Source organism: Elaeis guineensis, unplaced genomic scaffold, assembly GCF_000442705.2.
Source record: "Elaeis guineensis isolate ETL-2024a unplaced genomic scaffold, EG11 Super_Scaffold_1000077, whole genome shotgun sequence".
In the NCBI taxonomy this organism is placed as follows: domain Eukaryota; kingdom Viridiplantae; phylum Streptophyta; class Magnoliopsida; order Arecales; family Arecaceae; genus Elaeis; species Elaeis guineensis.
In genome coordinates, this window is record NW_027332427.1 from 223,286 (window position 1) to 285,198 (window position 61,913).

At 38.0% G+C, this 61,913-nt stretch overlaps 1 protein-coding gene across 1 annotated transcript; it reads right to left on the reverse strand.

Moving 5' to 3' along the window:
* Positions 1–7,665: 7,665 nt before the first annotated feature.
* LOC105035511 (protein PSK SIMULATOR 1) lies at positions 7,666–42,423 on the reverse strand. Its single transcript, XM_073250519.1, is given in 13 exon segments — positions 7,666–8,475; positions 8,620–8,664; positions 8,762–8,838; positions 8,947–9,063; positions 10,558–10,661; positions 12,073–12,142; positions 12,372–12,469; positions 19,063–19,156; positions 20,375–20,462; positions 20,549–20,641; positions 20,846–21,171; positions 41,999–42,231; positions 42,234–42,423. Coding segments are annotated over 13 exon segments (1,956 nt in total). The 5' UTR covers positions 42,322–42,423; the 3' UTR covers positions 7,666–7,952.
* Positions 42,424–61,913: the final 19,490 nt, after the last annotated feature.

Consider the following 61,913-nt stretch of genomic DNA (forward strand, 5'->3'; position numbering starts at 1 on the left):
CACCTGTTTGCACCACCATTGAAGTTTCAGTAATCAACTCTGGATCCTCTCTATAAAGCTTCTGGTCGATCTTCTCTTCCTCCTCCTTTAAGTTGTCCTTTTCCAAAGCTTTTAGGGTTCTTCCTCTCAATTCTCTTACCTATCCTTCATTCTAGCATCAACTTCATTTCTTTGGCATTTTGCCTTGGTTTTTGTCCTTCTTTTGATCTTTATGGCTTCTGATGGTAGTGAAGCTCGAGGTGAAAGTCCTTGGATCGGTCGGTGTTCTCGAATTGCTACTACTTTAGACTCCTCGGCTCAATCCAAGTCCCCTAATCTGATTGCATGGGTCATCCCGAGCATGGGCCAGCCAGTGAGTGGTACACCCTCTCTGAGTCTGACATGGAAAGGAGCAGTGCACCCTCAAGGTATGATCGATCTTCTCGACTTGCACATTTATCTTTTTATTTTTGGAAGCTGACTTCTTATGCTCGGTGTTGCAGTGAGAAGGCCAACTTTGGAGCCATTGAAGTCCGCCCTAAAGAAGAGATTGGGCTCTTCTGGTAGAGAACCCTCTACCTTGATGAAGAAGCAAAGGGTAGCAGCTCCATCGCCCATGCTAATGCTGACCCCAAGGTCCTCCAATGCCGAGCCAATCGAAATTGATGACAAGCCTAGGGTCACACCATAGTACCTTTGAGGTCAGCTTTACCAACCTGCTTAGAGTTGGCTCAGGCCCAAAGCCCAATCGTGCACCGAGGCCCTTCTCCTCTATCGATGCTTTCTCCAGCTTCGAGGGCCGCACCATCCCCCATTGTTCTAAGTTCTTCAACTACGAGAGTCGAAGCCAGCCCCTCCTCATTCGGGATCAAGGAGGAGCTCGTTATTTTGTTGAAGTGGTCTAGAGATCTAACTATAGATTTCATGATGATTAGCTCATCAAGGAGCCGATGTATATGGTTCTTCTGCCAACCTACTAGTTGGCAAGCAAAGCTCACCACACAGATGAGGTGGTGAGAGGTGGTGAGCTTGGGCTACACTAAACTCCTTTCGATAAATCTTTTTCTACAACATTCTGATTTATTTTGACGTCTTTGACTTAACATTTTTGTCTTTTCTTTTTTCATAGCTCATTCATGACTTCTACATGCTCAGCAAAGGAGTCCTCTACTTCTGCAAGCTGAGGTGGGAGCTAGAAGGTGAGGCCCATGCTTTTAAGGCTCAAGCTCGAGCTATCGAGCAGAAAGCGAGAAAAGCAACTGAAGAAGTTTCTTGGGCTTGCTCCAAGCTTCAACAAGCCCTCAACAAGATGCGGATCCTTAACAAAGAGGTCACCTTCGAGAGAGCAATAGTTGACATCCAGCAGGAGAGACTTGTCGAGTTGGAGGAGCCGAAGGCTAGTGAAGCAACTTAGGAGGCCGAGGAGAGGGTTGTTGTTAAGAAGCCAGCAACCATTTCTAAGGCCAAGCTTCAGGCTATGGAGGAATATAAGGTCTCTGATTGCTTTGGTGTAAAGATCATTGAAGCCTCAGCCTCAGCCTTCATCATAGGCTTCAATCATTTGGAAGGTCCAAGTAGCTCGACACTTCTTTGGAGTTAATGTAAGTCACCTGAACCCTGAGGAGAGCAAGGATGGCTAAAGAAGGTGGTGTAAATGTTGGCACCACTTCTAAAGCCAAGAAAGATTGTTCAAATGTTGACACCATATTCAGAGCCAGGCTCAAGGTACTCACCGCTAATGCTGCAGCCAAAGTCATGCCCGAGCCTACCTGTGAAGCCGAAGCTAAACTTGAGGCTGAGCCCTCCATCAAGCAGGTTCTTTAGGATTTTATTTCCTTTATCGTGTTTTGCTTTCTTTTTGTAGTCAGACTTTTTGTAACCAATGTAGTTGTAAACTAAAGCTTCAAACTTAATGAAATGAATTTCATTTTCATTTTACTTCATCTCTTGCTTGCACACTTTGTCCTTCTCGATTTAAGTCCTTGAGATTGTAGTAGACTTTCAAGCTTGAGTTCATATCATGACCGAAGTAGATTTGGATTTGGATCAAAGATGAATCCATCATTACTTAGGAGCTTCTTGTTAATTGAGGTAGTTCTTATCGAGAACTACCAATGAAGCTAGGACTTTTTGTAGTCGCAAGTCATTCATAGTCATCGTTGGTTATTCAAAATCAATTTTCGGCTAGGGCCGAAGTCTTTCGAGGTTGGTTGCTTCCAATCTCAAAGTTGGAGGTCCCAACTTGGATCGGGATGTCTCCTTGTGGCCAACCTTCACTAAGCATGTATTTGGAAGGTCCTAGCCAAAGTTGGAATATCTCCAAGAGGTTGGTTCACTGACCAAGTTGAGAAAATCTAAGCTAGAGCTAAGGTGTCTCCATGAGCACTTATTTAGAGGTTCTAGCCAAAGCTGAGGTATCTCTAGAAGGTCGGTTGAATCCCGATTTTCATTACTTGGAAGGTTACTCTTTCTTGAAAGAGATTGAAAAAATAATATGTTTTATTGATATTTCAACAATATAAGCTCAGAAGCTTACTGATAATACACCCTTAGGTTGTCGATATTTCAAGTTCGAGGAATAGTTGTGCCATCAAATTCTTCAAGCTTGTAGACTCCTGATAACTTTCAAAATTTAATACAGACCCTCCCAATTTAGGGATCATTTGTTTTACTCACTTGGCTTGGACACTTTAGCTCGTTGAAGTATGAAATTGCTAGGTCAAAAAACTCAATTTGACTCGGGTGTTGTAATACCAAGCTATCTGTTGCTGGTATGAGTCTATTCTAATCCGAGCTCACCCCTTTATCTCTTGAAGTAGGTCAAGATTCATCTGAAGCAGATCAAGTTTGGCTTACTCATCATAGTTTTCAACTCGATTCATTAGAAGACCGATCTCAACCAGAATCACAGCTTTTGTTCTGAAGCCAAGGTTGAAGGGTATCTCTTCGGTCGAAATCTAAGGGGTAGTTCGATAGTTCCAAAGGATATTGTAAATCTCCTTGGCCAGGAGTCCTTTGGTTTGGCTCAATCTCATCTTCAGATCCTACAAAATAGTTCTATTGATTATCTTGACTTCTTTGTTGGAATGGGAGTGCCCGACCAAAATGAGCCTATGGTCAATATGGAGCTCTAAGTAGAAGCCCTTAAACTTTGTGTTGCCAAATTATCACTTGTTAGCTGTGATGATAACCTAGGGTAGTCTGAACCAATAAATGATAGACTTCTAGATGAAATCTTAGACCTTCTTCTTAGTAATTTATGCCAGTGGCTTGGCTTCAACTCATTCTGTAAAATAGTCGATCATGCTAATGACTAATTTTCTCTGCCTGTTCACTTGCTGAAAAGGACCGAGAATATCGACCCCTCATTTTACGAATGGCCAAGACACCAAGATCGAAGGAGCTCTACTATCGACCGACATTGAATGTTGGTGTATCTTTGGCATTAATCACATCTCATAATCAACTCAGCATCTAGTTGTAGGATCGGCTAGTAGTACCTTTATCAGAGTACTTTGAGCCAATGATCTACATCTCAAGTAATTTTCACAAATGCATTCATGCACTTCTCGGAGAACATAATCAGCTTCTAACAGCCAAAGACACTTGAGTACGGGTAGCAAATATGATCTCTTATAAAGTTTTGTTTTCCTAAGGATACGTTCGAAGAGGTTTGCCACTTGATCTTTTGAGCTTCAACTAGATTGGTTGGAAGGACACTGTTAATAAGATTATCTATAAGCGAGTCCATCCAGCTCGGCTTATGGTCGACTTGTAGGGTCACAAGTTTTTCCAGATGCTCAAGGAAGACCTGTATATTGAGCTCGTTGCAACCTGAGGTGGCAAGACGAGATAATGCATCTGCATGGGCATTCTCCATCCTCAATATTTGTTGGATTTCAAAGTTTTTAAAGGCTGAGGAGAGCTCCTTTAGCTTCTGCAAATACTTGACCATTGTCAATTCCCGAGCTTCATGTTCTCCTCATGCATGGGCGACAATCAATTGAGTCGGTAAAGGCTTTGAGCTTTTCTATTTCGAGCTCTTTGGTGATGTGGAGGCCCCTTCATAGTTAGCTTTGATTTTCGAAGCATTGAAGCCAAACCAAAGTGGATACTTTGTCACAATTCCTTCCGGGCCCAAAGGAGCGGATGGACCCCCGGCATGGTTTGTTTCATTTGTTAGAGATTTTACCTTTTTCTAGTATTTTAATTCAGAAATTGATGATATCTTCTTGACTGAAATTATGTGAATGGTTTTAATTCTGCTACAGCTCATGGTCCATGAAAGATGTCATTACTAATATATTCATTTAAGCTCTTTACAGTTTTATCATAATTTTTTTAGAATTTCAATTGCTTCTTCCACTGCTATAATCTGAATTCTGTTTTTCCATTCTCGTACAGGTCCGAGCTGGAATAGTTGGATATCCAAATGCAGGAAAAATCTTCTCTAATTAATCGTTTGTTGAAGAGCCCAGCAACTCCCAGGCCTGGACTCGCAAGAGAACTGGGGTTCTCCTTGGAACTTTTTTCTTCTCTCTCTTAGAAAAGTCAAACACTATTATCATAAAATGACTTTCACCATATGTAAACCAGTTTGTGTTGTTCTATTGCATATCTTAAATGTTTAATTCTATGGAAGATAAGTCTTTCGCTTTTGATTCAGTACTATTACTCTCCTCACGTATCTTTTACCAGATAAATCAGATTTACAGGTGTTAGACTTCTCCAGCATATTGCCAATATGATTTAGTGACCATGAAGCTGCAATCAAGCTTGCAGTATATGATGATATTGGATAGAATGGGATGCTGCTGATGGGGCTGCCATTCTTGTACAAATATTGACAAGGTTTCCAGCATTGGGTTAGTTTTCTCCGAGTCAACAAGCAAGAATTTAATTGCTCTACAAATCCCATTAGTGCCTCTCTACCCACGTAGACATAGAGAGATAATCCTGCCTCTATGTAGAATTTCATTCCAAATGCTATCTGTGCAAAGTAAATAGCGGGCAATCTTTTTTTTTTTCATTTTTTTTCTTTTTTTTTTTTCTTTTTGAGAGTCCACACTGTTCATGAACCATAATGTCTGGTTGTCTAAATTAAATATCAAGTGCTTATGAGGTTATTTGCATGTGCACTCAGTTTTTACCCAATTTTATAATACTGGAAAGCTGGAACATTGAATTGCATTGCAGGTCAATTAAATCAATAGTTTATATTGTTGGTCATAATCAACTACTTTTGAATCAATTAAGAGGTTGTTTAGGAGGGTAAAATGAAGGGAAGAAATTAGGGCATTATGATGATGGTTGCTATTTTGTAGGTCTTCATAGTTTTTGTGGTTGCATAATTCTAGGGTGCTTCTCCATGTTAACCATTCCATTTGGGACATTTTCAGGCATCTTCTTCCATTTTTTGTATAAAAGAACCAACGTGGTGAAAAGTATCTGGATGAAATTTTTTATTCCTTACACCAACATTTCCATAAAATTTTCTTCCATATACTGTGCTTTGTTTTTTAAACTTCGATTATTTTTGTAGATCTTGAAATCAAGAAATCCTTTCCACAACCTTTTGTACCTCAAGATCAACACATACAAAAAGTCGACTCAGGCAGGCCCTAAATAACCCGTTTTGTTTTATACCATCAGATATGGAAGTCAAACTAGTTTTGTTTTTTCTTTGTTTTTTTCTGTTTTTTTTTTTTTTTTTTTGGATGTTGTCAGACTAGTTTTGTTATGGAAGCAATTTTTGCTCCACCAAAAATGGATAACAAGAAAGATCAAGTAGATATGCCTTCATGGTCACAAGGCTTTAGTTTCACTTGCACACAGGCATGGCTCTTATCACTGTTGCAAAATTTGGCAAACATCATTGTTCATATGGGATGTTTAATGGGTACACTCTGTCCTAATCTTTGCTTCTAAATACAAAATGCAAGGGCAATTCTCTGCTCCTTGTCATTCAGCTTCTCTTATGTCTGATCATGTAAACATGTCGGGAATAGAGCATATGTTGTTACAGATTGATTTGTATTAAAGAACTTCGTGCCTATTGTAGTTATTGTTTCCTTTGCCATCAATGGTACAATTCTCATTGGTCTTTAAACTTTCACAAAATTTTAATATCACTTGCAAATTTAGCTTACCAAAAAATCAGTACTTTTGATTTCTCTGATATTGCAATTAGGTTTCACACTGTTTCAGGTTAACCTGATCGTTCATGCTTTGGTGCTCTACATCAAAAACTCCCTAGACCTATCGTTAAAAAGAATCAGGCTTGTGCTATTTGCACCTGTGGTGAAGTGCGAGCTAGAGATGCCCTCTTGGTAGAGAGGGATGCACTACAATAGAGGTAGAATTGTTTCTGGTATGTTGTTTACGGTTGTCCATATACCAATACATGTCCATGCATGCTAGTTTTTGGAATAAAATCTGTCTTAATTTATAAACCATGTTAGTATAACTTTCTAGCTGTCTGTGTTTTACTAGGTTCAATTTAAACAGTTCTAGCTTGTTATTATCAAATACTTGGAGATTTCCCTGTATTCTATAGCAATTTTATTGAAATACATGATCCTCTGAGATACTGTCAGTTGTTAACTTTTCATATCTTTATGTTTACATTTCCATGAATTAAGCAGCAGCGAAATGCTACAGTCTTATCTCATCCTATCACGCCGCTACTAGATAATTTACTGGGTTCCAACAGGGTCAGAAATTCTCAGAATTGGTGCAGATGGCCGCTGTGGTAAAATATATGCTTCCATTTGCTGCATCATTAGTTTATATAGACTTCCTGGTTCCAGTAAATTTTGAATAGTCTGCTTGGCATTAATAATTGGTTGCGGATTTCTTGAGAAGCTTCTCCCTTGTTTGTTTAATGGAGTAGTGAGCCAGGCTGCTTTTTGCATCTTGAGTGACTCACAGGAAAGCGAAATTCCGTTGGATTTAACTGAAGAGGCCTCCAAGATGAAACTGTTAAGTTGGACTTTTGTCCATTCTTAGTTGAGACATCTGAAGTACCAAAACAATGTAGGTGAGGTGAGGTTCAATCATCTGGGGTGGCAGTGCCTACACTAGCAAGAAAGATCAAAAGTGGCTGAACATAATTCATGATGTTCGAACAAGCAGCTCGTGTTGATCCTTTGATTAGCATAAGTTGTTACAGAACATTTTATAAATAATCTACCATCTCTCATAGATTAGAAGCTTGACGACATCCAGTCAATTTACCAGTTTTGCTTTCTCGACTTCTAGTAACAGGTTAAAAGCCCTGTTAGTGATTCAGACAGGGCGTAAGAGCATCTAATTATGACATTCAAAGCTCTGCTATTCAGAGGATAACATGAAATATTGACACACAAAACAGGCTCCTCGTACACTCGATAAAAAGCGAGTATAAAATTGGCATCTTAGCCATAGTTTCAGCACTAGTACGATGCTTGTTGACACAATGGTCATGTCTTACTGGTCTGATGCTTGTTGGAATAGAGGGACTGCAGAAATTTATCAGAGTTACATGATATGACATGACATGAGGTTCACTTTGTTCTGAATGGGAGCACAACCCATTCAGAACAAGAACCTCCCACACCAGCAACTTCAAATAGTCTTCCACTTTCTTTTCACTTCTTTTAGAAAAATATCGATCCTTCGACATTTATAGTAGACTACAACTGTGCATAGACAACTATATAGAGCTCTGATTATTAGAAAATTCATTGCATGAAAGTAATGCTGCACCAATTCTTTCTTTCTACATCAAACGACCACCCTTTATAATACAATTCAACCATGATCACCATCCCTATCTCTACATACAAAATCCCACCTTCACCGCTCATACTTTATCTTTTAGTGCTGCCGCCAGACATTTTTCTGAATAAAATTTCAGGCCTCTGACACTAGGAACACAGGCATGTCGATCAGGATTGGCCTCACCAATCTACTGTTCATCTTTGACTATTGAATCATAGTTTTCTAAGATCATCCACTCTATCGATTACATCCAGGGCTTTTAATTTGTCAATGTCAAAGTTGATAATGGGAACCATGGACGGCCTTCTAATTGAAAAGAAATCTTTCTTACTACTGCTGGTCGGAGAATGACTATTGCTCTTGCTCAACCTGTTGTGCTTGCATGGTCTCGTTTTTGCCGTGTCAAACTCCTGACTTTTGCTGATTCCTGGAGTCAATTTTCTAAAGTTGACATCCCGTAGCATTTCTTGGTCCTCTTGGGTGAGCATGGAAGATGGGGCATTTGGTTTGTTTCCAGGCAATTTGACTGTTAAACGCTTCTGGGTGGGCGAGCGAACTGGGGATTTAATGGGAGACCTGACACCTCCATTGCCGGACCTAGAAAGGCTGATGAGGTGGTGAAGCCACACAACAAGGTCAAGGATGTATCCTTCAGTCTTCTCCTTGTCAGCATGGTGAAGTGTCTCAATCCGGATCAGGTCAGCCTGCCCAGCTGGCTTTCGATTAACCTCAGACCTGAAGGAAAAAAAGAAGTACAAATAACTCAATCTGGAATGTGGATCCTAAAATTTGAAATCCTCTCTAAGAAAATGGAAAGTAATGATCAGGTACTGGAGTTTTCTTAAATATCGAAGGATGTAAAATTGATTGCCTACTGACCCAGTGTTTGCCCACTCTCCAACCCAGCCAAAACCATGGTGTGCCCTGATATGGTTAAAATTGCAAACGCAAACAGAAACACAAGTAAATTATCACTGCAGTATACCAATGAAGGAAGACATTATACGTATAGCTAAATTACTTGGTCGTGTTATTGGCAATTGGGACAAGCCATCGCAGCGTTTTCTCCATCTCTGCTTTTATTTGAGGAATAGTAAGCTGCATGTGCATATAGAAAATAAGCATTTCAGTTAGATATTTGGTGAACTAGTTTTCATGGCCAGTTCTCAAGTTTGAGTGCGTGGCAGCTTTTGACATATTCTATACCTCTTCCTTGGCTTGAAACAATTGCAATTTAGATCGCAAAGCACTTTTTATACTGGGAGGCAATCCTTGGTACAATGTATCCCTTGTATTTTGAGGCACAGAACCTGACCGGGAAACCTGAAGAATAACAAAATCATGGTTAGAGAGAGATGCATCTAAACTGAAAATCAATTTTTGTATAAAAATTTTATAAACATTCTGAGTAACTATGATCACACAAATAACATGCTTCTAAAGAAAGAATGTCAGAAAATTGCATATTCAAGGAAAAAAAAAAAAGGGTACAAAACTGCAGGTTTGGTAAGATAATAGAAAAGTTGACATGAAACTGAGAAGTTTGCCCATGACTGTTAAAACACTCGGTTGGCACCTCACCTCAAGGGCTTGCCCTTTGGGAGGTCTAGGATTCAGATCCTGGGTATTGCTTAAAAAATTTATCAGCAGTTTGTCAACAAAACAAGAATATTTAAATTAATCTTGAATATCTCCACAAATATGCAGAGACAAAATTAGGGCAAAATATCCAAATAGACCTGTATTAGAAGAACAAAAGAAAATGATTGATTAGATAGATGAGAAATACCCTTCATACAGTAACAAAAGTGGCAGAAGTCAGATAAGCTTCAAACATAAACATATCGGCCTCCTCATAAAGAAACTTCAGAACGAAACAAGTTTCAAGACATGCTTAATAAATTCCCATTTAAACAAGGCATGTTGTTCAGGAACAACAATTAAAATCTCTAGCTAAAACCTTATATTTAGAGAACCATATTCTGTATCAGTTATAGATGCTACATAACAAGAAACAATTCCAACGATCAATTTCTTGTTTTCTGTTACTAGTATGTTTTGCTAGTATCTTTTCAGCTTTGGAATATGATGCCAAAGTTCTCTAGATAACCTGCAATGTTCTACATAAAGATTTTTACAATGATAAGAATGAAGTCAAGAAACAAGGTTCATTAGGTCCCATTAATTTATTAAGGAGTACCCTTTTGAACTAAATCTTATAACAAACACAGTCTAACGTACTGCTCTAGAAGCTCAAATGTTCTAAAGTGATTTCATATATCACAATTTTTATTGTGACCACATATTCTTGAGGAATAGATATTCATAGTAATCATACTAATGTTGCAAATGCAAACCCATATGGAAATATTCTTTTCTAATAGAACGATGATTTCAAAACAACATTCATTTTTCAGCAGTCTAACATTATTCTATGAGAATCGATGAAGCTGCAAACAGGAAGTACAAATGCCACCAAGCAAAGGCAATATAATTACATAATATTCCTTAGAGACTGAAGATACCTTTGCTCAGCAAAAACATGAGTAAGCACCTGAATGAACAGATGACTAGAACAAATGCAGATAACATTCCAAGTATGACAGTACACAATGGTTTACATTGCCTTAATTTTGAGGAAAACAAAATATAAATTGCATGAATTGAAAATAATATAAATATGGATTTTCATGAGTACTTCAAGAGATAATATTCTCGGACAATGCAAAATATCAAAAGAAGGAACAAACTTATTAGGGCACAAAATAACAATCAAAGTGCAGCAATGATAGATGTCAAATGGAACCAGGAACTTACAAGAGTGTCTATCTGACTGATGATATTTGCATAGTGCAATGCCAGGCCAGCAGGACCCAATCTTTTATGACTGTCGACAGATGCCTTAACTGGTTTATCACTATCTACAGTTTGATAAACCAAAATTTATTTCAACAACATATATAACCATAGAGGCGATAACATTAACCAGCAACCTTGGTAGAATAGAACTATTTGATCAAGTTTTATAAAGTTCTCCTCACCATTCATTCCTTGGAAAAGTAAATTCATTGTCTGTTATCAACTATATCAATTTAAAATGGTCTAAATAATTATGCAGTAAAACTAATATGAAAACATTGTCATAAATTACTCAAAAGAGAAGGTTGATATAGTGGAAGATGCCAAATAAATATAGATAATATTTACTTTAGTACCTCCACAGGCACAACTGAAACTAACAAATATGAAATATATGCTGATGTTCCAAAATTTATATTGAAGTTTATATTCTTCATTCAAATTGAAGATGATTAATTCAAATTATAGAAAAGATCTATTTTATTTATTCATCAAAAGAATTCCTATACTCTGAAAATTTACACACAACAGCCATAAATGCTAAGTGGTAATGGTGTGAGGAATCTAAGAATCAGTAGTGTAGTACAAAAACACATGGGTTCATTGCTTAGTGAACACAAGAACACAATCTAACACCTTTAACTCTGTAGTGTATGTTCATGTATCTTTGGTACATTAATGAAGATTATCAAATATTGGTGCATGTGGGTGCAACCAAGTACTTGTGACAGAAGAATACAGCACCGATATGTTCTGTGCCAACCCATCACCAACATTAGCCTTATTCATGAGACTCTAACCATTCCAAATGATTAAATATATGGTGCCAGACAACAAAATTGAAATTTATATATGATAACATGAAAAAGGTGCAATCACTTATCCAGGGAAACATATAAGCATCATGTGCAGATCAGTAAAGACATTTCATTTTCAAATCTGTCCTCTCTCTCTCCCCTCTCTTTCTCTCTCTCTCTCTCTCTTTTGAGAATGGATGGAAGCCCAGTGAAAAATTGGGATAAGGGTCCGATCGAACACTGGCCTCTTTTATATCCACATGAGAGACTTTACCAACTCAACCAGCAAGCGTCCTCTGTTTTGAATCCTTGTCTAAACAAAGCTTTCTGTCTTAATGTTAATCTGTCTATACAAGCAACAGAGTTTACAGGACCTTGACCAGATCAAGCTCATCCTTACCATCATAGAAGTAGGTACCAAGATCAAAAACTTGCAATTGGCAAGAGGAAATGTAAGTGAATGGAATCTGCTAAAGGTTAAGGCAGTTGTTGATGTATGATGATGAGGGATTAAGGACACTGAAGATCAGGAATTCCAATTGTTGGTTCTGTTTTTGAACAATGTCCCAGAGAGAAGGTACAACAAAGGAATTCATAGCAGTTCTCTAAGTTTAAGCACTAGTGAAGAAGAAAGAAATGGTCTTATACAAGTAAATAGAAGGTTAAAGTTATATACCAGCACTTCCAAATGCATCATGAATCTTCAAATGTAAGAAGTGGACAATGTCTACAAGCTTCTCCATGACCTAAAGAAGAAGTACATTAGTTCCTTTAACCAGAGGGGGGAAAAAAAATCTCTTTTAACACCCATATCTAGCATTCATATTATGGCATTTGACAGCATGGCCATAAACCTAACTTACACAAGAACATAGAACCGTTCCAACATAGAAAAACAACAAGTGATTAGACACCACATTTAAATTGTACATTGAATGCCATGGAAGACATCAAATGTAAATTAGACCTACCTACCTCTTCCAAATTCTTGGACCAAAGTGATCTCTTCTTTAAGCCTTTGACATGCTTCTTCTGGCTCTTTAACTCTTGCCTTAGAATTTGGAGATTGTCCCCTACGTATCAACGAAAAACTCACATCATCCAACATTTGGCAGAACAAAGAAAAATAAATTCAGAAAGTCAAAGATTAATGTTACTTACAGAAAAAAATCATTTCAAAAAAAAAGATCATAAAATAAATGAACAGAGGCATCAATACTACTGCATGCATGCTTGCATATATATATGTATATGTATATATACACATATGTATATACATATATATATAGATATATACATATAGATATATCCATATACATATACATATCTATATGTACATATGCATATATATATATATACATATACATATATATATGTACATATGCATATATAGATGTACATACATATACATATATATATGTACATATGCATATATAGATGTACATACATATACATATATATATGTACATACATATATATACATATATCTATGTACATATATATATGTATATATATGTATGTATATATATATGTATATACATACATATACATATATATATGTACATACATATACATATATATATGTACATATGCATATATATATGTACATACATATACATATATCTATGTACATACATATATATACATATATATATGTATATATATATGTATATATATATACATATATATATGTATATGTGTATATATGTATATATAGGTACATGCATACGTACATATATGTGTATATACATATACATACATATATATACATACGTACATATATATACATATACATACATATGTACATACATACATATATATACATATACATACATATATACATACATACATATATATATATACACATACATATATATATACATATATATGTATATATATATACATACATATATATATACATATATATATGTATATGTATATATATGTATATATAGGTACGTACATACGTACATATATGTGTATATACATATACATACATATATGTATATATACATACATGTATATATATATGTATATATATGTATACATATGTATATATATATAGGTACATACATACACACATACATACATATGTATGTATGTATGTATGCATGCATGTACCTATATATATACATATGTATACATATATATATATACATATATATACATATATGTATATATATAGGTACATACATGTGTACATACATATATATGTGTATATATATATGTGTACATACATAAATATGTGTATATATATGTGTACATACATATATATGTGTGTGTGTGTGTGTGTGTGTGTATAAGTTGAATCCAGCACAACTATAGCTTTTCAGAATCCTTCAAACTCGATATAAAATATGCCAAACAAGGAACAGTAACTTAGTTGTCACTTCTCACTCTTTTCATTATGTTGCAGTGGTATGTGCTCGGTAGGTTCATTTCCTCATACTACCTTGCAAAATCATTTGCATCCCAATAAAGTAATTGCAAAAAGATTAATTAACATACAATAAGTTTGGATCATTATGCATTTCTAACTAATTTGATTGTAAAGATTGCAACTATCACCTATTAAACTTTTACTGCAACAAATCAAGTGACATGCATATTCTTACTTAGAAGGTTTTCCATGTATTAGTTAAGATGCCTTCATTAGGATAAAGAAGCCCATCTCAGTACCTGAATAGCCAAAAAGTGGACCTATACCATTTCAATCATAATTTTTCTTAAGAAATATTTAGAAAAAAATAGAATGCACCTATTACAGAGTTATACCGTTTTAATTTAATTTTAATTTTGCTTGAAAAAAACTATAAGATTGAAATAGATCTTTTTTATGCTCCTCTATCATACCATTACCCATCTGTTGGTTAGAGCTATACATATTTCAACACGACACTCCTACCACTTGTATATTTGTTGCTGCCATTGCTACCACTCTTCTGACCTATCCTCCCCCAAGTGCTCCTGCAACCTCTATAAACTCTGCCTTGCTTCCTTCCACATGTCTCCACCTCTTTTTTCATCCATGTCTAGCACCATCTTCTAACACCAATGCCACCCACAAGAGGGCTATTAAGAAGGAAGACAGGAGTGGTGGTGTAATTTACTTACTGAGAAGAGATGAGGGGTAGTCCATGAGGATGTGTAGAGGTGTCATTTGCAATGACGAAGTGGAGGAAGGAGCCATCAAAAAAGGGAAGAAAATTGTCAAAGAGATAGGATCAGGTAGCTACTAGAAAGATATGATGGCATAGAGTACAATGGCTGGGCGTGAGAAACGAAGAGCAAAGGATGACCTGTAGTTCAAGATGTTGTAGTTCAAGATGTTGTATTCCTTGGATCTCATACTTCAAGTGGTTTTGGTACCGGGGCAAATTCTTTGTGCACCACGGGCGGTATAGAAAATCCGACGTAGAGCGCACTGTCTTATCCGATTGGTCCACGTAGTCACCGCTTTCCAACGCGCATTTAATGCCTACAAATCGACTTTTTCATCTAAAAATTTTATATAACGAAAATACCACTATTCTTTGATAAAATTATGACATCCTGTGTCCATATTATGACATCCTGCATCCAGAAAGTCATATTTTTTGTCTACAGAATATCATAATATAACGCAGGATGTCATAATATGCATAGGATATCATAATTTTTTTCAAAGAACAAGAGCATTTTCGTCATTCAAAATTTTCAGACGAAAAAGTAAAGCTACGGACATTAAATGCGCATTGAAAAATGGTTAAACAAAAATGCCCCTTCCATATTATGATATCCTGAGCCATATTATGACATCCTGGACTATAATACGTCACAGGATGTCATAATTTTTTCCAAAGGACATGGATATTCTCGTCATACAATTTTTAAAAGAAAAAACCGACCTACTGGTATTAAATGCACCGTTGGAAAGCGATGACTACATGGACCAATCGGACAAGACGGTGCACTCCACATCGGATTTTCTACACCGCCCGTGGTGCACAAAATTTCTCTTGGTCCCAATAAAGCTGAAAATTAAGATTAAAAGCCAACCCCACCTCTCTCTCTCTCTAAAATAGCTAATAATAATGTGGAAATCTTAGGACTCGTTTGGTTCATGGGAAGAACTTTTCTTCCCAGAAAGTAACTTCCTAAAAATAGAATTTTGGCATATTTGGTTGATCATGGAAAGTGACTTATTGCAAAGTGGCTTATATTTGATTGAACACCCACTTTTCTGAAAAAATTATGTAGAATACCTACCATACCCTTAATAGATATAAGACCATACCTTTTTGCTCCTAAACTTTACATAAATAATATTATTATATTTATCTTAATATAAACATAATATTAATATATTATATAATATAATATTAGATCATAATAATTTGTACTAATATAATACTAATACATATTAATATTATATTGACACAACATTAATATTTTAATATAATAAATTTATTAATATAGATATAAATATAATATTATATTAATATAAATATTAATAATAAATACAATATTAATATTAATAAAAATATTATATTAGTATAAATATTAAAATAATATTAAGATATAATCAATATTAATATTAATATAAACATTATATTATATTCATATAATTATTAGGATAATATTAATATTATATTATATTATTACTATTCAGTATTTCATCCTAATCATACATTAATATTTTGCAAAATCTTAGCCGTGGATCTTAAAAAAATATTTTTTTGAGAAAAAACACCATCAATTTTCATCTCGTAGGAAGTTCCAAAATCCACCTCCCTCATGGGTTTCCACTTCCCATAAAACGTGGGAAGTATCTTTCCATGAAAAAGATTTTTTCATCCTCTCTCCTCTTAAAACTCCAATCAAACAAGAGGCCCCCTCTCCATTTCTTAGGACTTGCCTCTTCCTCCCTCTACTTCCCGTCAACCAAACAAGTCCTTAGTATATAACTAAAGATTAAAGATAAAACATTCACCTTACTGTTGCAACCAGATAATACAACCTATTATTTGGAAAGGACATTGAGATGATGGATGTGTATCTCAATGAGTTCAAGTCAACATTTTGGAAAACTAGCCCCAAAAGTGTAAAACTTTGGTTGCACTAGGGTCATGTCAAACCTAGAACAAGCTTAACCCACAGCCTTACAATGCCAAAAGTGATAGAATCAGATTAGGGATAGAGGGACCACAACTCCTTTTTATTGTAAGAAAAAGCAAACAGTAGGCTTGCGATGTCCAATCCTTCCATGATGTTCTCCTGCAACCTCTGATTGGCGGTTGTGAGAGGTTGCATTCCGATTGTCAAAGGCACCTGATTTCTCCAGTTTGTTAGAGGCTCAAACAAAAGATAAAAAGTATTATTTTTATCCTCTCCTTGAACTTCATCTTCCAACCTGCGAACTTGCCTCCTACCCACTAAACCAATCATCATCTCCCACCTCCTTCTCCTTTGTCCTCCCTTGGACGAGAAAGATAAAGATGAGCCTCCAAGAGGGATTTAGAGAAATATAGATCAAGGGCAAGACAAGTCTGAAGAAACTTGAAACAGAGTGGGCGTCCTCTTGAGATCATGGGTGATGAAAATGTGCATATACTCATAGTAATCAGCACTGTCAACCATAGTCTTCCATTTTTCATCTCAGGTTTTAGGTGGCAGCTTCTTATCCAAATACAAGCTTCAGTGTCGATGAAAGGGGAAATTTAAATCTGCAATCTGTCAAATTATCAGATTTATCTTCTATGTTTTGCTAGATTTCCTAAGCTTTGTTTTCTATGCCATGGTATACCATAAAAAATTCATTTGCTTTTCCAAATAGTAATTACCTGCAGTTTTTTCTTCTCACTTTTTTTCATTTACATCTGTTTTGTTTCTATTGGTCTGCTTCAAGTTTCTATTGCTGGAAAGCATGTATCTACTCTCTAGTTTGCTTAAACACTTGTCCTCTGCTTTTAGCTCCTCTAATATACTTTTTTTTTTCATCTCATTATTCCAATTGCTATATATTGTTGCAATTTTCTAATTTCCCTCTTTCTACTCTCTTATGAAAATCTCTAATTACGTCAATCTCTTTCTCTATTTCATATATTGCTCTTTCTAATGATTTTTCATAGTTTTTCCACTTTGATCATTTACTCAATGCTATATTTTACTTCAATTATCTTCAGTTTTAGTTAGACTTCTCAACTTGTTTTTGCTACTCTTATATATTGCTCTTTCTACTCTCTTATGAAAATCTCTAATTATGTCAATCTCTTTCTCTATTTCATATATTGCTCTTTCTAATGATTTTTCATAGTTTTTCCACTTTGATCATTTACTCAACGCTATATTTTACTTCAAGGGTGTTTTAGGAATTTTCTTTTTTCCCCCTACTGGGACCAAAAAAGCTGGTTTGTAAGGCATGAAAGCAAAATTCGCCATCTCAGTATCGGACCCTGTATCGGTAAAATCCCACTATAATATCAGTACGCATTATGGTACGACACGACTGTGTCGGTATGAGGTGATTCGATGTACCAATATGGTACCGATATTGTACGGTATGTCCAGTACCGTCTGGTATGAGGCAAAACAGCGAATGCTGCCAGAGCATTTGACCTATATTGGCATGGTGTCTTAGCTTCTCTCCTTAATTGTTCAATATGAGCAAATGTAAAAAAGGCAGATTTTGACTCCCTCTTTTAGTTTAAAGTTTTTTAGCATGTTATGAGATCAACAGGTGTCTTAGTAACACCATCATGTTAACTAAATTTGCATACAAAGATTTAGTACATGCCCACATTAATAATCTAATTATATTATATAAATTATTGAAAATATGATGAAATGTGTTGTATGTGCAACCTCTAACTTATAAAAAATTCTATATATAAGAGGCATACATTATCTATGTAATTTAACAGCATATAACCAATGCTAGAGTTGGAAAATATAAAAGAAATCATTAGTTATTAAATATTAAAGATTATCAATTTCCAACCATGCAAAAGATCTTTCTTTGAAGAATAATCCAATACTTCTAGAGATGGCTAACACTTTGTTTGGATTGAGAGATTTGGAGAGAAAAAAGAAGAGATACAAAAGAGTAGGGATGGTAATTGGGTCAGATACAGGTTGGGTTAAGAAATAGTCAACCCGAAGCTGACCTTTTCATTAAACAGGTCAAAAATCCAGACTTGAACCTGACCATTTTATTAAACAAGTAACCCAACCCAACTTACTATGGGTTGAATCAAGTTAAATGGGTTAAGCATTGCCACCCTACAAAGAAGAGAGTAAAAAAAGAAAAAAAAATCCCTCTTTACAATATAGCATGGGAAGAGAGGAGGAAAAAAAAAAAAAAAGGAAAGAAGAGGTTCTATCCTGACTCAGATTTCTTATCTCTCCAATGGTGGAGAGATTCGGAGAGACAAGAAAGGAGCATCTGATTAGTACTTCTTAATATCCTCATCAGCCACAAAAGTTTCCTCTCTTTTCTCCCTAGTTTAAACAAGAGCAGAGACAGCCATTTGCTCTTTTCTTCTTTTCTGTTCTCTTCCCTTGTTTCTCTCCTCCATTAAGTATCCAAACTCAGCAAAAGATTGCTCAAAAACTGACACAGGCAGCTATACAGAAATGGCTACAACAAAGTAAAACAAATGAGATGTCTGATACAAGACCAACTAACCTCTTTGAACCGCATTTGGACTATCCTCTTCTTGTTGTTTCCTCCGATAATCTTGTTCAAATCTATCTAAGGCATGTAACTCATGATACAGTTCCTACAAGCAAGAAACAACGACACTAATAGTAAGTAAAATTGCAAAAACCAAGAAAAAAGCCCCAAGTATGGAACTTCAGAATAAAGTAGCCAGGATCATACAAAAGTTGATGATTAGGCTATCCATATACATAATGAATAAACTGCAAAAATATTAGAATAAAAAAAAATTACAACACTTCTTGATAAAACATCAGTATGAAAAATTATTATGTACTAACATTTCCCTCATTGCTAGAAATCTAGATTTTTTTTTTTTTTTGGCATGTAGCCCCTTGCTTTACAAATTAAATGCATTTAAAGACTTATCTTTTACATATTTGCAGGTTATAGCTTCCATCAAAGAACAAACCAGAAGATCCCTATCCCTTGAGCAAGGTTTTAAATCCCATAGGATGGGACTGTCCCAATTTTCTCATGGAATGGAATGTGCTCCTTGCCCTTGAGTTCTGGCAGAGAGACTGACAATCTTGAAGGAAGGGTGATGATAAATAAACACCCATGACCCAAAAAAGGTTAGCAGAAAGAAGCTCAAACCCAATAATGCCTATGTCCATGAGAATCTCGAAATGAGTGATAATGAGGAGCTTACCCTCAGCAAGAGTCTAGGCAGGAATAATAGTGGTGGTGAAGCGCTTGAAACCAGCTAAGGCATCACTGAAGAGCACAAGTAGCTTTCTAGCTAGAAGCTACAAATAACTAAGAAGAGGAGTGGGAAGATACAAGAGAGGCAGATTATTATTGTAAGTGGTGAGGATGCATGTGACAATAGTTAAAATGAGGATTATTTTATCTACTTGTTTTTTAAAGGTTTGACCCAGTGGAAGGTGTTCAGTAGATATTCAATTAGATTAATGGAGAATTGTCTTGGGAATTTCTGGTGCTGTACTTGTGCTGCAAGCTTGTAAGGCATAGGCACAGTATACTCTGTCTTGCCACTGTGCGGACTGGCACGTAAAATCCATGATAATTATGCTCATGAAAGAAAAGCAACGCTTGAGCTCATTGAAGTTTCATTCAATCCACTTATTTTGCATATTTTTTCAATGCATCATCTTAAGCATGCCTACCAAAAGCTAAAGCATCATCTCACCCTAACATGCATCAGAATAGTTATAGTTATTTTGCATCTGACATCATAGCTGACCAGTGGAAGATATGCAATTAGATAAAAGGCACCCATCTTATCTCAACCAAAACAGTAAATAAAGATACTCACAGCTGTATAATGAACTGATGTCAGCAGTTGCTGCATCACTGCTTCTGCTTCTTTCAGCTGTTCTTGAGTCGTAAGTTCTGATGCTAGTCTATCATATACAAAATATTCATGTGAATGATGCGAAAACCAAAAAGCATTCGGCCATAATTATAAAGAAGCTGGATGATTTTTTACTTGTCAAAATAACGATCCAAGTTATGCCACTGAGGATCCTTGCAACGATTTCCAAAACGGACAACCTCTTTAGAGAACACTTTCAATTCTTCCCTGTTAGCATGACATCAGAAGTCAATCCTTTATTGAAGAGGTATGTTGCATTGAATAAAGCATCCACAGTTATGAGGAGTGAGATACTACAAAAATAGAATCTTATCAAAATAAATATCCATTTGCAAATTATTGAAATTGAATATGAAATACTTTTAAGCAATTGAATCAGAACAAAATGAATGAATGCCTCCAACAGTGAACCTTTTGTCAGCAGCAGCAATCCTTAGTAACTCATCCATATCTTTGGATATCAAATGTTGCACACCTTCTGAGGGAAGCACCTCTTCTTTCAAATGTTTTATGTTTTCTTTTGACAGTGACTGCATAAGATTGGCACCTTTAACTATTGTATTGGCAACCTCAAAGGCCAAAATAGATATTTTATTGCCCTTTGTTGTCGTAGCTGATACAAAAGCACTACTAAGGTGCAAACTTGTCATGCTACTACCAAGTGTGTCCAATACGTCCACTGCTTTCCCAAGCCCAACAGTACCTGCCCTGCCTAAATATGAGCTCACTTCTGAAACCTGTTATACAAAAAATAGCTACTTCAAGATCTAGCTATAGAATCAAAACAACAGAGAAATGATAATTACTTTACGGACCTAACATACATCTAAGAAAATTATGGTAAACAACAAAATGTAGGATATTTGAAGCAGTCCAGGTACATGGAGAAATCCAAGAAAGTAGGTTTAAGAGGCATAAAATGTCAGCAAAGACTGAACACATAATTGTATACACTGGAAATTGTAAGATTGCGCATGAATTTGTGAACAAAATGAAGAAAGTGAAACAAGGACTTAGAAAACCAAAGTGTAAGATCACATGCAACAATACAGAGAAAGTTCCTATATTTTTAAGCGAGAAGCTAGAGAATCTTGACTCTTGAGGTTCCATCATGCAATTTTGTTTAACACACACTGGTAGGTAATGAGTAAAAGATATAGCTTTTATGAACCACCATAGATAATGGCTTGTTATCCACACTCAAGACACTACTTGCAGTGCAAGTATTGGGAAAGTGATCTAGGAAAGCATTGAGCAGGAATCCCAACAATCATATATTGCCCAGTATAATCAATGAACTTGCTTGCTATAGAAGAACACAACAAATTCAATAGAAAACTACTGATATAACCTGTTTCCAAGCAATATAATATGAATTTATTAACAGAACCTGCTTAATTAGTAATCCCAGAATGAGAAGATACTAACTCTGTTTGGAATTCAAAAGATGTCAAGCTAGCAAGATAGTGGCAATTGTGAAGCTGACACCATCATAGGAATGTACTTGTGCGATCAGCAATAGACATCCAGATCTGATGGGTTTTGTATTGCTTTAATCTTAAAAATGCTTAACGAATGAAAAATAAAGGTTATCAAGATTTTTAGAACTTCGAACAAGCCCATGTATAGATCCATCCGCACCACTCCAGCAATAAGCCCTTTGTGATGCCGCTACTGGATTGCCTTGCAAAGTCAATCACATTTGCTCCATTTCAAAGATGGTTGTCCTTTAGTGTTAACCCCAAGGGATGCTTTTGATAATCACAAATCATTGAAGCATAAAAATGATCTAACTACTTCAAAGTTCGCCTTGAGATTGTCTATGTAAAATGTTGACTCCTTTGACAAGTTTTGAAATCTCCTGGAAGAAGGTTGAACTAAGAAAAACCAAATCCGGAGATGGATTTCTCGATAAAAGCAAGTTTGGGGAAGTCGAGTCGACTCGTGATAGCAACGGAGTTGACTCTGGCACAATCTGGGTATGGCACACAGTTCTGGCATGTAGGCGAGCCGACTCAAGTAAGCTCCGAGCCAACTCCTTCAGAAAAATAGTAAGCTGGATTTCACAGATCTGAGACCGAGCCGACTTGAGAACATTTCAAGCAGACTCGTGGACATAGCCGAGCCGACTCGAGTAAGCCAACTTTCTCAGAGAATAGAAAGTTAATTTTTGAAGATCTGAGTTCGAGCCGACTCAACAAGTGTTCGAGCCGACTCAAGACCATTTCGAGCTGACTCGAGATCATTTCGAGCCGACTCTTGTGCTTCTGACAAAGATAACGACTAATTCTGCGGATGCTCAGTTTTATCCAAAATTTTTTCAATGGCTCTATTTCGCCTCCAACGGTCATAAACGGCTAAAAATGGATTCAAAATGCATCAAACTTGGAGGGAATGTACAGTAGATATAAGAGAAGCCAAGGAATCAAGGGAAAATATACTTTTGAAGAAAAATAGCCCAAAAAGTTTAGCATTCCCTGCATTCAAGAGACTCAACCACTTCCAACCAAATTTCTCTTGAGAATTGTGAGGGTATTTAAGGAGAAGCCAGTGAGCAATTAGCACAAACATTCAAGCCTTCTTCGAGCAAGTTTCATGGACTCTCATCTGCTTTTTTAAGGAGCTTTCTTGAGTTGTAAAATTTTCTTTTCAAAATTTCTGTATTAAGCGTCAGTGAGACTGAAACTTGAGAATACGTTTAGTCCCAACCTTTGAATTAAATTGGGAGGCTTAGGTAAGGCTTGCAAGATTTTGATTGGTTAACCTGGTAAAACCGATTGGATTGTTTGTGATCCTAGTCAAAACAAACCAACTATATTCATTGGAATATATATGGAATTCTCAATGAAGCTTGGGGAGTGAACGTAGGTATTAGAAGTGCATAGAATCACTATATATCTGCTATATTTATATATGGCTTCCTTTTCATTACTTGCATGTCATCTAGCTTGCTATACACTCACTTTCCTCAATTAAGTTTTGCAAAAATTGCACTACTTGTTTAAATTTTTTTTGAAAATCCAATTCACCTCCCTCTTGGATTGTCTAGCTGGGCAACAATTGATATCAAAGCTTAGTTCTCAGCTAGTAATTGGTCCAATGATTAAAAAAAAGATCATGGCAACTCAATTGGATGATTCACTTACCGAATAGCAATCCACAAATAGGCCATCGCTCTTCAATGGATCAAGTTACACCTATTGAAAGGCTCGCATGTATATTTTCATTCAAGCTCTTAATTATGACTTATGAAGCATCATAATCAATGGGCCATACAAACCCACCATTGTTGTCAATGGCATTAGCATTTCCAAATCTGAAAAAGATTTTAATGAAGAAGAAGACAAAAAATTAATCCAGCTGAATGCTAAGGCAATGAATGTATTATATTGTGCCTTGGATGCTAATGAGTTTAACCGAATTTTCACTTACGATTCAGCAAAAAAAATTTGTAATAAACTTGAAGGAACACATAAAGGCACAAATTAGGTTAAGGAATCAAAAATAAATATATTAGTGCACAAGTATAAACTTTTCAAAATAAAACATAATGAATCAAAAAATCTTGGTAAAGAATATTCTAACAGTAATTTGATAAAAAAAAAATTCTCAGATCTTTGCCTAGAATGTGGAAAGCTAAGGTTACTACAATCCAAAAGGCAAAAGACTTAAACAAGCTGCCAATTGAGGAGCTGCTAGGATCATTAATGACGCATGAACTAGCCATAAAGAAGCACAATAATGAGGGCAAAAAGAAAAAGATCATCACCCTCAAATCTACAGCAATTGAAGAAAATAAAGAGTTATCCGAAAATGATGAAGATGATGAAGACATGGCTCTAATCACAAAAAAAATCAAGAAATTTATGAGAAGAAGAAGACATGCTATCAAAAAAAGGTCAATAGTCAAGGGAGATTCAAGCAAGGACAAAGACAAAAAGAAAGAGAGCAGCCCCTTTGGCATGAATACAAGAAAATCGAGACACTTCAAAGGTGAATGTCCTACCCTAAAGAAATCATTCAAGAAGACTTAGTTAAGAGTTTGCCCAAATAGAATTTTGAAAAGAATCGCATTTATAATGCATGTCAATTGGAAAATAAACTAGGGGGAGCTTTAAACCTAAAAATATAGTTGCTACCTTTAGACCACTTGAATTGATTCATATGGACTTATTTGGACCTACTAGGACTACAATCCTATGAGGAAAGAAATATGGACTTGTTATTATAGATAATTTCTTGCGTTTCACTTGGATTTTATTTTTGGCACATAAACATGAAGCCTTTAATGCTTTCTCAAAATTCTATCTCAAAGTTTTAAATGAAAAGAACTTAATTGCATTTGTAGTGATCACAGTACTGAATTTGAAAATCAGAACTTCAAAAATTTCTATAATGAATATGGCATTGAATATAATTTTTCAGTATCAAGGACATCCCAATAAAACATAGTTGAAAGAAAAAATAAGACCTTAGAAGAAATGGCCCGTACCATGCTATGTAAAGAAAAATTTTCAAAATATTTTTGGGCTGAAGCAATTAACACCGTATGTTACATCCTAAATAGAATTTTAATTCGTCCTATTTTAAAGAAAACCTCCTATGAGTTTTGGAAAGGTAAAAAACTTAATATTAGCTATTTTCTTATTTTTGGATGTCGATATTTTATGCTAAATAAAAAAAAAAATTGAACAAATTTGATGTCAAATCAGATGAGGACATGTTTTTAGGATACTCTACATCGAGCAAGACATATAAAATCTTCAACAAATGAACATTGGTTGTTGAAGAATCTATACATGTTGTGTTTGATGAAGTTAATGATCCTTCCTCGAGAAAGGAAAATGCTTTTGATGATGATGCAGGTATTTTAGAAAATAGGCTGAAGGAACTCAGCTTGAAAGCAACAACAAAGAGCACGATGATCTACCTAAGGAATGGAGATATGCACATAACCATCCAAAAGATCTCATAATTGGTAATCCTTCTCAAGGAATAAGAACTAAAACTTCTCTTAAAAACACTAATGATTATTTAGCTTTTGTCTCTCAAATTGAACCCAAATGCATAAGAAAGCTGAAAATGAATGAAAATGATAATATAATTAGAAATAAAACTAGATTAGTTGCTAAAGAATATATTCAAGAAGGAATAGATTTTGATGAAACATATACACCGATAGCTAGATTAGAAGCAATTACATTGTTACTTATATTTGCTTGTTACATGAATTTCCAATTATATCAAATGGATGTGAAAATCATCTTTTTAAATGGTTATATTGTTGAAGAAGTCTTTGTTGGACAGCCATCCGATTTTGAAAACCATGCATTCCCTAATCATGTTTTTAAGCTTAATAAAGCACTGTATGGACTTCAACAAGCTCCTATGGCTTGGTATAAAGATTAAATAAATTTTTATTTGAAAATAATTTCTCTAAAGGTAATGTAGATACAATACTATTCTTAAAAAAAAAAAGAAAATGACCTATTAGTAGTACAGATTTATGCTGATATCATTTTTAAAGCTACTAATGAAGATCTTTGCCAAGAGTTTGCTGAGTTAATGCAGAGCGAATTTGAAATGAGCATGATGGGAGAACTGAATTTCTTCCTCAGACTTCAAATCAAGCAGACAAAGAAAGGGATCTTCATCAACTAAACAAAATACATAAAGAAAATACTAAAGAAGTTTGGGATGAAAAATACAAAGAAAATCGGCACACCTATGAGCCCATCATGTAGATTGGATAAAGCTGAGAATGGTAAAAGTATAGATCAAAAACTCTATCAAGGAATAATCGGATCTCTACTTTATCTTACTGCTAGTAGACCTAATATACTATTCAATGTTTGCATATATGCTAGGTTTCAAACAAATCCTAAAAAATCTCATATGCTCGCAGTTAAAAGAATACTAAGATCTTAGTAGATATACAAAACTTAGAACTTTGGTACTCAAAGCAATCATCAATTAACTTAATTGGATATTCAGACGTTGACTATGATGGATGCAAAATTGATAAGAAAAGTACCAGTAGAATATGCCAATTTTAGGGTTGAACTTAATTTCTTGATTTAACAAGAAGCAAAACTCAATTGCATCGTCCATGGCCGAGACCGAGTATGTTGTGGCCAAGAGTTGCAGTGCTCAAAGCCTCAAATCCTTTGGATTAAGCAACAACTCAAGGATTATGATATTGAACAGAATGAAATCCCAATAAAATGTGACAACACTAGTGCAATAAACTTAACTAAAAATCCTATTCAACATTATAGAACAAAATACATTGAAATAAAGCATCATTTTATTAGAGCTTATGTTCAAAACAATGATATTGTACTTGAATTTGTATGCACTGATAATCAATTAGCGAACATTTTCACCAAATCCTTAAATGAAAATAAATTTAGTATGATTAGATGTGAGCTAGGAATCTGTGATCCCTTCTAAAAAAAAACTATTTGTTCAATCCTAAAAATATGATGCTTCTTGTAATTCTGATCTTTTCCTATGAATATTCTTCCCATCCAAATTGATTCGAATCGTTTCAAAGTTTTTGAAATCAATTAGGGCTGATTTCTGATTTTGAGACAGCTTGAACCGACTCGACAGGGGACTACGAGTCGACTCATGTCTCAAGCCAACTCTTGTAGAAATTCTCGAGTCGACTCGATCGTCGGGACCCTCTTTTTAAATGGGTGTTCTAAAAACCCTGTTCATTTTACTTCTGTTCCTTCGAGCCCGCTCTCCTAAACACTCCCGACTCATTTCTAAACCCCTCCCAAACCCTTTCCATTGCTATTTCCTTCTGATTCCGTGAGAGATTCGAGCAAACTATGGCTCCCAAGACGAAATCTGCTGTGGGAAAAAGGCTTAGGGCACCAGAATCTTTCAAGAGAAGGGCCAAAATCCGTGAAGATCTTGGAGAACAGCGTCCTTCCCCTCTATTGTCATTCACTCGCCTCCTCGTGCTCCAATGGCTTCATGCGCTGTCACCACAAGAAGAAAAGTCGATTTCAACTTCCTAGAAGATGAGCATTTTTGCATAAGGAGTTGGATCTGCCTACAAGGTTGAGAAAGAATATAAACTCTAGAGGTACCCACTTACCCTAACTTTGTTCAGAAATTCTTTGAGAATGAGGATTGGAACAAGCTCCATCTCATCCACAGTCAAGGGTGTCTTAGTTGTTTTGGATGCAAGGAAGTTGGGACATCTTTTAGCTATGCCTAGGGCAGGAATCTGCTGCCCCAAATTGGAAAATAAAATTGATGGTTTAAAATGCATTTTTGAGAGAGATGATTTGAGTAATATTGACTTCCAATGGCCAATCAACCCTCCATTGAAATGCGACTACTACATAGTATTGTCAACAGAATACTGTTTCCAAAGATTAGGCGCTTTGACTAGATGGCCAAACGAGAAATAGATGTGATGTATTACATGATTCAGGGCACCCCAATGAATCTGCCATTCATGATGTTACGGCAGATAAAGGAAGCTACAGGTAGATCCAAGGCGTGTGTTCCCAATGGTATGGTGTTTGCTCTGATTTTTATGCATGTTAAGATTAGTTTGGAGAGAGAGGATTTCAGAGAACTGCTGCACAGATTTCTACACGGAGCGATCACTCCATTGCATAGGGCACCGCAAATTGGATGGGCGATGGGTGCGCAAAGGCTCGCGACAAGAACCAATTGGAGACGATGATGATGAGGCAGGTCCAAGTATACCTCGGGTTGATAGGACACCCCCGAGTTCACCTTCACCTCCCCCAGCATCAACCAGAGCACCAGCAGCACCACCCTCCCCCATTGCACCTGCATCTCCTCACACTCATTCACATCGGACTGATATCTAAGTAGGATTAGTTGATTCGATCAGTCGAAGGCTGGACATCATATTCACTGCTTTTAGATTAGAGATTCAGCACGACAAGCTCAGACAGGACCTCAAGAGAGTATAATGAGCTTAAGATAGAGGTCAATCAGCTATCGCAGAGGATTAAGGTTTTGGAGCGAGCTCAGAGTCAGAGAGCAAAAGATGCTAAGATTGTTTTTATGTTGGCACAAGAAGCGGCACAGGTCCGTCAAAAAATCACAGATGCCATTTCCTCTCAGTAGAACAGTGTCGAGACTCTTCATGCAACCATGCAACAGTTCGAATCTCAGATGGGAATCCTGATCACTCGCATCTCCCCACCCAAACCGCAGCCTACACCTAGACAGCCTCCCCACCCTCAACCTCAAACCACCTCTACTAAGCCACCCTTTAGCTCTGTTGTTAGGCCTGACTCTGGTTTTCCTTCTTTTCGCCTAGGGCCCTCTGCGAGGATCCGAAGCAAGAGAACTGCTTCTTTATCATCTAGTATGGGAGCCTCGACTCACATCGAGCTTCCTTCAAATGATGATTAGATCATTTAGGGCTAGACCTATAATTTCTATTATATTGATTGTTTTCTCTTTGAAAATCCTATATCTTGGACTGTATTTCTGCTATATTGTTGGTGACACCTTTTTGTATACAATACAACTCATGTAATGATACATGGATTTTGAAATGAAATGCTTATCCTTTCATATTTGTGTCTTTGCCTCTATTTCTTTCCTCTTTCACTTTAGTTGCTGATGACAAAAAGGGGGAGAAAAATAAATAAGATTATAAGATTGAGCATATAGATGCACAAAGATATAAACCTAAGAAGAGCTAACATAAAGGTAAAAACTAACTTAAATCAACATCAATTAACATCACAAAAATTAGTATCTGAAACATCTAAAGCATACATTAAGGGGGAGAAGAAATCAAGCAAAGATAATTTTTTTAAGACTCTAGACAAAAAAAAAATTGTCCAAACCTATGATACTTCCTGCACTTTTACAGCATTACCTTGATACCATGTATAAGGACCGTAACCCCTAATTAATTACCTGTATGACATTCATTTCTTTTGAAATACTAACCCTGTATATGATACAATGCATTACATACAATATATGATGCAATGCATTACTTTAAGCTAGTTATTATTTCTAAATGCTTATGCTCAATGTTTTGTCATCATCAAAAAGGAGGAGATTATTAACCCCACGGAATGATTTTGATGATCACAAATCATTGAAACATAAAAATGATCTAACTACTTCAAAGTTCACCTTGAGATTGTCTATGTAGGATGTTGAGTCCTTTGACAAGTTTTGAAATCTCCTAGAAGAAGGTTGAACTAAGAAAAACCAAATTCGAAGATGGATTTCTCGATAAAAGCAAGTTTGAGGAAGTCGAGTTGACTTTGGCACAATCTGGGCATGGCACGCACTCCTAGCATGCAAGCGAACCGATTAGAGTAAGTCCGAGCCGACCCTCTCAGAAAAACAAAAAGCTGGATTTCGCAAATCTGAGATCGAGTCGACTCGAGAACACTCCGCACAAACTCGTGGATACAGGCGAGCCAACTCAAGTAAGCCACGAGTCGAATCTCTTAGGGAAACAGAAAGCCAACTTTTATCGATCTGAATTCGAGTTGACTCAAGAGGTGTTCAAGCCGACTCAAGACCATTTCGAGCCAACTCGAGATCATTGCAAGCCGACTCCTATACTTCTGACAAAGATAACAGCTAGTTCTGCAAGATGTCCAGTTTTGTCCAAAATTTTTCCAACGACTCTATTTCGCCTCCAACGGTCATAAACAGTCAGAAATGAGTTTAAGATGCATCAAACTTGGAGGGAATATACAAAAGATATAAGAGAAGCCAAGGAATCAAGAGGAATATACTTTTGAAGAAAAATAACCCAAAAAGTTCAGCATTCACTGCATTCAAAACCACTTCCAACCAAATTTCTCTTGAGAATTGTGAGGGCATTCAAGAAGAAGTCGTAAGCAATTAGTGCAAGCATTCAAGCCTTCTTCGAGCAAGCTTCATCAACTCTCATCTGCTCTTTTAAGAAGCTTTCTTGAGTTGTAAAGTTTTCTTTTCAAAATTTCTGTATTAAGTTTCAGTAGGACTGAAACTTGGGAATAGATTTAATCCAAATCTTTGAATTGGATTAGGAGCCTTGGGTAAGGCTTGTAAGATTTTAATTGGTTGACCTGGTAAAGTCAATTGGATTGTTTGTGATCCCGGTTAAAACAAACCAATTGTATTCATTGGAATATGGTGGAATTCTCAAATGAAGCTTGGAAAGTGGATGTAGGTGCTAGAAGTTCACCGAACCACTATGGATCTGCTATGTTTGTGTGTTTGGCTTCCTTTTCATTACTTGCATTTCATCTAGCTTGCTATACACTCACTTCACTCAATTAAGTTTTGCAAAAATTGCACATATTTGTTTAGATTTTTTTTGAAAACCCAATTCACACCCCCCCCCTCTCCTGGGTTGTCTAGCTGGGCAACAATTAGGATGCACAAGATACGTTGACTCCCCTATTTGACTGACCAAAATGACAGCTTTACTAAGCCCCCTTCTATTGCTATAGTTATGAGTCATGCACGCTTATAAAAGTTCTGGCTTCTACAACAGTCATGACCTTACTGATGTAGAGTTTCCCTCATGTGAATTTTCATCCCTTCATCATTTTATTAATCGCCCGTCAATAAGTGGAGTCCGTTATGCTTTACTGCTGCTTCTCATTTTGAAAAAAGGCAGCTACAGGAATCATTACAAATCCAACCAAAATATTGGCTAAACTTAGATGATTTTCTTACTTAAAAGCCATTTGGAGATTCACTCACTAAATTTAAGGTGCCATATTTGGGAAATTTGCTTATCACAGCATGCTAATCTCTTTAAAGATGGTAGATCATGAGGTAGTCCCACATCAACAAGAATGACTTACAAGAACTACTGTACCTTATTCTTTGTTCTTCAAAAGTCTCCATTTCCTCTATCCAAACACATGAGATAGTCATCAGTACCATTTCCACCATTAAAATATTAATATCGCCATAAATTATTTCCATTGCAAAAGTGAATGCTCACTATTTCACCAAGCTTATTTTACTTTGTATATGATGTGTATCCTAGATTATATTTGGACATGACCCCTCAAGTATTGAGCCACTTTAGGGTAAGATTTGGGATTGATTTTTCTGAAATAACAGCAAACAGCTCCTTTCCCATAGTTACGAAAGCAAATTCTTCCATATATGAATTTAGACCTTATGATCCAGAAATAGCCTGCTATATATATCTGTAGTTTGTCATAAGAAGAGAGAGAAAAAGGGGAAGTGGATCAAATAAATAGAATCATAAGATTAGAGAAAGAACAGAACATGAAGAGAATTTATCAAGAAGAATAAATGTAAGAGTAAAAAGAAGAACCCAATGGACTAATATCCAATTAAAATTTCTCCTTCAAAACTTCAATATGATGCCCTCTTACAATCAGGTCTAGAACCTTTTGATAGGTTTAGGCAGAATTGGATTAGATCAGATTTAGTATTAGCCTTCTCAGATAATGCACCGCTTTAAGTTTTTGACCATCTAATTGAATGATGACTAGCAAATGGTACATGCAAACTTGCAACCAAATTATGGAGATACAATGGTGGATCAGGCATGGAATTATTCTCTAAAAAATCTATGGACAAGATCCACACAGGGGAAGCATATGATGTAGTTTAGGTTTAAATTCAGATACTTTTAATTCTTGGTGTTTATTTTCAGTTAATTGCTATTTGATTGAATCTTAGGGATCTTTTACTGAGTCTTTTGGGAGTCAGCTATGTGCCCATAATGTTATGCAGTTTTCATGCTGATTTAAGGGCATTTTCCCAAGTGGTTGCTTAGTAGAATGTTTGTCTTTAGGTCCAGGTTAGTTACAAAAAAGGTTTAAGTAATCAAAATCATGTTTTGGAATGGTTGTATGGCTTCCCATAGTAAGATTATACCAGAGTACGAACTCTACTACTTTCAGGAAGTAGTTGTTTGTAGCTTGTAAAGAAAAAGAGCAGTTTTAAAGTGGTGCAATTTTCAGTTATTAAGGAGTCCCACTCTGATACATCAGTTAAGTTAGGTCTGATGTTCATTACAAGTTGAAAGACCTTAAATTATATATTTTTGAGCAGTTATAGAGTTAATAATTGAGGTACATGATGAATGATCAATGATGTATCACAATATAATGTGGACTATTTCAACTGATTTAGCTCCATTGTGGTGGTTTTCCTTAATTCTGGTCTCTATTCTCTTATCCTATTTTCTCCTCTAATCCACCCTTGACCTTCTCGTTTACCTCTTTAATTACCTCAACTCATTGCCATCTGTTGGTTATCAGGAGAATTTTCTAAACAGCCAAAATCTGATTTCCCCCTAGAATGTGATAACGTTTTTGTAACCCTAACGCAAAGAAGCTGCTGCATTGAGATCCCTAATATACTCATTGCCCATCCCATAATCCCCATGATTGCACCATGTTAAAATCTTGACCTCGGGCAAGAGGTGCAGATAGTCCAGCACAAGCAGAACAATATGAAAATAAAAGAGTTTAGTAGACGTTTGAAACTAAACAATTCTACAATGGACATTATAGTCAAAAATGGGGTTTATCATAGATATAGAAATAACAAACATTGGATTTGAATGAAGACTCTTATCAATATGATAAAAATTATCATGGATGACACCGGGCCTTATCAATTAAGATCATATTTGACAACTTCATAAATGTCTCTTGAATTCTTGTTTATGTGTTGATGAAAGGCACAAATTTAAGAAGAAACCAGTGACATTTTTTTCTTTCTTAATCATATTCAATTATTAAAGATCACAGGTGGTCTGGCAAAAGAAAAAAAGTTTTAAAGACTTATAAACATATAAATGCTCCGTCTCATTTACTTCTGGTCAATATGTTGGAGATTTCTTCAACTTTGACTCCTGTCCAATGCCAAATTAAATTGCTTCCAAATGCTTCCTCAATATTTCCATCCCAATCTTCTCTTCAGCCCATCCCGTTGGACTCCCTTTTCCATTTTCCTCAAAAGGGCTTCAACCTACGCTACACAAAGGCCTCAGCTAATAAAGGCAAATCTTGCAAAAGTCTGTCTGAAAGATCCAAACAAATGTTGAAATAAGGTACGATGGTGTACCATATATATCCATATCAAGAATGTCAGCCTGCCCCATCATCCATGTCAATAACGACGACCTCCATGAGAAACTTACCTTCAGAGCCACATACAATTTCCAGCACTGAACAAAGATACACAAGCTTACACTTAAGAGTGCAATGAATGACCGCCTTTCTACCTTAACATTTTTAAATTTCTTGGCTTCTTTCTGAAAATGTCTCTTCCCTATGCAGGTGTAATTTGTAAACATCATGTCAAACACAATCACCCTGAATATCATCTGCTGAAATATGTTGATGCAAACATCATGGCTGATCGATACCTAAATGCAAGGGATAGGACCCGAAAGGGTTGAAAATCTAGTTGACCGCATCCTGATTCAGCCAATTCGACACTGCCGAGCTGAAACAGCGATAATTTTCTCATCCGGTGTCAAAATCACTATTATGACCCCATTCCGAAAAGCTCTTTTCGAGCTCTACGAGGATGGCGCTTCGCCACCACTACAAATTTCGGAGCCTAATTCAATCGTCTGACAGATCAACGGGAGCGCGCAAAAGTCCTAGTTCGACATGAAGTCTAGTTTCGATTTATTTTTTGTTTTATTTTATTTCGAATTTCTTTTTATAGTTGAATCAAGACTTTTAGTCTATAAAGGAGACCCCCGAGCCAACGTTGTAATCAGTTTATTCGAGTTATTGAAATAAAATTCCAGAGAAAAGAATTTCTTCTTCCCTTTACCATTTTCCTTTGTTCGTGCATCTTCAACCTCTCTTTCCTTCAAAACGTGGCCCTAGGCTGCGTCAGTTGGTATCAAAGCCCAGTAGATCCATGAGTGGAGATTCTTCCCTACAGTCTAGATGGTAGAAGGTGGTCACAAGAAAAACTAACCTACGAATTAGGCGGCGGCGATCCATGATGAAATCACGCAACGGAAACATGACTTAATGTTGAAATGTGAAGATTTAAGGAGATAGATGGTGGATCGGACTACGCGACTTACGTAATTGAAAACCCAGGAGGTGAGATTTGAGATGGATCCAAAAGATCGCAAATCGAAGGATGAGGCTTTAGATTTCGAGAATCCTTTCCATAGGGTTGCTCTGACACACCGGTGTGAAGGACGAGGCAATTTGTTCGAGCGTCCAACCCACTGGTTCGATTCCATCAGAGTAGATCTGTCTGAATATTCGGATAGTCTGCAAACGAAGGTGTTCCTCGATTGGCTGGATCAGATCAAGCACATCTTCAAGTACAAGGAGGTACCTGATGACAAAAAGATAAAACTTGTTGCCTTAAAATTGATAAGTCAAGCTTCTGCATGGTAGCAATAGTTGAAAAAAATCAGGGAGCGTAGGAGCAAACCAAAAATCCAAGACTGAGAAAAGATGAAGAAAGCATTGAGAAAGTAGTTTTTACCCTTCAACTACATGCAGTCCTTGTACCGACGCCTGTAGAACTTGCAACAAGGTCCTAGATCCATGGATGATTACCCAGAAGAGTTTTACAACTCGTGGCTAGGAACGACCTTGCGAAGAACGAGGAATGGATGGTGGCGAGGTACCTGGGGGGATTGAAGCAGTAGATCCAGGATGCCTTGAGAGTCCACACCCTATGGACGATCAAAAAGCCTATCATCGTGCTATTGTTGCTGAGGAGTAGCTACGGCACAAATCTATACTCAGATCTGATACGCCCCAATGAAGCAATCAAGCAACAGAAAACCAACTCTGACGCAATACAACCACTAACCCTTCTGTTCGTGTTGCAGCTGATACGAGACCCATGAAGCCAGCCCCGACAGGATCTTCCATGCTGAGGTGTTATAATTGTGGCGAAATAGGACACATGGAACGAGTGCAAAAAGCCTATTGGACGCCCTGGAAAATGCTGATTGAAGAAGAATCACCACCTGATGAGCAAGAGCCTACCTATGATGAGAGCGGCGAAGAGAAGGATGATTCCTTATTATTTGGGGATTGCGGAGAGGCTCTAGTTGTTCGAAAGATCCTGTTGGATCCAAAGAAAGAAGAAAAAGAAGACTGGAGGCAGACAAATTTTTCATACCTGCTGTACCATTGCAAAAAGTATTTGCAAAATGATCATCGATGGCGGTAGCTGCGAGAACGTCGTCTCCCAGGAAGCCATCACAAAACTAAATCTATCAATAGAAAAACATCCTCAGCCCTATAAACTATCTTGGTTCAAAAAAAAGAGTGAAGTCGTCGTCGATCGTCGCTGCCTTGTATATTTTTCATCGAACAAAAGTACTTCATCAACGTATGATGCGACGTCGTAGCCATGGATGCATGTCATCTACTCCTGGGAGGCCGTGGCAGTATGATCGTAGTATTACCCATGATGGCCGTTGGAATACTTATACATTCTGAAAGGATAATCAGAAGATCACTCTGATACCGATGAAGGAAGATCTATCCACACAAAAATCGGAGACCAGCATCAATCTTCTAACAAAGCATGTCTGTCTAAAGGAGAACGAGCTGGCTAAGCGAGACACCCCACCCCTGGTACGTTCTATTCTTCAGAAATTTGCTGACATTTTCTCTGAAAACTTGCCAGCAGGATTATCTCCAAAAAAAGATATTCAACACCACATCGATCTTGCTCTTAAGGCAAGTCTACCAAACAAGCCAGCATACCGCATGAGCCCGGCTGAACATTAGAAGTTGCAGCGACAGGTCCAAGAGCTACTGGATGAGGGGTACATCCATCCGAGCATGAGTCCGTGCACGATGCCTGCTTTGTTGGTTCCAAAGAAGGATGGTTCGTAGTGCATGTGCATAGACAGTCGAACCATCAATCGAATCACCATCAAATACCGATTTTCGATTCTGAGACTGGACGACATGCTTGATCAACTTAGTAGAGCCAAGATATTCACTAAGATCAACCTGAAGAGTGGCTACCATCAGTTGCATATCCAGCCTGAGAACGAATGAAAGACAGCCTTCAAGATAAAGGAGAGCCTGTATGAATGGCTGGTGATGTCGTTCGGACTTTCCAATACGCCGAGCACCTTTATGAGACTGATGAACCATGTGCTGCAGCCATACATCAGTAAATTCGTTGTGGTTTACTATGATAATATACTTATCCACAGTCCTACTTGGAAGATCACCTGCGGCATCTTGCGAAGGTTGTTAACACACTAAGAAAGGAGAAGTTATTCATCAAGCCCAACAAGTGCAGCTTTATGGCGGATAGCCTAAACTTTCTGGGCTATATCATCTCTTCTGAGAGGCTGCGGGCTGACCCATCCAAGATGCAGGCTATCCAGAACTGGCCGATGCCACGCAGCATTTCCGAAGTCTGTAGTTTCCATGACCTGGCATCCTTCTACCGTAGATTCATCCGACGTTTCTCTTCTGTGATGTCTTCAGTGACTGATTGCATGAAAGGAAGGTGATTTCAGTGGACACCCGAGGCACAAGCTGCCTTTGAAGAAATCAAAGTGAAGATCATCTCTACTGATGTTCTTGGCCTTTTAGATTTCTCCAAAATCTTTGAGGTGGAGTGTGATGCATCCTCCACTGGGGTTGGTGGAGTTCTCCATCAAGAGGGGCAATCCATTTGCTTCCACAGCAAAAAATTATCTGGGTCCAAACTGAATTATTCAACCTATGATGTGGAATTCTATGCGGTGATCAATGCGCTACGACAGTGGCGTCATTACCTAGTCCAAAGGGAGTTCATCTTATACACCAATCATGAAGCCCTGAAATACATTAATGGACAAGAAAAGCTAAGCCGCAGGCATATCAAATGGATGAATTACTTGCAAGAGTTTCACTTTATTCTCAAGCACAAATCCAATGCTCAGAATCGAATGACGAACCGCTAAGCAGGACAGCCTAGCTATTGGGATTTCTTCACATAGAGGTGATCGGATTTGATACCTTAAAAGACCTCTATGCCAGCGATCCAGATTTTGGCCGAATTCTATAGGAGGTATATTCTCATGACCGAGTTGATTTCCAATTGCATGATGGAATTTTGTTCAAGATGTGCAGTTTTGTATTCCCGATTGCTCTTTACAGGAGAAGATTGTACAAAAGCTTCATAATGAAGGCCACTTTGATCGAGACAAGACCCTCACATTGATCCATAGCAAATACTACTGACCAAAATTGAAGCGTGATGTAACCAGATTTGTGGAGCGATGTCGGGTCTGCCAAGTATCTTAGGAGACGACGATGAATGTTGGATTATACACTCCTTTATCTGTTCCAAGTCATCCATGGGAGGAGATCACTATGGACTTCGTACTAGGACTACCTGTGACCCAGAGACAGTGCAATTCCATGTTGGTTGTGGTAGATCGATTTTCGAAGATGGCTCACTTCATCGCCTGTCGCAAGACCATGGATGCCTCAAATGTTGCTCTACTGTTTTTCAAGAAAATTATGCATCTCCATGGAGTACCCAAGTCCATTACATCATATCAAGATACAAAATTCATGAGCCACTTCTAGAGGAACCTATGGAAAAGCTTGAGCACAACCTTAAAGTTCAATTCAGCCTATCATCCTCAGACAGATGGTCAGACCGAGTCCGTCAACATGAGCTTGGAAAATTTATCGAGTCTTGTTGGTGAGCGCCCGAGCAGTGGGACTTGATCTTGGTGCAGGCTGAGTTCGCCTTTAATCGTTCAATGAACCGAACCACAGGCTCCAGCTAGGGGTGAGCAAAAACCGAACCACAGCTCCACTAGGGTGAAATCGAACCAAATCGCAGGTTTGGTTGGGTTTAAAATTTTATTCAATTTGGTTTGGTTGGTTTTTGACATATAAAAAATATGTTTGGATTGGTTCAGATTTGTCAGTAAATAAAATCTTTCTCAAACCGAACCGGACCGACTTTAATAAAATGACGTCATTTTGATTAGAATGTTGTTTATGTTGGAGTATTAATGTATTAAAAAATAATTTTGGATTTATGGTATTGTTTATCAATTTGATTTTGTGTTGATTAGTCTTAAACCCTAAATGATTTACTGGATTATTTATTTTTTTGTAATGTGTTGGAAATCTTTATTTTAATTCTTAATGATGGTGTTTGTTTAAGAATTTTATTTTGTTGAGTGATAATATCTTATGTCAATTTAAATCATTTTACTTGATAAATTTTCTTGATGGTACTCTTTTGTGAAAAGGAAACAAGTCTTTATGAATCACAAAAAAATAATAATAATAATATAAATCGGTATGTCAAACCAAACCATTTAAATCATATTGGTTTGGTTTGGTTTCAATCTTCTATTGGTCTGATTTTATTTATAAAAATGCCAAACCATTTAGGACTAGTTCGGCTTAGGTTTGAGCATTAAATCGATCCAAACCGGATCATGCTCACCCCTAGCTACAGTCTGTTTCCGATCGTCTATGGATCGAATCCGAGCAGTGTTCTAGACTTAACTCCCATCACTTCCAGTGGGCGACCCAGCACGAAAGTTGAAAATTAGGCTGAAGAAGTTTAAGCTATCCATCAGTCAGTAAAAAACAGATTGAATCCAATAATGCCAAATAGAAAGAGGCCGTGGACAAGCATTGAAAGAAGATAATTTTTGAGGTCGGCGATTATGTATGGACTATTCTGACCAAAGATCGATACCCAGTTGGAGAATACAATAAATTGAGTCGACACAAAATAGGCCTCCTCGAGATAATCAAGAAGATCAATGACAATGTCTATCAGTTGAAGCTGTCCAGCCATCTTCGAATCTCTGATGTATTCAACGTGAAGCATCTAATTCCTTATACAAGTCGATGATTATGTATGGGCTGTTCTAACCAAGATCGGTATCCAATTGAAGAATACAATAAATTGAATCAGTGCAAAATAAAACCCCTCAAGATAATCTAATTCCTTATACAGGTCGATGATTATGTATGGGCTGTTCTAACCAAGGATCGGTATCCAGTTGAAGAATACAATCAATTGAATCAGTGCAAAATAGACCCCCTCAAGATAATCAAGAAAATCAACGACAAGCCTATCAATTGAAGCTGCCCAGCCATCTTTAAATCTCTGATGTATTCAATGTGAAGCATCTAATTCCTTATACCAGTGATTCATCAGATGAGGAGCCTTTTTACTCGAGGATAAGTTCTTTTCAATCTGGGGAGGACGATGCAGACGTCCTAATTGATCAGTACCTAAATGCAAGGGACAAATTTCGAAAGGATCGAAAATCTAGTTGACCGCATCCTGATTCAATCGATTTGACACTGACGAGCTAGAACGGCCATAATTTTCTCATCCGATGTCAGAATTGCCATTATGACTCCATTCCGGAAAGCTCTTTTCGAGCTCTACAAGGTTAGCCACTTCATCGCTACTACAAATTTCGGAGCCTAATTCAATCGTCTAATAGATCAATGGGAGCACACAAGAGTCTTTGTCCGACATGGAGTCTACTTTTGATTTATTCTTTGTTTTATTTTATTTCAAATTCCTTCTTATAGTTGAATCAAGACTTTTAGTCTATAAATAAGGCCCCCTGGCTAACATTGTAATCAATTTATTCAAGTTATTGAAAAAAAAAAATCAGAAAAGAGAGTTTCTTCTTCCCTTTACCATTTTTTTTTTGTTTCATCCGTCTTCAACCTCTCTTTCCTTCGAAACGTGGCCCTAGGCTGCATCATATGTCCAACCAATGCATCAAGATTAAAGGCGAAACCAAAAATTACAAGAGCTTTTGGGAAGGGAGCACTCCTGAACCTAAGTGTCCGTTTAAAATCTAGTCCAATATCCCATATTTCAACCTGATTCCAACACCTAAAACCTCATTGCATCTCATGATAGCTTTCAAAATTGCCAAGACACCTAGACTACCATTCTTTCTCTGACCAAAATATCTAATCCTTACCAATATGCTAGAATTTCCTACTTCCTGTTCTTCGTAATAATTACCTTTTACCAAATCCAATCCATCCATCTTCAGCAACATCACCTCAGTTCACATGACCATTCTAGCCCCAAAACACCATCCCAACACCATCAGAATTTGTTTTAATATTTTTCAGTTTAGAATATTTTTGATGTATAATATTGAAGAATGACAAAATGTTATTGGACTTAATTGTTTTTTATGGGAAAATTCCAAGTACAGTCTCGTTCTGGTGGCAATTACAAGCTTCCTCCACTCTCTGTTGCATGTCTTCCCTCCTTCAAATCCTTCAGAACAGTCAAACTGTAATCATCAATTAACTTTTTAAGACAAGGAAAGAAAAGCAAACAAGGTTCACTCCAATTCTGCATTCTAGTATATTTTTTTTTATTATTGACAATGGATGCCAAAGGCCAGACTATACTTCTTGTTGGAAATGTGTTTCAACCAAAACAAAAACAAAAAAGAAAAGAGTCAATAAGATGGCAACAACAATGATGTTCTAATGCGTTAATATTTTCTGCTGTTACAAAGAACAAGAATCAGCTTCATATTTGTGTTATCATTTCTTAGAAGCACTTGCAAAGAGAATGAAAAGCAGGAATGCTTAGCTCAAACTAAATCATCTCAAGACTGTCACTACATATTAAGTCACTTAGGTTGCATTTGGTAGCTAGCAATCTATCCAGATTGCTGGTAATTTAATGTGGTAATCTGGATTACTGTGTTTGGTATGCTTTTTGGGTGGTAATCCAGATTGCCTTCCATGAGCAATCTGGATTATTTTGGTAAGGGGTGGCTATCCAGATTATCACTTCTTTAGCAATATTGCAATCAAAATTTTCGACAAAATTATCCCTCAAAAAAATCACACAAAACTCATTGCCCAACCCTCCCCCCTCTCCCCCACCTCTCTCCGCATGCGTCCTTAGCCCGCAGCTCCTCTATCTCCCTTTGCTTGTCCACGGCTCCTCCATCCTTGTCTCCCACCACCACCCGTCGCTCCTCCACACCCATCCCCACCACCCCTACGGCTCCACATGTACCCACCCCCTATCCACCCCCCCCGTGCCCATGGTTCCTCACACCCTTCGACCCGCCACTTCTCCGCGCCACCACTAAACCCACGTCACTCCCGTTACTTCTTATCAGAGAAAAAAGAGCACAAGAATAAAATTATTAAGGGTATTTTGAAAATTTGATTTCACATTACTAATAATCTGATTGTCATACCAAACATGTCAATCAAGATTTTCAGTAATTTTACTGAAACATTATCTGTGTGTACCAAACACAGTAATCAACATTACTGACAATTTAATGATGGTAATCTATCCTGAAGGTAATCCATATTACCTTCCAAAATTGCCTGATAATGCACCAAATGCAACCTTAGTACTACACCTTCATCAGCCACTCACCTTTGACAGGTTTCACACATTACTTGCATTGCAACTGATTTAGGACCACCAAAAAGAGACTTGCCATTATAAACAATTATATTATTTCGAAGCCTACAGATCAGTTGTTCTAAAAAAACTTCCCCTACCGTACAATTAAGTACAAGTATTCAAGCATGGACTTGCCTTGGTAGTCCCAGTTTTAGCAGAGCCAGTGGGCTTTGAGTTAGTTGACCTGGATTTTTGTGACAAAGCCCTAGACAATTGCGGCTCAGCCTCTGCAGCACCAGTCAGGATGTTCCCTGAGTTTGGCACCGTCGAATTGGAGAAGGATTGTTCTTGCAGCCGACTCTCAACAGCTTTCCCGATAGGCAGAACTGTGGGATTGCATTGCATCTTGTCATAAGAATGGGTGGCATTGGCCCGGAATCTCTTAGGCCATTGGCGTCAAGAGTAGTTTCGCTGGGAGATTTGTCCACAGCTGATCTCTTTGAGCAAATTCCTCCCATTGTGCTGAGCCCTTTTTTAGCTGATCTGAATTCTTCCTCTTTTTCCCATAAAAAAACTCTCTTTGTGAAATTCCTTACAGAATTTGATGCGAGCCCAAGATCCCTGAAAAAAAGGGGGAATGGAATAGCAAAAAAACGTAACTAAAAATCTTAATGAAGTATGGGAATGCAACCACAACTCCAATTCATCAACTTACCCCCATGAAATTTTTTAAAAAATTAATGTAGGAAAAAGATCAAGGATTTTAGAATCGAGATGAGTAATCAGAAAAGAAGGAAACCCCAAATCAAAATCCCATTGCAATGAATCAAAGAACAAACATTTGAGCGACCAGAAATTAAAACCCAAACTCAAAATCGGAATAGGGGAAGAAGCAAACAGCAGAAAACCAGCAAAAAAAAAAAAAAAAAATCCAATCTTTAGAAGTCCCAGCAACAGGAAAACAACAAAAAATCAAGGGGAAAAGAGAAAACCGCACCTATACTTGGGGATCGATCAGAACCTAATGGAAGAGCGAAGAATGGTCGGAGCAAGTGATTATTGGATGGATGGATCGACCGATCGATCAAGCTGGAATCTTTGCCCCCTCCACGGCATCGGGAAGACACATAGGAATAGAAAATAGTATCTATATGCAAAGAGAGAGAGAGAGAAAGAAAGCGTGAGAAAGAGGATTGAGGAAGTGGAGATGAGGAGAGAGGAGAGAAAGGGTCTGTCTCTGAGCAGCCCCGGAGCTCAAGAGTCCACCAACCACCAAGAAAATTTAAGCCAACCCCACCCACTCAGGCGGAGCTGGTCAAACTGAAACCCTCCTCTCTCGCTCTCTCTCTCTCTCTCCCTCTCTATACCATCTAACGCCGTTTCTCTGCCCCGGAAGTGGGTTGACGCTTCTCTGCCCCGGAAGTGGGTTGACGCGCCCATCTAACGCCGTTTCTCTGCCCCGGAAGTGGGTTGACGCGCCGTGTGTGGGCCGGCTGCTGCTGAGATTTACGGGCCGAGGGGAGCGCAAATGCGCCTTGGACGGTAAAAGCGTTTTTTTTTTCTCCTGTTAAGAACAGTAAAAAGAGTTTGACGGTCGATGGTGGCTGCTTAATTTCCACCATGAGGGCTAATAGTCGGGAAGGAATAAGATCTACTTTGAAAATTTTTGGAGGAAACGTCACACCCACGAACTATATTTCACTTCTATTCTTGTTTGGGCCTGGCATTGTTCATTTACGTGATGAAATACGAGAAAGCATGGACGGTTGGATCTCATTTGTGGTAGAGAGGTGGAACTTTGAAAATGTGCCAAACGGGTGAGATGATGCAGCCCATTCCTTAGTTGGATTCATGCAAGAGGAAGGAAAAGTATTCCGTGCCATCAGCTATTATTGTACCTTTGACAATGGTTTTCTTTCATTCATCCCTCGAAGTCCACAAAGGTAGATTTTCTATGAGGTGATCATCACGGTCTTTTCCAAAGAATTGGCTCTGTGGTAGTATTTTAGTGAGCTGTGGCTTTCTAACAAAATCCTAATTTTATTTCAGTCTCAAAAAAAAGAAAAAAAGAGCATAATTATACCATTATTGTTATGGATCATCACCTCAGCATCATCGATCATGGCCTCGTCTCCCATGGAGGACCACCTGAGCTCAGATTTTGGCAAGCATGGAGATAGAAAGCTAGGTTCAAGCAACTCAAGGATATCAGATATAGAAATCAAAATCAACGTGTTTCCGGAGACACTTTATGAATGGTACTTTCGACCTTGGCATTGATCAAGATGCTTGGTCTTCGACCTTAACCAAGGTGGTTGAGCTCATTCCTCAGCCACAGACAAGGTACTGTCAGGGCGGCCAGAGCCGACCTCAGAAAAATATACAAAACAGTAGCAACTCATATCTAAAAGGTCCACTACATCATAATTGTGGAAAGTCCAGATAAGGAAGGGTATCGCTACATTCAAATCATGCTCCAAGTGAAAATAATCACTACTAGCGCGATCCATGTGCAATAGCTGAAAATCAATGAGTCTCCTACGCATGCACTACTTCAATTCTTCCTTTATAAACAGAGGGACGTGGGGACCCCCAAGATAAGCTTTCGAAGAACCATTCTCTCCTTCTTGTTCTCTATCTTCTAACTTAAACGTCGAAGGGTCCTGTTGGAAAATAATCTGACCAAGACATTTTGCAGATCTCTCTTGGTGGTCCTTGGAGACAACCTCCTCTCGGCCTTCTCACCTTGGCCACCAGAATCACCTCCGACCTCGAGCATGGGATTTTGCCAGCAATAATTGGCACTAGAGGAAGGGCCTTCAAACTTTAGTTTGGGTTTTCATCTGAGAAGGAGAGAATCACCATGAGGCCATGGAGAGGAGCATCGAATGCATCTTGTCATTCAAACAAGGTGTGAGCCAGCAATGTCTATCAGGAGGATGTAGTACCCAAGCCAATCCAAGAAAATCCTCCTCCACCACTGGCACTAGAGGTATCTAATGAACAATATAATAATCTTGTCCAGTACGGCAGGCTTTGTCTACTACAGTGCAGGAAATGCAACAAAACACTGCGCCTTAGCTTATACTAAAGGTCCCATGGGGCAAGACTAGATCAGCAAACCGACCTTCACCTCGATGTAATCCAAGGCTGGGCACCAGCCACCTTAGCCGACCAACTAGTCCCAATCGGAGAAGATAGAGGTGCTCACCAATCTTGTTGTCAAGAAGAGTCTCCACACCATGCAACTTTTCTCCTCATCGACCATCTTGCTCAAGAGGACAGATAGAAAGAAAGCTCCAGAAAATGCAATGTGGATTGATGCCTTGCAAAACTAGGCCCTGCAGCAATAAGATATAGAGTTCGATTTTAATATCGACCCCCAATTTACTGATGCGATCTTGTGCCGAGTATTCCCTTTGACCTTAAGAAAGGTTGTCCGACACTGGTACTTAAGCCTTCATCCGAACACAATTAGTTCCTTCGACCAGCTCAGTCGGCCATTTGTTTCTCACTTCATCAGCAGTTGCTAACAATGCTGAAATTTGAACTCTCTCGTTAGTATCAAATAACAAGAAAATAGCCTCTTCGAGATCATATCAACTATTTTAAAATCATAACTCTAGAAGTACGAAAGTTGGACCAGTCGTGGCCATGATAGCTCTTAAAGCTGAACTACTCCAAAATGACCTCCTCTTCTTGCTTAAGAAGATGTACCCTAGAGACTTTGCTAGATGTTGGAGTGAGCTGAGAAGTATGCCGACATGGAAGAGGCCTAGGATCGGCATGGATAGAACCCTAATGGTCGATCTAAGGTGAAGAATGACCAAGGGAAGGAGAAAAATTATAGGCAAACAGGACAGCACGATGAGCTTTGTTAGATGCGTGCCCTAGAAGTCAATTATTGCGGACACATTTTAAATTTCATAGCATAAGTTTGTACTTATAAAATATTAATTATTAATAAAAAATAATTTTTATTTTCAATCATATTTTATGTGTCCATGATTTGTTCTAAAAATTAACAGATAATTTTGTATATTCTTAAGATGTTGATAATTTAAGACATACATTATTAGTGGTTGATTTTTAAATACTCCCGATTGGAGGATCATCATGAAGGATAATAATCGATCCAATTAGATCAGTGTACAAATCACCTATCTTCCGGACAGATGAGTCTCGAGTCTGTAGTATGGAGATACTGGGGTAAGAGTACATGTGGTTGTTAGAGAACAACCTACACTGAACGTGACATCATGAGAAATCACTTGGATGTCCACTCACTTATCAGTAACCTTCTGATACTGCAGTAGTGTGAGTGGTCCTTTCATCTGCGGTACATTGGCTATTCACAGTTGTTGGTGCAAAAATCTCCAGGTCGGAGAAGCTGGAGTCGAGGGAGTCGCGATCACCGCCGGGACCTGCAAAAAAGTCTAAACCGGAGTTGGGGGTGCTTCGCAAGACCTTCGATGCTCAAGTCAGTTCTCTGCCTCAACAAGAATGGAGTGCTCGAACAAAAATTTTTTAGCAGAGTTTTGAGATAGGGATTAGAGCTTAAGGAATAACGTATCTGGGGGTCCCTTTTTATAGGTGGAGGGCGTAACAGATTAACAGTGACATCTGTAGCCGCCTGGTAGTGGCCGTTCGGGCCATGAGAATTTGTTACGGAGAGTAGTGGAGTGGAATCGTGGCCATCACCGTGGCCTGCCACGTGGAACCTGTTATGGAGAGTGGGGTGATGTCCATTGTCGTGACTCACCAGAGCATGATGAGCCACGTGGGATCCGTTACAGGAAGTGGAGCAGAGTCGTGGCCATTACTGTGCCTGTCAGGGAGTCCAGGCCTGTCGGTCGAAGCTCGGTTGGGGTGTCTGGTGGAGGAGATAGTTCTCCATCTAAGAGGAGCTCGGATGTTGCTGGCGAGCCTTCTACCGTTGGTGCCTTGGGCGCTAGTGCTGCAGGCGAAGGTCATCTGCTGTAGAAGCTCGGTCAGAAGCTTTCTGTGGACGAAGTTCGGTTTCATACAGAATCTGACAGAAGGTCGACCGGTAGTGGATGTCAGATGGCGCTGGAGAGGTTCACCCGCTGAGGGGTCCGGCTGCTGGAGTCCGTGTGTTGTAGGAGTTCTCCAGAATCTGTCCGCTACAGAAGTTCGATCGGAGTTCGTTCCCGTAGAAGTCCGGATGGGGATCATTTGTCGAGGAAGCTCGATCGAAGCCTACCTGTAATAGAAGTTCGGAAGGAATTCGTTCACAGTAGAAGCTCAGGTGGAGGCTTACAGTAGAAATCTGACGTGGACCGCTCGTAGTAGAAATTCGAAGTAGACCGCTTGTAGTGGTAGCTCGGAGTAGATCGCTTGTAGTAGAAGTTCGGAGTAGATCGCTTGTGGTGGGGGCTCGGAGTCCATCCTTGTCAGAATTCGGATGAGGCCTACCTGCAATAAGAGCTCAGGGAAGGAGTCCGGCTCCCGTAGGAGCTCGGATGAAATCCAGAAGACGGTCGACCGTCGTAGAAACTTGGATAGAGTTGTCCGTCATGGAGATTTGCTGTTGGAAAGTTCGGTCACTGACGAACTGATGAAGTTTGGAAGAAATTCGAATTGGAGTCGATCGAATCCTGTTGGAAAAAAATCTGGAAGAGGCCCGGAGAACGGTTGACCCTTGTAGGAGGTCGGCGACAGTAGAATCCGAGAGCACTTGGAGCAGCCTGATAGATGACTGAAGAAGCTTATTGTTGGAGAAGTCCGGAAGATGCGGCAGGGGTTCGTCCATCGGGGGAACCCGGTCGACACTTATGGGAGAAGCTGTGGGAGTTTATCCGTCAGCAGAACTTGGGAATGTTGCGAAAGCTCAACCGCGGAGAGGTTCGAAAATATGTCGCCCAAGGTCGGACACCGGCAGAGTCCCGGGAGGGTCACTCCCACCCAAACTTTGGCTGGGGGGGATTTTATACCCAACAACAGTGAAGCCAATGAGTTTGACTGCACCTAAACTTGGACTCTTAGTCTTTGAGTCCTTGCAGTGTATGTTGGCTTCAGTAGATTCAAATTCACTGTCAAAATAGGATGCACCTAGATAAAATCTATTGACCTTGATAGAAAAAAAGAAGTCCTATGTGATTTGTAAGATTGAGTTCAAAAAGTCTTTGACCAAAGCAAGTGTGAAGACTAAAAAAGAGTTTTCACAGAATTTACAATAAACTCGAGTCGAGCCAATATGATATATGACTAACGTTGAGATTTGACGAGTTCTCCATGACCTCCATCAAGTCGAGACTCACGATAGAAGGACTGAATCACACTGTAATTGTATTTAGGGGTTCAATACTTTCATTCTATTGGATTGCCACTACATACTACTAGGTGTCACTAATAGATTGTGGACTCCTCGAGTGTTATCTTGATGATCAATGATCCTCGAAAGATAGAGTTAAAATTGTTCAACCCATCGAAAGGAGTTTTGATGATATTATGATGGAGATCATAATATATCTCAATACCAGACAGAGTGGAACCTATGGGGTCACACACAAAAGAGGTTCTTATCTAATCTGATGGTTGATTAACGATTATGAATCGTTGATGGATATAATCGTCAATGTGATTGATGATTAATCCTAAGTAAAAATTATAATTAAGTAATTTGCTAAGTGTTAGTGAATTATAGAAGGATTAATTAGAATTGGATTGTTAATTGGCTCAATTTGGTTGAGCAATGAGGTTCAGATCAAGTCTAATTGAATTGGATTCAGTTTGACTTGGATTGGGTTTGATTGGATCAAGCTTGATTGAGTTATGAGAAAATTCAATTGTAAGGGAGACTAATTCCTGATTTGATCAGGATTTTGGTTAAATTAATTTCTAATTAGATTAGAATTTCATTGAAAAGATTAGGTTCATAATTGGATTAGATTCTCTCCTCTCTTTGGATCAAACAAATCAGATTTGGATTGAGACCAAATTGAGACACTTAGAATTCCAACTCACTAGGATTCTCTCCCTTGTGCACGTCCTAAAATCCACATGCTAATGAAGATTGGCGTGAGGTATTTTTTGCATGAAAGAGAGGGTGAAAGAAAAGGAAGGCAGCATATGATGACTCATATCCTTATCCCATAACTAATTTGAATTTGATTCAATCAAGAAATTGATAAGAAGGAAATAAATCAAGGGATAATAGGAAAGAAAGGTGGTGCCAAACCTATTTTCTTTGTGCATTGTGAAAGAGGTTGGCATGAGAAAGAATCAATGCTAATTTCTTTCTCACGCCACTCCTTATTTTTGGCATCAAAATTATGGATGCCTCCTCTTGGTCACTCCACCTTTCCTTCTTATAAAAGGTCCAAAAGTTGGACACCCTAGGCAGATGAAAGATTCCTATCATATGTCGAGCTTCCTCTCTCCTCTTCTTTCTCCAGTTCTTCTTCATCTCTAGAAAGTCTGTGAGGTCTAAAGAAGAAGTTAGATCAGCCATCAAGAGAAGATCTCTGCAAGGAACCTAGCATCTCGAGAAGATCGCCATATCTCTGATCAAATCGGAGCTTCATGTGGATACCTATGGAGATCGGACGCATGTGCGGCTCAAGAAACCTTCAAATCTATGATCATCAGCTATGATGAAGTTTGGCCTGTGCTAAGGTATTGAGATCTGATCTCAAATATTTGTTCTAAATTTCAGATTATGTATGTCATAAATCAGAGCATGGATAGTTTACAGATTAGATCTGATGCATGCTAAGTTAAAAGGGTTAATCTAAATCTCTTCCGCTGCATTCAAAAATTTTTGAAATACATATATGAAACTATTCGATTTCTAATAGGGGGCATGCCAATTCCAATACTACCTCAGAAGGATCGAGCTGGATCTCCCCCCAAGTGACGTCGATCTAGAATTCCCCCTCAGAGGTTCCATAATTTTGCCCTGCTCAACACCCCCCGAGTTTAGATGCCAATGAAATAGATCATTAGGAAGAGCTCTCGAAGTCGAAGAGGATGACAACGCTGTGCATGTGAAAAATATAAGAAAATACTGCAAATACCATCAGGACCATGGCCATGATACTGAAGAGTATTAGCAACTCAAGGAAGAGATAAAAGCACTCATCCAACAAGGGTGGCTGTGGCAGTATGTCAATGACCAACCAAATCGAGGTGAGCCCCAGAGCAAGCTGCCTCATCATGAAGACCCCTAAAGGGACCCACCAATAGCAAAAAAAATTCACACCATCTCTAGGGGCCAGCTCGGCAACACTCTCTCCAAATCGAGCCAAGCATAGAAAAAGGAGCCGAAGAAGAGAAGGGTCAAGGATGATGTCATTTTTTCCAAAGCCGACCTACAAGGAATAAGATGTCCACATGACAACCTTGTTGTCGTAACTTGGAATGTCTCAAATTATGATGTACACCATATTTTGATGGATAATGAAAGTTTAATGGATGTTTTGTTTTATGATACTTTTATACGAATGGGTTTGGTTCATGAGCAACTAAGATAATTGAATTCTCCTCTAATCAGATTTTCCGACAATATGGTGCCTGTAGAAGGAGCTATCTTCCTTCTTGTAATAGCAGGATGAGCCCCAAGGCAGTCTACCACTGAAGTAAATTTTTCATTGTAAAACTCACATTTGCCTACAATGCCATACTGGACTGACTTGGACTGAATTCTCTCCAAGCTATGGTATCGATCTATTATTTGATAGTGAGATTCCCAACACCTCATGGGGTCGGTGAGCTTCAAGGAAACCAGTAGCTGATCAGGAAATGCTATATGGCAACTTTACAAGGAGAAGCACTTGAAAAGCCCCAACTTATGAAAGAACTCGATGTTCGGGATGAGCTGATAGAGTAACAAGGGTAGCTAGTCGAGGACCTCATCCCAATCTGGATGGATGGAGCTAACCCTGCTAAAATCATTCAGGTCAGCTCCAACTTATGCGACGAGGACCACCAGCACCTTGCCTTATTCCTTAGATCAACCTTTGATATGTCGGGCATAGACCTGTAGGTCATTATCCACCACCTAAATCTATTATATATATATATATTAAAACGGAGGCCTCCTAGTGTAGAGGCCTCCATTGCCACATCACCATTCTCGTGCCAGCCACATCGCACTCTCGCATTTTATGGGCCAGGTTTTTGGTTTCAGTAAAATCGGGTTAGATTATGGCAATGTCCGAATCCACGAAACAACATGCTTGCTTTTGCCACAGGGTATATCGTGCAGTTATTATGTATAGCAAGCCTGGCTCGAGGGAAGGAAGCATGTAATGTGCATTGCAGTGTTCTCCCAAGGATTTATATGGAGTTCTTAATACTTCTCAAAGTAGCTTTGGTGGATGCATATAAAATCATATAGATATTGACAGATATCGACTAAAAACATAGGATTGCTCATGGTTGAAAGCCTAAAGCTCCCCTAAGAGGCCAGGGATTAACTCAATAAGCATAAGAATTCTCTTATAGGTGACATAGGAGGTTTGATAGGGCCTATAATAAATCAAGACTTGAATCTAGAAGTCAAATGACATTAGGAGAGGAAGGTCAAATTATTGCCTCGAGTTTCACACCGAGTGAGGTCTATTTCTAATTCAAATTATTCATGGATAGGCATCATTGAGCCAAGATGCAAGAAATAAGGAGCAGTTCATGGAATGTGATTTTTTCTTAAAAAAATTATTTTATTGATTTAATAATATCTATTCTATATATATTTAAAAAATAATTAAAATAATAAAAAATATATTTTGTGCATAGTGTAGATTATAAGTTATTTTTTTTTTAAATTTGGGATTTCTTATGGGCCTTTTGCGGTCAAGCTCCACCTAAAATCCTCATCCTTTTTTCATATTAGTATTCATTCTTTTTTCTTTTACTTTTTGCCCTCCAAGCTCACTCTCTGTTCTCTCTTTTTACTACCTTGGTGGAGATATTTATCACATATTTGGGATAGATAAAGGTGCACAAAATCGAGATAGGAATACGAGTCCTTTATCACAAGCTACCCATGTCCATCTTTAATTCATTGCAAATGCATGCAACATGACCATCTAATCACAAGTTTAGTGTTTGATCCATAATAGCATTGGCAAGGAATATAATATATCCAATCTAACTTTGACATCCCATGTATCGCATAGGGTTATAAGCTAGTATAGATTTGAAGCATTGCTCCGTCAAGCAGAAGAGAAGTTTCACCCCTGAGCGATAGAAAGCCATAAAAGAGGAAGTTGACAAACTCCTGAAGTCTGTGTTCGTCCAAAAAATTTATTACCCTGAGTGGCTGACCAATGTGGTGTTGGTCAAAAAAACAAACAGAAAATAGTGCACGTGCATCGACTATACTAATCTCAATAAGACGTATCTCAAGGATAGTTACCCCCTACCTCAGATGGACTAGTTGGTGGATGCGATCGCAAACCATCAACTTCTTTCTTTTATGGATACCTTCTCCGGTTACAACCAAATCCACATGACCATTGAGGATGAGAAGAAAATGGCTTTCATCACTGACCAAGTTTTTTTTTATTACAGGATCATGCCATTCGGCTTAAAAAACACAGAAGCAACTTACCAAAGGCTCGTCAACAAAGTATTCAAGGAACAAATTGAAAAAAATATGGAGGTATATGTGAATGACATCCTCATCAAAAGAGAGTTGTGGAGCACCACATCACTGACCTCAAGGAGACCTTTGCAATATTACAATACTTTTGAATGAAGCTCAACCCCAGCAAGTGTGCCTTCCAAGTTAGCCATGGTATCGTAACGTGGGATTAAGACCAACCCCGAGAAGATCCAAGCACTTCAGGAGATGAAGCCATCGAAGGCCATTAAAGAGATGCAATGCCTAATGGGAAGAATTGTGGCTCTCGCAGGTTCCTCTCAAGGTCAGCTAAGAAAAATCTCCTCTTTTTTATGGTCCTCAAACAAGCAAAGAACTTCTAATGATTGGAGAAGAGCCAAACCGCATTCGACGAACTAAAGAAATATTTGGGCTTGCCACCCCTTCTCAGCAAATCAAAACCCAAAGAGGTCCTATACTTGTATCTCACGATCTCCCCGTAGGTAATTAGCTCGATCCTTGTTCGGCAAGTGGCAACGATGCAGAAGCTTATATATTACATAAGCCAAGTTTTCTCCATGACACCGAGGTTAGATACTTGAAGCTGGAAAAGATGGTCTATGCTCTCGTAATATCCTTAAAGAGATTACATCCATATTTCCAAGCACACACTATCACCATCCTCATGGACCACTCCATCGACTTGAGACTTCAGGTTGGTTGGCTAGGTGGGCAGTTGAACTAGGAGAGTTTGACATAAATACCTCCTCAAACCATCTATCAAAGCTCAGACATTGGCAGATTTTATTTTAGAATGCACCATCATTGAAGAAGGGCCCGATATGGAACTAATCCTAGTTTCTCCATGTGGACAGCTCTTCTAACATAGTAAAGAAAAAACTAGGATAGCATGTATGCTAGAACAATAAAAATTTTATACAGATAGCGAAAGCGATTTAATCTAACATGCATCTTCTAGATAAACATCTCTAAGATATGATTTTGTCATTATAAATGATAATGCAATCAACATCATTGAGGATGATGATCCACTGATCTATTCGAAAGCTGTCATGAGTAGAGACTCAAACTGATAGCTGAAAGTCATGAAATTTGAAATGGACTCTATGTATATCAACCAAGCATGGACTTTGGTTGATGCACCTGAGGGTGTGACTCAATAGGGGGTAGATGGATCTTCAAGAAAAAGATCAGAGCAAATAGTCAAGTAAAAACCTACAAGGCCAGATTGGTGGCGAAGATTTCAGACAAAAATAAAAAATTGACTATGATAAAACCTACTCATTAGTGGCTATACTCAAGTCTATTCAGATTTTGCTTGCTATAACTACATACTACGACTATGAGATCTGGTAAATAGATGTCAAAACTACTTTCTTAAATGGTAATCTTGAGAAGAAGGTCTATATGACTCAGTCAGAGATATTTGTCTCAAGTGAAAGAGCACATCAAGTATGCAAGCTAACAAAATCAATCTAAGGATTGAAGCAAGCATTAAGGAGTTAGTGAAGGAAAAATCGGCTTTTTCCTTGTAGGATCTTCCAGATCTAATAAGATCAGGGACGGAATATTTCAAAAAAAATTATCCTATAATATTTTAGATCTAAGATCTATTAGATCTAATTCTTATTATCTAATATTAAATCTAAAATTAAATCTAAAATTATGAGGAATAGAAAAATACCTCTATGGTAACTAGATTACCCTGTAGATGATCGCAGTAATGCCTAGGGTTCTAAAATAGCCACGCAGTCATCTGGCCTCTATCGATATCCACTTGAGCAGGATCTGAATTATCTTCTCCTTGCGAATCTTTGCTCTAAAAATCAGATCTGCATCTGATCTGGAAGATCTTTAAAAGATCTTCTAAAGCTGGAGCAGCAGCTTCTCGATAAATCTCTGTAGCCTTCTAATCAGGAAGCCACCATGCCTTGGATAAGCACCAAATGGATGCCCAACCTTTTGGATGTGAAGAAGGAGGGAGAGGAGCAGAGGGGCATAGAAAAGTGGAGAGAATTTAGGCTTTTGCTGGTTATTGAGCAGAGTCTCTAAACCCTAGGCACAGACAGGATTTAAATAGACCCTGCTGCGCCATGCAGTGCCACATCATTCGACCAATCAAAAAATTCAAATTAATTCTGAAAAAATTTTGATTGGTAGAGTGATGTCATTTGATCATATCAGATAAAAATTCCCATAATTCCTCCTACTATTGGCGCAACACTGGATAAGCACAGTGAGATTGGCGCCCCACAGTCCAAGTTGATCAAGGGATCAGAGTCCTCATCTCATGGGACTCTATCCTTATCGACTTGGGGCACACGCCCAATCTGAATATGGCACCCACTTTGAGGCCCAATTTAATAGGTGGACACTCCACAAAAATCTCCAATGACCTCTTGCCAAGTAGCCTTCAGTCCAAGGTCCATGGGTCAATGTTTGACCAATGTCCTAAAATGAAAATGGTAGGTGACAGGAATTAGCAGGTGTTGTCTTAAATTCATCTCATGAATTAAGATAAGTCCTTTCTGAGCTGGACCGGCTCTAGTCAGACTGAGAGAAATTTTCTCAAGATTCTCTGGATGAGTCAAATCATATTTGGCTCAGTCGAGATAGAAAAGATTACACGAGGAGAAAGTTAGGCTCAATCGTGTGCTAGCATTTCCTTGAACCTAATTGGATCTAATCTAAATCAATCGAACAGGACTAGTTCAATTGATGACATCTAGACCCTAACTCTTGTTTGTGTGACCAGTTAGGTTTATTTTCATATGATAATGAGATATATCGTGATCTCATCATCGACATCATCGAAACTCCTTTCGATGGACCAGAACTCTTCTGATTCAGACAATTAGAATGATTGATCATCAAATCATTCTAATTGCTTCCAAAATCTACTAGTGACACCTAGCAGTATATGGTGGCAACCCATCAAAAATGAAGACGAACCTCTCGGTGCAGCTACCTATGTGATTGAGTTCTTCTATCATGAGTCCCAACTGAATTAGGATTAAGGTGAACTCGTCAAATCCAACATCAGTCATATGAATCAATCGATCGATCCAAGTCAATATGAAATCTTAATGAAAAATCTTTTTCATTATTTCACTCTGCCATGGCCATGGGCTTAAGGACTCAATCTTTCGATCATCATAGGACTACTCCTCTCATCTACCGAGGTTGATAGATCCCATCTTGGTGCAATCTGATTCTTACAATGAATATGCTACAGCCAACATACACCTCAGAATTTCAAATAGCTAGGAGACGAGTTATGGTACAGTCAAACTATAACACACTCAAGGTGAACTATCGATGTACCTCAGGTCAAAGAACTAGACACGCAGCTGCAGCATCGAGCTAGTCATCGACGAGAAGGTAGACTTCCTTATGACTGCTCGAGGTGGTCACGCTCAGTACTTCGTTCTCAATAATACCTGTACTCTCATTCTGGTATCTCCACACCATAGACTCAAGATACATCTATCCTAAGAAAGGATCGTACACCAATCTTCGGATCGATCACCATCCTCATGATATCCTATGGTCAGGAGCTGTTTATGATTAGTTATGTAAATTCATGTCTTAAATTTTCAACTCTTGAAAATATGAATAACATTCTTACTAACTCAAAGGATGTATCACAGACATAATGTACGCAATGTGATAGTAGAATAATCCTTTTATTCATTTATAGTCAAAATTATAAATTTGCCCTTACATTTATACAGGAATGTGTCAGCCAATCTGGCATCTAGGGCACACATCTAACAAACTCTCACTTGACCTAATGCAATTGGCTAATATCTAAGTCCCATCTTCTCAAAGTGGGTTTCGATGGCATTATTGTCACAGTAAAGAGGGACAGCATCCGATGGCATCACTCCAAGCTCTGCGGCAAACTTCTTATACCAGAATGCCTCCTTCGCAGCTTCCGATGCAGCAATATACTCTGTCTCTATGGTGGAATCAGCAATCACCGTCTGCTTGAAACTCTTCCAGCCAACTGCACCACCATTACAAATGAACAGGCTCCCAGATGTCGACTTTCGATCATCTATATCAGAAATAAAGTCTAAGTCTGTAAATCTCTGAACTTGGAGTTCTCCATTCCTAAAGACTAGAAATATATCCTTAGTCCTTCTCAAGTACTTAAGGATACATTTCACCAAAGTCCAGTGCTCTTTGTCTGGATTCGATTGATATCTGCTTGTGACACTCATAGCATGGACTATATCAGGTCGTGTACATAGCATGGCATACATGAGGCTCCCTATTATGGAAGCATAAGGGATCTTGCTCATGCATTCAATCTCCTCAGGTGTGCTAGGGCACATCTTCTTGGAGAGATGAATGCCATATCTAAAAGGTACTAAATCTTTTTTGGAGTTTTCCATGCTAAACTTTTTTAGCATCTCCTCTATGTACATCTTCTGTGAAAATCCCAGCATCCTATTTGGTCTATCTCTATAGACCTTAATACCCAGTATAAAGGATGCCTCTCCTAGATCTTTCATAGAGAACTCCTTAGACAACCATATTTTGACTGAAGTCAACATGGAAACATCATTTTCAATTAGGAAGATGTCATCTACGTACAGTATGAGGAAGACAACTGCACTCCCACTGACCTTCTTGAACACACATGGTTTCTCCTCGTTCTTGATGAAATCAAACATTTTGATCATATCATTGAAACGAGTATTCCAGCTTCGAGATGCTTACTTAAGTCCATAAATGGACCTTTGCAGCTTGCAGATCTTGTGATCATCATCACTGAATGTGAAACCAAGCGATTGTTCCATATAGATATCTTCCTCAAGATATCCATTTAAGAACGCCGTTTTCACGTCTATCTGTCATATTTCATAATCGAAATAGGCTGCGACAGCAAGCAATGTGCGGATGGATTTTAGCATGGCTACGGACGAGAAGGTATTTTGATAGTCAATATCTTCGTGCTGACTATAACCTTTCGCTACGAGCCTAGCCTTGAATGTCTCCACATTCCCATCTACACCTATCTTTTTCTTGAAGATCCATTTACACCTAATAGGTACAATACCTTCAGGTAGATCTACCAAGGTCCAGACTTGGTTTGAGTGCATTGACTCAATTTCTGATCTCATTGCCTCTAACCATTTTTTGGAGTCGATATCTGATATCGCCTCGTCATAGGTCTTGGGGTCATCACCATGAGTCCCATTTTTCGTGAGGAACATTTCCTCTACTTCCTCTGTATAGTACCTAAGTACCTTTCAGGAGGACAAAAAACCTTAGTCGATCTACAAGGTGGAAGAGGTTGTATTAGGACTGGTTCTAATTGATTAGGTTCCTCAGGTTCTTTAGCTCGTTGCTCTTGGGAGACATTCTCCTTGAGTTTAATTATTCTTCCGATGCCACTATCTTGAATAAACTATTTTTCAAGAAAAATAGCATGTCGATTCACAATCACATTGTGATCTTTCGGAACATAGAAATAGTATCCTAATAACTCTTTAAGATATCCTATAAACCAAGCTTTAAAAGACCTAAACTCTAACTTGTCCGCCTGCTGTCTCTTGACATAAGCCGGACAATCCCAAATTCTGAGATGACTCAGACTTGGCTTCTTACCATGTCATATCTCATATGGTGTGGTAGGAATGGTTTTAGAGAAATTCTATTTAATACATATATTGCTGTCATGAGACAATGTCCCCAAAGAAACTCAGGGAGGTCTGTGAAGCTCATCATGGAATGGATCATATCAAATAGGGTCTGGTTCCTCCGTTCTGAAACCCGTTGAGTTGTGGCGTTCCAAGTGGAGTCCATTGAGAGACTATGCCATTATCCTTAAGATAGTCTATAAACTTCCGGCTAAGGTATTCACCTCCTCGATTTGATTGAAGAACCTTAATGGGCTTTCCTGTTTATTTTTCTATCTCATGTCTGAATTTTTTAAACTTTTCAAAGCTTCAGACTTGTGTTTCATTAGAAACACATACCCGTACCTAGACATATCATCGGTGAAGGTAATGAAGTAGACATAGTTGCCTCTATCGGCACATCAAATGGGCCGCATACATCTGTATGTACTAGGGCAAGTAGGTCTGTGGCCCTTTCTCCATATTCTGTAAAAGGGAGCTTGGTCATTTTGCCTTGAAGGCATGATTCACAAACTGGATATGACTCGAAAGTCAACGGACTCAATAGCTCGGATTTCTTCAATTTAACCTAGCCTTAGGTGCCACATGTGTGCCCAAGATGCCAGATCGACTGACACATTCCTGTACAGATCTAAGGGTAAATTTGTAATTTAACTATAAATGAATAAAAGATTATTCTTCCATCACATTGCGTACATTGTATCTGTGATACATCCTTTGAGTTAGTAGGAATGTAAATTCATATTTTCAAGAGTTAAAATTTAAGGCATGAATTTACATAACTAACTATAAACAGCTCCTGACCATAGGATCATCACGAAGATGGTGATCGATCCAGAAGGTTTGTGTACGATCGCTTTCTTAGAGTAAATGTGTCTTGAGTCTACGGTGTGGAGACACCGAAGTGAGAGTACAGGTATTTATTGAGAATGAGAGTACTGAGCGTGACCACCTCGAGCTGTCATAAGGAAGACTACCTTCTCGTCGATGACTAGCTCGATGCTGCAGTTGTGTGTCTAGTTCTTTGACCTGAGGTGCATCGACAGTTCACCTTGAGTGTGTTATAGTTTGACTATACCATAACTCGATCTCCTAGTCATTCAAAACCTGAGGTGTATATTAGCTGTAGTATATTCATTGTAGGAACTAGGTCGCACCAAGATGGGATCTATCAACCTCGGTAGATGAGAGGAATAGTCCTATGATAATCGAAAGATCGAGTCCTTAAGCCCATGCTATGGCAGAATGAAATAATGAAAAAAGAGTTTTTCCATTGAGATTTCACATCAGACTCAGATCGGTCGATTGATTCATATGACTGATGTTGGTTTGACGAGTTCACCTTAACTCTAATTCAGTCGGACTTATCATAGAGGAACTCAATCACACAGGTAGCTACACCGAGAGATTCATCTTCAGTTCTGATGGGTTGCCATCAAATACTACTAGATATCACTAGTAGATTTTGGGAGCAATTAAAATGATATTGATGATCGATCATTCTAATTGTCTGAATCAGAAGAGTTCTGATCCATCAAAAGAGTTTTGATGATGTCGATGATGAGATCACGACATGTCTCATTACCATACAGAATTGAATCTAACTGGATCACACAAACAAGGGTTAGGGTCTGGATGTTATCAATTGAGCTAACTCATTGATTTGGATTAGATCCAATTAGGTTCAAGGAAATAGTGCTAGCACTCGATTGAGTCTAACTTTCTCTCGTGTAATCTTTTCTGTCTCTACTGAGCCAAATGTGATTTGACTCACCCAGAGAACTTGGAAAGGTTTCTCTCAGTCTAAATGAAGCTTGTCTAGCTCAGAAAAGGCTTGTTTTAATTCATGAAATGAATTTAATACAAGCACCTGCTAATTTCTGTCACCTGCCAATTTCATTTTAGGATATCTGTCAAATATTGACATATGGGTCTTAAACTGAAGAGAGCTCATTGAAGGATTTTTGTAGAGTGTCCACATACCAAAACTAATTAAATTGGGATGCCATAATCAGATTATGGCGTGAGCCCAATTGGATTAAAGTGGGCACCCAAATGGATAAGAACCAAAGAGTCCTGATAAACATGGACTCTTTGGCGCCACCTTGTTTGAGCTTATCCAATGTTGGCACCAACTTAGGAGAGAGGTGGGTTCTTATCTGATGTGATTAGATGATATCACTCCACCAATCAAAATTTTTCTAAAATTTATTAAAATTTTTGATTGGTTGAATGATGTGGCACTGCGCAGCATACAGGGTCTATATAAACCCTACTGCACCTAGGGTTTCATGGAAGAAGTTATTTTATGCACAAAACTAATAGCTGCTGCCCCCTCCCTCTTCTTCACATCCTTCCTGCTCTCCTTCCTCCCCTCTTCATGTCCAAAGAGTTGGACATCCATCTGGCAAAGATCCAAGGCGTGGTGACACCTGGAACAGAAGGCTGCGGACTTCTTCGACAGGCTACTGCTCCAACTTCAGGAAGACTTTTGAAGATCTTCTAATCAGATTTAAATCTGATTTTTAGAGCATAGATTTATGAGGAGAAGATATTCTAGGTCCTACTTGAGTGGATATGGTAGAGGTCAGATGCTTGCATGGCTACATCAGAACCTCGGGCTGTGCAGAGATCATCTACAGGGTAATCAGATTACCCTTGAGGTATTTCTTCTTTCATCATAGTTTTAGATTTAATTTTAGATTTAAAATATCAGATATAAGATTAGATCTAGAGATTTAGATCTAAAATACATATAGGATAAAAATTTTTAAATTTATTCCACCTCAGATTTGGTGAAATCTGAAAGATCCTATGAGGAAAAATGATTTTCCTCCTTCAACTGGTATCAGAGCCAGGTTATTGACTCTATTTTAGATCTAATTTATATCTAATTTTAATTTTTATTTAATTAATATTAAAGATTTCAGATGTTACATCAGATATGATAGGATCTAAAATTAAATCTAAGAAGATGTAACATGTATGAGATGCATGACTAGACTAGGATTAGTTGAATCCATGAATGTCTTAAGTCTTATGTTTTAATAAGATTAAAATATGAATTAAATTTAATTTTTTTTCTATTTTTTTGATATTATAAGTGTTATAATCAGATCAAAAAATAAAAAATAAAATTTTAATTTTTTCATAAAATTGATCTGCTGCATGCCTAGACTAGTTGTAGAATTGTTCTAGTAACTTGTCTAGAATAGATTTAATTTTGAATAGTTTAATTTAAATCTTATTTTTTATATATTATATGTGATGTATTAGATCTGAAAGCATATTAATTAGATTGATTTTTGATACATGAGATGTATGCATAGCATGTATTAGTTAAATCTTAATTGTATATGTAATATGTAATTTAGATCTAAACTAGTTTTGTAGTTAAATTTATATTTCTGATTAAGGTATTCCTCATGACCATCCGATCATAAGAATGAAGTAGGATTTTAAGACCTCTCTTTCCATTCAAATGGGATGTTCTTTATGAGTGTAGGGGTGCCGCACGTTCATCCTTAATTAGAAATCAAAATTTATTTTTCTGCAAAACTCTAGATCCTGAAATCCTAAGATTTATTTTACATGCTTTCTTTATGAACCCAAACTTAATTATTAAATTAAGCTTATGAAATTAAGTTAGGTCTAAAATTGAGAATTTCAGATCTAAGATATTTTCATAAAATTGGGTTTGGGCTTGGGTAGCTCAATTAGGTCTAGCGGTTGATCAAACCGAATCAAAAGTTGGTTAGGTGAGATTATGAAAGCTAATAATTGACCAGCCCAATAGGATTAAGTCTGGATCAAGGTCAAATCACATTCGGATGTGACTTGATCAAGTTAAGACCTAATTTGGTTCAGTGGT